General features: G+C 40.9%; 2 protein-coding genes across 5 annotated transcripts; one reads left to right on the top strand and one right to left on the bottom strand.

Annotated features, from left to right (window-relative positions):
* Positions 1 to 2,458: 2,458 nt before the first annotated feature.
* ATP6V1B2 (ATPase H+ transporting V1 subunit B2) lies at positions 2,459 to 25,904 on the bottom strand. Its single transcript, XM_027092105.1, has 14 exons — positions 25,741 to 25,904; positions 19,451 to 19,506; positions 14,867 to 14,965; positions 13,695 to 13,788; positions 13,486 to 13,563; positions 12,876 to 13,015; positions 12,441 to 12,542; positions 11,966 to 12,063; positions 11,190 to 11,313; positions 9,455 to 9,605; positions 7,934 to 8,016; positions 6,225 to 6,329; positions 5,240 to 5,369; positions 2,459 to 3,287 (listed from the first exon to the last, which is right to left on the bottom strand). Exons 1-14 carry the CDS (start codon positions 25,874 to 25,876, stop codon positions 3,148 to 3,150), a joined length of 1,536 nt encoding a protein of 511 aa, XP_026947906.1. The 5' UTR covers positions 25,877 to 25,904; the 3' UTR covers positions 2,459 to 3,147.
* A 14,514-nt stretch (positions 25,905 to 40,418) lies between these two features.
* On the top strand, positions 40,419 to 65,861 carry SLC18A1 (solute carrier family 18 member A1). 4 transcript variants are annotated; one of them, XM_027092027.1, is made up of 16 exons: positions 40,419 to 41,538; positions 43,661 to 43,843; positions 45,199 to 45,556; positions 46,176 to 46,234; positions 49,666 to 49,749; positions 50,674 to 50,766; positions 52,334 to 52,423; positions 52,668 to 52,711; positions 54,712 to 54,772; positions 54,855 to 54,950; positions 60,340 to 60,418; positions 61,376 to 61,427; positions 62,952 to 63,015; positions 63,297 to 63,416; positions 63,628 to 63,761; positions 64,603 to 64,716. In XM_027092027.1, the coding sequence occupies exons 2-16, from the start codon at positions 43,720 to 43,722 to the stop codon at positions 64,714 to 64,716; spliced, it is 1,572 nt and encodes a 523-aa protein (XP_026947828.1). In that variant the 5' UTR covers positions 40,419 to 41,538; positions 43,661 to 43,719. The 4 variants fall into 4 exon arrangements, with proteins under 4 accessions (XP_026947828.1, XP_026947829.1, XP_026947830.1 ...); XM_027092028.1 differs by lacking the exon at positions 40,419 to 41,538 and having other exon boundaries at positions 43,720 to 43,843; positions 64,603 to 65,861; XM_027092030.1 differs by lacking the exons at positions 40,419 to 41,538; positions 43,661 to 43,843 and adding an exon at positions 44,592 to 44,853 and having other exon boundaries at positions 64,603 to 65,861.
* Positions 65,862 to 71,611: the final 5,750 nt, after the last annotated feature.

The raw sequence follows: 71,611 nt of genomic DNA, 5'->3' as shown, positions 1-71,611 counted from the left end.
CTCGTTCATCACAGGTGGAGGCTGTTCTTTCCTCTACAAGGAACTGCAGCAGACTGATCATGGAGGGGGTGGGGGGATCAACAATTCCCAGGTTGCCCAGCTGCCTGAAAACACTTAGCAAGTTTTCTGGGCAGGTTTTGCTATTCTTGCTGAGGATACAAAGCTCCTGGACTGATTAGTCTCATTGTTTCTAAACACCAGTCACCTGCTCACTGTTGCCAGTGCAGGGCTTCATACGGAGGCAGGGGCAACTTGAGGACACTGCATAGTTTCCTTGAGTACTAGGCAGGTATTCAACTCCAGACTGGAAAAAGTCTGGAATAAAACCACAGTTGGTAGCTGAGTAAGGAACATGATTTTCATTAAAACAAACAAAAAACCCCATTTCTTTGTACTTAAGTTTTCCATAAAAGATAACTGTCCTTCAAGAACTGCCTCGCTAAGTTTTTCTTGTCATCTCTAAATGGTATTTTCAGTTCTGTCCGGGGAACTATTTTCTGTTGTTCCCTAATACTGGACTAAGCTAACTTTCCATTACCAGTGTAACAGAAAATTTCAAAAGCAGACAATGCTTTTATTGACCCCAGACATTGTGCACCATCCACACTTGCTGAGAATAAAACATCTTAGTGAGGCATTTATTACATTAGTCTGAAAACATTTTTTCACTTACATGAAATCTTATGGACCCAAGTGACAGCCAGCTGCAAGCAATAAATGCTTAATGACTTATTTAGATAGGCTGAACTCTGAAGAGACTTTTCTCCTCCCAAATACTTTAAGCCAACTGAAATGAAAACCTTTTAAAACATTTAATCATGGTGAGAGTCCATGTTAAAGCATAACTTTAGTCTTTCAATTAAGTTTTATCACTGGCACAAAAAGGTACACTAAGAAAATGTTTTCACTAAAAAATAACAAACTAACAAGAATGCTACTTAACTAACTAATCCTAAGTATTATTTAAGAGTAGTAAGTCAAATCTCCCTTAATAAAGCTTTGGTATTAAAAGTAGCCTACTATATGAGTGCCTACACCACGGACCAGGCACTGTTCTAACGCTTTGCATACAAAATCTCTAGTCATTATAATAACCCTGAAAGGAACACAAATCTGTTAAATGACTAAGCAAGACCATACAGTTAGTGGCAGCACCAGAATCAGAACACAGGTCCACCTACTCTTGCTATGACTGAGCCTCTTCCCCTACATGTCCTAAATGTCACTCTGAGTTGAAGAGGGGAAAGAAACGGGAGGCCACCATGATGCCACATCCCTGTGCTTTAACCAGTATGTTTTCTTTATCTACTGGACCATCTATTTCAGATTTTATTTGAAGCAAGTTTTGGCTTGCGTCAGTATGTATTTCATTTTCTATTTATTACCCTCTTTCATTCATGGCAGACAGGCTCTAGAGGTCCTGAGAATGTCTGAAACAAAGAATGCTATAAAACACCTTAGTAACTCTCGAAAATGCTAAATGGACCCTGAATCAAAACTTCAAGTTTCAGGGAACTTACAGCCACTAATGATCTACAAAACAAACAGACAAACCCCACACCTTAGTAACTGTCAACCTTGGATCAAACTACAATATGTTGGAAAAGGTATTACTGAAAAGAGCTTGAAAGGGCAGCCTAAAAGGCAGAGGGTACAAAACATGGGCCATGTCCCTGTAAAGGGGACATGGTTCATAATACTGTGAATCAAGGGGCTGGTTCACAATACTGGTTATGATGTTCAAAACTGTGAATCAAAGAGAGATGCATTATTATATATTTGCTTGTTGCTATTGCTTTTCTGATTAGAAGATACAGAGTCACTTTAGGTAACTTCCATTTAACTTAATATTTATTTTCATTTTATATCCAGGTCACATTTTCTACATTAAAATATAATCATGCTGACTCCCCCCACCCCTACACCCTCAGAGAAAAAAAATGAAGAACTTTACACAACTTGAAAGAAAGATGGAATGCACAGAGAAGTTGCTATTGCACCCAAGTAACAAAGAACACAGAGAGACCAAACAGTAGACATGTCAGAAGTGCATAGAAGACAGCTCAGGGCTCGCAGCAGGAAGGAGGAGGAATTAAAAGACTAAAGCTTTTAAATGCTATCACTTGTGCCACAAGATTACCCTGAAAAGGCAGATAGGTCAGAAAGCAGGACCAAATAGGGGATTTTCCAAAGGCTGCTATCTAACAGAGTTTAAAATATCCATAGATTATATATATAAAAAAATTCCATACACAGAAGAGCTTTCTCTTCCCCACCTTGCTTTAGCATCTGGTAAACACTTTAGAAACTTAAAACCACTGTTAGCATGTCCAAATGTAGAACCGATATAGGTTTTTCTTTCTTAAAAAATTGTATCCCAACTCTTTCCAACCAACAATTCTATTAATTATTTTACTTATGATTCCTCTGCATGGAAACCCAGTAAGGATCATCAAGACAGGGCATCTCACTACTATCAGATCAAGGCCAGTTGGGCAAAACCTGCACGATTCTGTGTTACTCAGAGGGAGGGAGAACAGTAAGAAACAGGAGTTGAAACTTATCCGTACCAAAGAGGAAAAGGAAACTCCTTTTCTAATCTATTCATTAAACAGGAAACAGCAGGTGGACAGTAAAAACCATCTGCTTAGAGCAGCAGCACAGACCCAGAGGCACACCAAAATCTAAGAACAAGTGCTCAGGAAAGTGTCTTGGCTCTGAGAGGAAGCGTCTTTCAGACCCTATCTTGTCTCTAGTTTGGAGATCAAAGCATTATAACTTCAGATAGTGATACTCTTGAGGGGGTGGACAAGGAAGGTCTGAGAGACCCAAATAATGAGGACACTAGGCAGCTAACTACACCACTATGTACAAATACACACATCAGTAAGAAAACTTCACCTCCAACCCTCAGCTACTTTAAACAAAGCATTGAAGTTCCAGGTTTTCTGAACAGGGGATATTTTAAAGGCTGTTAGCAGTTTAAAACATTGCAACACTGGCACAATATGTTACCTATTCCTTGTTTTTAATTACAGGGTAACACAGTAAACTCCAACACAAAGGTGGGGATGGGGGAGTGCAAAAGGAATAAAGAAAACAGAACCAGTATTTCACAAGAGCATCGAGCCAGCGATGAAGTAGCAGCTAATGCTTCGCAGAGTCTCGAGGGTAGAATTCGCTCAAAGTGCTCTGAGGGATTCTCTTCAGCATTTCTTTGGGGAAGATTCGGAGCAGTTGCCAGCCAATGTCCAAAGTCTCATAGACAGTGCGGTTTTCGTATGGACCTTACAAAAAATTGAGATTAGATGAATAAAGGCCAAGTGCTTCCAACTTCTCAGCATTATTCAAAATTTATTCTGTTATGGAACTAGCACTGTAAGCATGAAGTATAAAAAGAGACACAAAGCAGTTAGGTCTCCCAGGACTGGATGTGACTTAATGTGGAAATGAGGGTCTAGACAATAAGTACCCCTGGGAACCAGAGAAAAGGGAGAAAGCCCACAGGCGAGACGTTCGGCGGCTGTGTGTGTGTGTGTGTGCGCGTGTGTTGTGTGTGTTTAACAACGGGTGGGATCTAAACACACTCCACTGAATAATGGAAACCAGACCCAGAGTTTTGTCCAGAGAGTAGTGAGAAAAGCAGTTTCCCAGGAACACAGGCTGACCTGAAGGAGGCTAGTACAGATACTCAGAAGGCCTTAAATGCCCATTAAGCACCTGAATAGGTCCGTGTGAAAGTTTTCAAACTTGCTATTGCTATTATTATTCTTAATAGCAGAATCATTCTTATCCTGCAAATAAATCTCATTTTTTAACTAAGGAGTTAGAGTGGCTAGAGTTCTGCATCTCTTGTCTACCAGAACAATTTTTATCTTTTTAAGATATTAAGGTTCTGTGTAATTTTTTATTTTTTATTTTTTTAGAAAACCCAACTATCATACGTTCTGGGGATTTTAATGTTACTTAAAAAATGTATCACATAAATAGAAAAGCGCACAAATCCTAAGTGTGTAGCTGATGCATTATTCCAAAATAAACACATCGTTTGTAAGTATCACTGAGGTCAAAAATAGAGTTTACCAGCATTAGCAGGGGTGGCAGGGAAAAGAACAAACAAAATAGCTTGAAAGCCCTACACATGCTATGTAATAAAAACCATTATAGACTTTTTAACAGAAGGACAATCAATAAAATTAATACTAAATTTACCCTGGCAATGGCATAGAGAGAGTCAGGGAGACTGGTGAAGATGCTGGCACTAACGGCCAAGGATGATGGGACAAAGGTCTGGACTAGGTCTTGGGACACACAGAGTGGTCAGAGATCAGCAGCTTCAAGATAACCCAGAACTTGTCAAAATACAGGCTCTCTGGCCCCACCCAGATCTACCGAATCAGAATCTGCATTTCAACAAGATCCCTGGTAGATTCAAAAGCATATTCAATTTTGAGAAACACCAGCCTAAATTTTTTTAATAGGAATGAAAAGAGAACAGGATAAGATGTTTTAAAGAAGAACAATGCAAATTAGCAAATATTTGATGACTGGAGAATAAATGAAGAGGGTTAAGAATGCCCAATGCCTGAGCTTGGGCTAACTAGGGTAATGGTCATGCCAGAGGTAGACAGAAATTGAAAAGGGAATTGCTAGGCAGGTGGTCAGTTGGGAAAATACTTTGGTTCTCACCACGCTGAGCCAGAGAGGATGGTGGCATAAACAAAGGCTTCCTAGCTCAAGATGTGGGACTAGAGCTTCAGAAAGAGGGGAAAGGCTCATACATAGGAAGTTAGTCATCAGCACAGGGGAAAAAAAGCACAGAAAGAACAGGTAATTAAGCCTTTGGGAACACTAACAATTAAGAAGCAGGAAGATGAGAAATCAGGAGGATGAAAATAGATGGACAGGAAAAGTCCAAAGCCCCCAAAGCCAGAGGAGAGCATTGCAGAGAGGGTAAGAGGGAGGAGAAGTGGCAATGGAGGCAGGAGAGCAGAAGGCCGGTTCTAAGGAAGAGAAAACACAAGACAGGAGCTAAATAAATGGATAAAGAAATTGAAGGTACAGGGGAAGGAACCAGAGGGCTAAGAACAAAGACATGGCAGGCGGCTGGAAGAACCTCTTCTCTAATCAGAAGGAAAACTGTATGGAGACCAATGTAAATTCTCTCAGACTAGGAAGGAAGTCCTCCTCAAAACTACATATGATGCTGTTTCTATTCATAGGAAAACAGTAATCTTACCCTGAGCAATGAAGTTCCTCTCAAACTTCTGCAGAAATTCCAAGTAAAGCAGATCATCTGACGTAAGGGCTTCTTCTCCAACTACGGCTTTCATGGCCTGCACATCCTTACCAATAGCATAGCATGCATACTAAAGAGGAAAAAAAGGTTTACACGAACAGAGATAAGGTTTTATAAATGGTAACGGTACTCTGGGCTATGTAAGTGTATTGCTGTAGCTATCTTCACAGTATTTCACATGATTTCCAAACATAATTCACATAAAGTTCATATGCAAGTACTGGAAAGACTTTATTATACGTAGTCTCACTAAGAAAGGAGTCTTCAAGCATGCAGTACATAGGCATTACTAACACTCTACAAAAAATACACTCCCTCAATATACCAGTGAGCTTACATTTTGTAGAGCATTTAAAAATCACAACTTACACAATAGGAGAAATCCATCTCTAAATTCTATTAAAAAAAAAAATATCTGTGTTATCACTGGGTTTATTTATCATTTCTACTTTAAGGTCAAATGTGTTTTTCTTTAATTATGCTTGGTATACAATCTCAGGACTATAGCAACCAAGGATTTCATAGAATATATACAGCTGTATCCCTTAGCGTTCTGGTGATTGCCTAATATGTTAAACAAAAAATTAGTTAGAATAGTCTTTCAGAAATACTCTATAATTAAGGTTACTAATAAAAACTTAATCGTCTTATGCCTTTTTTATTTAAAAACTACCTCATACAGCATTAGAGGTGGGTTTCAAGCATGTGATTTTTAATCTTTGTCATGAGCAGTTATCCTTATGAAAAAGGCTCTAATGAATGTTTCTGTATTCCACTATTCTATATTATATGTTCTATATTAAAATTCTACTTTGATGGGGGAGAAGAAAAGTGATATGGAAGAAAGACGAGAGGTCTAAGACAGCAGAATGAACTGAGAAAGTATTCATTTCTTTAAACACCATCCTGGAGAAAACATACGTACCAGCTGGTTAGATACATCGGCATGATCCTTTCTGGTCATACCTTCTCCAATAGCAGACTTCATTAACCGCGACAACGAGGGCAGCACATTAATAGGTGGGTAAATCTTGGGTAAAAGGGGAAGGGGGAAAATATTATATTTAAGTACAAAATTCAAGCTTTACTGGTAGTAAAGGAGGATTTTGAAACTCATTTTTATTGCTTAAATTGCATAACACTGCTACATTTGTTTCCTAGATGATTCCTAATATCTTTTCCTGATAAGAAAAGGAAGAAACATTTTACAGGTTAAGATTTCTTTTGAGAATCAAATCCAAAAGGTAAAATCTACAAAATAGTACAAGATTATATTAAAAAACTGAATTTTCAACATCTGCCTATAATATCAAATCCAAATGGTCTTCTGAACTCTGACTCATAAAATCACACATAAAAAGATTAACAATAGGGCTTCCCTGGTGGCACAGTGGTTGAGAGTCCCCCTGCCGATGCAGGGGACGCGGGTTCGTGCCCCGGTCCGGGAGGATCCCGCATGCCGCAGAGCAGCTGGGCCCGTGAGCCATGGCCGCTGGGCCTGCGTGTCCGGAGCCTGTGCTCCGCGGCGGGAGAGGCCACGGCTCTGAGAGGCCCACGTACCACAAAAACAAAAAACAAACAAACAAAAAAACACAATAATTTCACCTAAAAGCTGATATCAGAAGCTGGCATCTATTAAAGAACCAATAAAAAATCTGTTTTTGATTATTCAGTCATAAAAAAGAATGAAATCTTGCTGTTTGCAGCATCATGGATGGACCTTTAGGGCACTATGCTAAGTGAAATAAGTCAGACAGAAAAAGATAAATACCATATAATCTCACAAAATGTCAAGCTCACAGATAGAGAACAGACTGGTGGCTGCCTGAGGCAGGGGATGAGGGGTGAGCAAAATGGGTGAGGGAGGTTAAAAGGTACAAACTTTCAGTTATAAAATGAGTTAAGTCATGGGGATGGAACTTTCAGCATGGTGACTATGTAAGTTAATAATACTGTATCACATATTTAAAGGGAGCTAGAAGAGTGGCTCTTCAAAATTCTCATCACAAGAAAAAAAATTTTGTAACTATGTGAGGTGGTGGATGTTAAGTGGACTTACTGGGGTGATCATTCTGCAACATATACAAATATCAAATCATGACACTGTACACCTGCGACTAATGTAATGTTACGTCAATTATACCTCAATTTTTAAAAATTTTAACAATAAAAGACAAAGAAAAAACTCTGAAAAATCTGTTCTTGTATTAATAACAAAAGTAGATTATACCATTATGGAACAGAAGACCCAAAAAAGTTCTTTGAACAACTCACTCCATTTTAAGTCATAATAAAGAAAGTGGAAATTTAATTCTTAATTCTGGCACTTTTTTCCACACCAGGATTTTAGTATTACAGAAATGACAATTTTATAGCCATATTAAAAACAATGCAATTTGATATTTTCTTTTTTTTTTTTTAACATCTTTATTGGGGTATAATTGCTTTACAATAGTGTGTTAGTTTCTGCTTTATAACAAAGTGAATCAGCTATACATATACATATGTTCCCATATCTCTTCCCTCTTGCTTATATTTTCTAAATAAATAATTCCTAAGAGCAAAGTCAGAGTCACTAAAGAATAACTGAAGAATAGATCTGTAGGCTTATAGCATCGTTCAACTGTCAAATACCTGTCTGTTGTGTAGCTGTCTGTCCACATAGATCTGCCCCTCTGTAATATATCCAGTCAAGTCAGGGATGGGGTGAGTGATATCTACCAGAGAAAGACACCTGATGTTAGTTAAAGTGTCCATCTCATAAAAACAAAACCACAGGAAGTCAATCTGCACTACTTAAAACAGTGCTATATAAAATAGTTTGCTGTGATGATGGAAAAGTTCTTTATCTGTGCTGTCCAATATGGCAGCCACTGGTCAAATGTGGCTACTGAACATGTGAAATGCGGCTAAATGCGACTGAAAAACTTTATTTCAAACTTTATCTGATTTTAATAAACTTTAGAATTTAAACAGCCAAATGTGGCTAGAGGTTGCCGTATTGGCCAGTCTAACTTATCTGGCGGCAGCACAGTTAGACACGTGTCGACACAAGTTAAATTAGCTCTATTCATAAAAAGTACTATTTCTCCTAGTTATGCTCTCTCTCCCCCAAATATAAATAAAGTTCCATTTTAAACACAAAGCTCATTTGCAGAGATTTGCCAATTTGATGTAGACTGAGAGAACATTCTTCATCCATAAGCTATCCCAGAGGGATACATAACATTTCAACATGGAAAATACAGAGAGGCTAAACAAGTTAAGCAACACTACACAGGCAGCACCAAGCAGGTCCCACAGAGCAAGACACCTCTAAGTCTGTTAAATTACAGAGAGTAATTTTGTAGCTGCTTCCTGGGAACAAATCATTTTCACATCAGAGGTAGTATCCAGACTGCCTGGGTTCTAAAGCCGCCACTTCCTAACTGTGACACTTTACCTCTCTGTGCCTCACACGAGAGCATCTAAGAAGTCGCTATGAAGATCAAATGAGTCAAAACTTACAAAACACTTAGAACAGTGCTCAGTTATAATGAGTTATTACTGTTTCTGAAAATATTTTGAAGAAGTGTTTTTAAAAGACTGAGATAAAGATAAAAAGACACTAACATAAGGGGAATGCTGAAAGTCTCACCCGGGGGCTGCTGGGCATACATCCAGGCAGGCACTGCACTGTGCACTTAGACACACATGATAAAACCAAGTAATTTTTAGCAAGCCTTTGATGATCGTTCTATCTCTAGAGTCTCGTGGCATTTACTATCTGTGCTCTATATCTGGCACTTAAGCTACCTTAAACTACTGATGCACATACATTTAAAAAATATCCACCTAGAATGAGTAGCTTACATTAAGTAGAGCCCATAAATCTTTTAAAAATTCATTTCATCTAGACCAGTGTCCTGCAAACAGTAGACACTAAATACTAGCTAATAAATAAGAAGTACAAGAAAATTTTTCTACAAAAGAATAATTATTATGGGTAGTTTTGAAATGAAAAATTTTATTAGAAACAAATCACTAGGTAAGGTAAACTTCTGGAGGATAAACTCTCAAAAGAACTTCAACTCAAAAAGATAGATGGTCTTCTCTCTTAAAATCAAAGTCCTTACAACGATTAGGGATGCTATAATCCAAAGACCCTAAACTTACCATCATTAGGCATGGTGAGAATAGGAATTTGAGTAATAGAGCCACTTCTACCTTCCACTCTACCAGCACGTTCATATATTGTGGCTAAATCTGTATACATGTAACCTGGGAAACCTCGTCGACCAGGAACCTCTTCCCTGGCTGCTGAAACCTGACAGTGAGTCAAGGAGAACAGTATCACATACCAGAAAATGAAAATTAAAGCTTGGTTAGAACACATTTGTTTGAACAGGCCAAATTACAAAGTTGGAAATATCTTGTTCATTTTAAATATCACCTCTATAAATGATTAAGAAAAATCTAGCAACATAAATTCAGATTATTCTGCAACAAAAATGTTGACAATTGGGGACCACAGTTTTCTGCTAAAATCATACTGCCATAACACAAATCTTCAAATAGCTTGCTAGAAGAAAATCTGCTTGCAATTTTATAAATCAAAGGTAGTACATTTTAAAACTAAGAGAACATTCTCAGTTCACAAGATTTACTTCACGTTATGGATCTTGCCAGATTTACATAAGCTAATCCTGAAAAGATCAAAAGGGAAGGAAATACATATATCAGAAATCATCTGATGCATTTTACATACATTATTTAATTTAATCCTCACAACAACCCTATGAGGAAGTTAATGTTATTAACCCCAACTTACAACCGGAATCAAGGGCCAGATAATTTCCCTGGATCACCGCACAAGATAAGAATAGTAATAAATGGTCTTTCTCTTAGAGACAGGCACACTAGAATATATGCATACATTTTAATCTACAGCCAACAAGAACTGTAAATCATTAAGCCCAGCTTCTAACTGCTACTCTGGTTCCTCCAAGAGTATGCTCCAGCAGTGCTACTCAAAGTGTGGCCTGCAGACCAGCTTTTATCAATTTGTAAGGAGATAATGTAGAAAGCAAGATAAACATATAGAAAACTTTAGCGGCAATTTGATAGAATAATTGTCGAATCTAATACTACTAATAAAAGGGTTTGTAAATCGTTTTTTTTTTTTAATTTTCACTTTTCTAATACTTATTTTTACTGCCTTTTAGAAAAGTATTTGTGATGGATGGGAGAAAAGAAGTCCTTCAATGAAAAAACACTGTAGCCGAGTGAGATATGATGATGGATCTTAGGGAATCTTAGGCTAGATATTTATATAGGCTGTCTCTTCAGAAGTCTTCTTCCCTTTGTTGCACACTTAAAAGAGCAAGTAACTCAAAATTTCAGTAACTTGCATTAGAACAAACACCCCACACTTCTGGATGGTAAGTGCTAGAATCTTACATTGTTTCTAAATAATCACTGAGCTTTCTGAAGGAAAAAAAAGTTCTGAAGAGGGTTCTGCCAGAGTGTAGTCTTCACTTATGGAAATAAATAAAAATTTACATCATTAAAAATGAAGCTCTTGAAAAGGGCTGAAAACTGACAGTCTGGACAGAGACAGAACTACCTTGGAGAGTAACTGATTAAACAGCTTGCATCATTTACTCTAAGAATCCAGTCTTAATCAATGGAGACAGTGAGAGTATGATAAATAGGCTAATAATTTAAATCTCATCCTCTAATTCAATTAGGTTGACAAAAGTAATATTTTCTTTTCTGATTAATTAAGGTATTCTACTAATATATGAGCAATGCATTTAAAAAAACATGATTTTAAAAAAAAAAAGAAAACTTGTAGAGGGACAAGATAATCCCTGACAAGATAATCCATTTTAATTAAGAAAAAAATTACCTCTCGAAGTGCTTCAGCATAAGAACTCATGTCTGTTAGGATAACCAATACATGTTTCTCACACTGATAGGCCAGGAACTCGGCCGTGGTTAGAGCCAAGCGAGGAGTGATAATTCGCTCAATACTGAAATGAAACATTAAGTCCTAAGTCACTCAAACAAAAAGGCCAAAAACAAAACAAAATGATTCCAGAAATAATAGTACAGTCTCCCTTTTAAAGTTTCACATAAATTGAGGAAGGTTAAGCAATTATTACTTTAAAAGTTCTTAAGTAAGGCAGAGTTCTTTTATGTATTTACAAAATAAGAATTACTTAGTGCTACACAGCTAAATTGATTTATTTTATAAATGCCCCATAATTTGTCAGAACTATATAGTTCTCAAAATTGAGCAAGAAAAGAAGAGAGAGAGAAGGAGAAAGGGAGGAAAGACGTAGGGGCCAGATCTTGCAGGTAAGAGGAAAAGGTAATTTACTGAGTATGGACTGTGTGCTAGGTAACTTATACTATTATCTCATTTAATATGTACAACAACCCTGTGAGACAAGTATTATTTATCACATTTTATGAAAGAAGACACTGAGCTTCAGAACCTAAGTGACTTACCCAAAACCAAGTAACTTGCAAGAAGCAGAGCTGGAATTTAAATACGGTTATCTCATACCTAGGCCTGTGTAGCTTTCACTGTAATGTTCTACCTCCTTAGTGTAAGGTGACATTTTTGACCAGAAGCTTGCATGAACAGGGGGAAAATAGCTCTATTCTTTGTTTACTTACGTTGGGTCGTTGGCCAAGTTCAAAAAGAGGCAGACGTTGTCCATTGAGCCATTTTCTTCAAAGTCAGATTTGAAGAACCGGGCAGTTTCCATGTTTACCTAAATGGCAATGACTTCATCAGTGCTGGGAGAAGAAAAATGCTCAATATTTCTTTCTTTCTTTTTTTTTCCCCCCAATATTTATTTCTGATGAAGGCCAAGCTATAGATCTGCACGCTCCTTCTTTTAAAGGTTCAAGTACCCCCAGAACGTTCACAAAAGCCAACAGAGTAAACAGCTTGCTCTGGGCACAAAGGGAATTATTCTTACATTCCATAGTCAAATGCTAAATACTACTCCATGGTTTGCCCAAAATGCCAAGCTGCAACTTCTCCGCCTAGAGATAAACTGAATAATATATGTGCAGTTTTCTACATTGTTCTAATAACACAAGCAATTTTACATTTCATACTAAAACAGAAAAAGATAATACTTACACCCATAGCAGCAAATACAATCGCAAAATTTTCCTCACTGTAGTCCACTACATCTTTGGATTTTTTTACCAAACCAGCCTGGCGACAGATTTGAGCTGCAATCTGATGAGGAGTACAAAAGAACTAAGTTAAAATCTAAAATAATACTTCTACAACAGTAACTTTTACCCTAAACTTTGGGGAACTGTAATCATAAATGAAACTGGGTTGTCTTAAAGGGCTTTACTCAATAAAACTATTTTGTAATTTTTGCAGATTCCTAAGAGTAAGGAAGAAGTCAGATATGTGTGGATGAAGAGTCAATGTAATTGGATTATATAAACAGTAACATTGGGTATTTACCTTGAAAATCCTATATTTGGTTTCTCACTAAGAGTGAAGCACTCAGAAATTCTTTCTTCTTGAATTTCATACCAAACAGATTCTAGTTCTCACCTCATTGTGCGGTAAGCCAGCAGCAGAGAAGATAGGAATTTTCTGCCCCCTAGCAATACTGTTCATGCCATCTATGGCCGAAATGCCGGTCTGAATCATCTCCTCTGGATAGATCCGACACTGAGGATTGATTGGCTGGCCTAATGCATTTCCAAAAGGGAAAATTTTACTATGTCTCTACATTAAGACTACAACCATACAAAGCATATAAAGCATTTCTTTCTACTCTTAAAAAATCAGTTATTTTTGAAATCTGAAACTGTTTAAATATTTTTTTCCATTAATCTTTTGTAGATTCACAAATTATATGGTAGTAAAGTGAAATGCAAGGTATAGCAAATAAGAGAGAAATCCTAATTTCAAAGCCATTATGGCTTTTACATTTCAGATATATCCTGGTGATATTTTACAATAAATAAAATATAAAATTTTAAGATAACCTCTAGGAAAAATAAATTTATTAAATAGTAAACAAAAAATAATTAATCAAACATGGAATATGTTGGTTATCTACTTAAAGTATCATAAAAATCACCCTTTATCTGACAAAGGTATAAGATAGATAGATGCTATTTTCCCCAAAACACAGAAATCGATTTTCTGTCCCTACCCATGATATCAAGGAAGTCTTCAGCCAGTACAACAGGACCTCTGTCGATGGGTTTTCCTGATCCATTGAACACCCGACCTGTTAAACAGTAACAAGACAGTACAGAGTGGACAATGGCTCAAATATGCATAATCTTCACAAAGACTTCACGGAAATACGTTAAAAAGGAAACAGATCTCTGCTCAGAATGAATAATAATATCCGTTTACCAAGCATATCCTCAGACACCGGCGTTCGGAGAATATCCCCAGTAAACTCACAGGATGTCTTCTTGGCATCTATACCTGAAGTCCCTTCAAACACCTATCAAGAAAGAAAAGTAAACAGAAGGGCATAAGGAATTTAGATCATAAGCGCTTAAGATTTATTTGTCAGCCCTTATAAAGTAAAATACATCAATGTACAGACTACTTTTAGTATTATGAATAAAGAAGTGTTCATGGTGGACGATGAACCAAATTGCCAACCTCTTAACCAGGGTCATGCCTGCAGGCCAAATCCATCAAGCAAGCTAAGAATGGTTTTCACATTTTTAAAGGATTGTTTTTTTTTAAAAAAAAAAGGAAAGAAAAAGCGTAAGAACATGAGGCAAAACCCTCACAAAGCCTAAAAAATTTACTATCTGGCCCCTTACAGAAATTCTGCCGACCTCTGCTCCAGATCTACTTTTTAGAGCAATATGTTATTTGAGAAAACCGGCACTTCCTATAATCAGTAACATTAAAAACTAGGCATTATCAGAGACAATTTAAAGAAGGAGACTCAGATCTTGTTTTGGTTTCAGCCCATAAGCTCTGAATTCTACTTTTCATCTCTCTCCTTCTATGTGACTATCTGTTTCATTTTATCCATTAAAATTTTTTTTTTAAAAAGCCATTTTACCAGTGGAGCTATTGGGCTAGAATGGATATTGGTGGCTGGCATTTAGCAAGAAAACATGAAAAAATACTTTTCTTCCCTCATAGCCAGTAAAAAGTCGGGTCCCTGGCTTAAGATTTTCATGGTTGTGATGGTGCAAAAGCAATACACATTCGGTAGAAACGGTACTTCAAAACAATCACATGAGATATTTAACATTTTATTATAAAATAGGCTTTGTGTTATATGGTTTTGTGCAATTGTATGCTAATATAAGTGTTCTGAGCACCTTTAATGTAAGCTAAGCTAAGCTATGATGTTCGGTAGGTTCTGTGTACTAAATGCATTTTCAACTTACAATATTTTCAGCTTATGATGGGTTTATCAAGATGTCACCCCACCTATAAGTTGATGAAGATCTGTATACTTATGTGATAATTACCAGAAAGAACTACTGATGTTTCTTATGTTTGTTGTGATCAGAAAAACGTTCAACTGGCCAGGTTTTGAAAGTGATGCTTACCTGAACCACTGCTTTGGAACCACTAACTTCTAAAACTTGCCCACTCCTCTTTGTGCCATCAGGTAGTGTTAAGTGCACAATCTCAGCATATCTGGGAAACTAAATAGGAAAAAAATAAAGGCTCAATAACCAACATTTTAAAAGCTCCTCAAAATACTCTATATGCTTCTATGTCTTTCACAGTATGTATGCACATGCAGACCCCATACCTCCCCAAAGCACACAGGTATACATCCAGAGTTTAGAATATCCTCAGGTAGTTTAAGTCCTTAAAACACTTATCACTGGCACATATACTGGCAAATGCAACATAAGGTACAGAGGGAAGGATCTTAAATCTATGAAACCACAGCAATTAAATTCTTTCCTTCTGTGTATATGTTTTTAAGCTTTGAGACTACAGAAAGTTAAAAAACTATGTTCCCACTACTCAGAAATGATGTTTGCTTCTGGGCTGTGTAATCACCTTGTACTTTGGGAGGACAGGAATAAAATGCAACTAAACAATAAAATAATTACTATTATAATAAATAATGCTAATATTCCCTCCTCAATCTAACTCTCCTAACCAGAAATGTATTCCTCTAATCCATTTTTAATATTTTAAATTGCATGTTTCCAAAAATATACTGTAGTGTTTCACTTACCTAAATGATAACATACTAAATATACCATCCTGCAACTCGTTTTTTTTTTCCACTTGACCGTATGTTTTGGATCTGTCATAGTAGTATTTACCTTATTTTATTAACATAATCTTTTGAAAAATGCATCACTACTTTGTGTGAGGTGAAGGAAAACATCTGCCAATGCATCCGTGAATCAACACTGACTGTAGGACACTTGATTCTGGAGATGCTAATATGAATAAACGGGCATCTAGAATCAATGTTAGAACAGATATAGTTAAAACCAAGTGACACTACATTTTATTCAGCTGTTCTTCTACCACTGGTGTTCAAGGCTGTTCCAAATTTATACTACTACAAACATGTTGCAATGAACATTCTCACATGCGGGCCCAAGTTTCCCTAAGGTATCTGGTTACCTAGTGGTGCGCTATAGGCTGTGTCCATTTTTATGTGAAATTACTCTGCAAAGGAACCTTTTACTTTACAAACTCGCTAGTAGTATAGATAAGTATCTTTTCCCTACATCTTTGCCAATCTTGTATTATTAAACTTTAATTTTTACCATTTTGATAAAATAAAAAATAGTATCTTTCAATTTGCATTTTCCTGATTCTACTAATATTGAGCATCTTTTCAGGTTTACTGACAATTCAGACTTCATTTCCTATAATAGCCTTATTAATATCTTTTCCTCGCTTTTCAACTACATCTGCTTTTTCTTATTTACTTTTAGATAAGTTTCATAGATTCTGAGTCGGATATTCTTTTGCGAATATCTGCTCCCAGTCTTTTTTGTCTTTTAATTTTGTTTATGGTATACTATCATACAGAAGTTTTTGCAATAAAATGACTTGTTTTCCTTTATGGTTTGTGTCTTTTGTGTAGGAAAACCTTCCAATCTGAAGTCATAAAAATGGTTTTCTATATTGTCTTCTGATAGGTTTCTCATGTTTTGGTCTTTAATCCATCTGGATTTATTTTTGGTACGTAATTTTATTTTTCTCATTTTTATTTTTTCATACAGGAAGCCAAATACCCCAACAATATTTACTGAGTAGCACAAATTAATTTGTGCTACAAGTAGCACGACTTGTAATGTAGCCTTTATCACTTACCAAGTCAAATTCTCAGGTGTGAGAAGAGTTGGTTTTAAGAATCTTAACTTTGCTCCACTGAAATATCTGCTTACTCCCTCACCAAATTTTTATTCTTACTCTATTTCTAACTGATTTTGTTACCTGGAGAGCATCAACATATTTTCTATTCTGAGCCTTTTCATTCATGAACGTGGAATCTGCACTTATTTGAAGTCTTCCTTTATGTCTTTCAACAAAGTTTCACAGTTTTTTGTAAAAAGTTCCTAATTATTCTAGTAGTTACTTCTGGCATACAAAACACTACTGATTTCTATAGACATCATCTGCATCCAGCAACACTGTTTTACACCATTGTTTCTAATAGTTTGTCCACTGAATGACTTGTGTTTTCTGTTTAATTAATCATACTACCAAGAAATGATGACAGCTGTGCCTTTTCCTTTTTAATCCCTTTATCCCCTAATTTCTTTTTCCCACAGCATTGGTTAGGGTCCAAGCACAAAGACAGAACAAAGATGGATAGCGGTGGTGACAACAGGTGTCCTCATCTTGTTCCTGATTTAAATGGGAATGTTTCTAGAGTCTCTCCTTAAATACGCTGTTTGCTGTAAGTTATGGTGGTTATCCTTTAAGAGGTTTTAAAAGTTTGTTCTATCCCTTATTTCTAAGACCTCCTTCTTCTTTTGTTTTGTTTTTTTTTAGAAACAAATAATTTTATCAGATACATTTTCTGTATTTACTGAGAAGAGCGTAAGCTTTTTCTAGCTTAATCTATGAATGACCTGAATTATACTGACATTTGCTAATATCAAATCATCTTTGTATTACTGGGATAAATTCTACTTTGTCATAATTCTGTTGATTTTTTTTTTTTTTTTTTTTTTTTGTGGTATGCAGGCCTCTCACTGTTGTGGCCTCTCCTGTTGCGGAGCACAGGCTCGGGACGCACAGGCTTAGCGGCCATGGCTCACAGGCTCAGCCGCTCCGTGGCATGTGGGATCTTCCCGGACCAGGGCACGAACCCGCGTCCCCTGCATCGGCAGTCGGACTCTCAACCACTGTGCCACCAGGGAAGCCCTGTTGATTTTTTAAAGTATATTTTTGCTAATATCCAATACATGAGAACATTTTTATTTAGAATTTTGGAATCTGTGCTTGTGAATGAGATTAGCTACACTGTTTCTTTTCTGATACTATCCTTTGTCAGGTTTGGAAATCAAAGATGCGCTACCTTCAGAAAATGAGTTGGACAGCAGTCTCCATCATCATCTATTCTGATACAATTTGTATAAAATTATCCATTCCTTGATACTATCTGTATGCCTTAAGTTAAAAACAGGAGCCAAAAACTAAAAACAAACAAAAAAACACTCTTAAATCTGGTGGTATAAAGCCATTCTTACAACTACATAAACTTTTTTCCTCAGCTGGAGTTATACCCGAAACAAACATTCAATAAAACTTTTTCAGCTTTCTTAAAATTACTTCCTCCAAGATGTTTTCTAAGTCCTTCCCATTATTGACTCTCATAGCATCCTGCACTCACCCTTCATAGCACTTAACAATTAGACATTTATGTATTTGTATTGTGTATTTTTGGTGCTGAGTTCAGCACTTAACATAGTTGAAGCATGAATACTTTTAACTGTTTTTGAAAATATATTTACTAATATAAAAGCTTCATATTTTTAAAATATGAGTCAAAAATTTTATCCAATAGAAAGTATATAAAAAAGAAGAAATAAAGGACAAAGAAGCAAATAATGCTTTCAATACTTCCTCAAAAAATAAAAGTGTATGCTTCATCCTTTCACAAAATATTAACGGGCAGCTGCCTAAACCTTGTACAATTTGTATACTGAGGCTTTGAATCAAACTGCAGACTAGTATGAAACTGTGGCCAGGAGGAAGCTATATGCTTAATCTTGCAATTAATTTGTATAGGTACCTTGTCATGCACAAAAATATCTTAGTGATAAAGCTGAAGAGACAGTTCACTTTGCCCTTTCTTTTAAGAAATGTTTTTCAATTTATTTTCTGCTTCCAGAGGGGCCACATGCCAAACATACTTCTGTCATTACTTCTCTCAACAAACTAATAACTGTGTACCTTTCCCCCATCCACTCCCAACAACAACCAATGCAGAATTACTGTTCTACAGAGCATATTATACAAATTATCTCTGAAGATATTTTAATCACTGAACTCAGGCAGGAGGCTTCACCTAGGGTGAGGTCTATTCAATTACAGACTATATTCTATGCCTCTTTTTCTAAGATAATTCTTATGTATAGGTGTGGCTAACAAAAACCCCACGTAACTAAAGCATCTTTCAACAAACTGAATAAGTAAAAACTATTCTCTGCTTATGGTTTTAGTCACTGTTGAGATAATCTGTTGTTTATTCATTACTTGAATACCAGTTATCAGGCCCTCAAAGACAAAAGTAACATTGTTTACTCACTCAAAGACCTTAAAATTTAGTAGAGAAGACAAAAATGTAACAAGTATAACAGTATACTATATATACTGTATACAGTATACAAGTATAACAGTATACTATACTTTACTGTTGTTTTCCTAATAAACCTGTGAGGTATGATTAACAAACAAATAAAATTTTAAATTTTACAGACAAGGGACTCAAAGCCACAAACAGATTCCACAACAGATCCAGTACTAGAATCCCATCTTCTGACTTCTGACCTAAAATTCTTGTCTCCATATAGCACTGACATTCCGATCAAGGAATGGCTTAAAAAAATCATAACAAAAGATTTAAAGTGTACTAAACAGTACTTAATACTATGCTTTTAACTTCATAAATGGTTAGACGATAATGATAGTGGTATTACCTTAACATGATCTAAGATCACTAGTGGACCATTAACTCCTGATACTGTCTTGTATGCTGGAAAGAAACACAAAAGAGTCAGTTCTTGTCAAACAGGACAACAGTCTAAATGATCTCTCTGGTATTACCAAAAAACCCCTCTCTCTATCATATCTATTATATGGAGCACTCAGAAAGTATGAAATTTTTTACCAAATTTATAAAATATGCCTGCATCTGTACAAGTTCTCATAATCCCCTTCATCAAACCAAAAACATTTTTAATTCTTACTATAAGTCACATTGTTTCAAGGACCCAGGATACAAAAACAAAGGTAAAGAGGGAGAGTTCCCACAAGAGTTCACAATTTTATATGGAGAAGGGGGAGGTAAGGGCTCTACCAGAGGTGTGCTGAGGGTGTGTGAGAGCACAGGAAAGACCCTGCAATGGTCCTTACTTAGAAAAGAAAAAGCTTTACAGAAAAGGTACCACTTAGCAAAGTAGATAGAGAAGAAGAAGGGAATCCGTAACTTTAAGCAGAAGTGACAAAACTCACAAAAGAAATCTGACAAAATGTAGTCTGTTAAGATAAAATGCCATGATTAAATAGTATCATAAAAACTACAAAAAAAAAAAGAGTTTATGAAGGCGGATGGAATTAAAGGCCAGAGATCACATAAGCATCCTTTAAAGAAAAAAAAAAAGTCAAGCGTTACTGTCATTGTAGAAGCTTATATTTTCTACTGCAAATTATGCCCTAGCAAGAAACTACCCAAATCTCTCATTTTAGAAAGGAGGTAGCTATCATTGAATTGTATCACACCTACATACATGCCGAGTATAATGAATGGTAATCAAGTATAAATCAGAACACTCAGGAAAGCAATTCTAACAATGTCAGAATTAACTAAATTTCATAATCAGAAAAGCTGAAAACACAAATGAAATAAGTGTTTACAAGACCTAAAATAATGTGTAAGAAGCTGTCAACCAACTGGGAATTTTTCACTTGCTTGATTTCTTATGACATCTTAGACAGAAATTTCTGAAATGAATGTAGACTCCCAAGAATGAGGAAACCATTTAATAACCAGTCTGTCCATTCAAGGGGCTTCAGAATTTAAAAACATAATTTCTTTAGCCAGGAAGCAAGTGCCCTGGTAGAAACACTGAGACAGGGCAGGCAAGCACTGTTAGGAACCCTAGTCTTCATACTGAGGACCTTTAAATCCTCACACCAAATATTTGCTTGAATACATTTGCAGTTGTAATGGTCAACAGAGGCCCCTAATTACTTTTTTTCCCCCAACCTTAGATAAAAAGCAAGTCACAAATTTTAAATGTTAAGCTACTTGAATGGATGGCAACGTAAACAAATTAATCATGCCTCCAAGATTATTAGAAATATCCCAGTTGTCACATATTCTGCTACTTTTATGTTAATCCTCTCCATTGTTTTAAAATAATCTAATACTCTTAAAAATAAGTCCTACCCCTAAAACAATTTCTTCATTGTTCTCATTTTATTTTTATTTTTGGACTCGCCACACGGTTTGCAAGATCTTAGCTCCCCAACTGGGGATTAAACCCACGCCATGGCAGTGAAAGCGCCCGAGTCCTAACCACTGGACCGCCAGGGAAGTCCCTCACTGTTCTCATTTTAAAAGAATCCACATATTGTTTTTCAATTACTTTCTAAAATTGCTATGTGGATATGCAAAGTGAACTACATTAGAAACATGTTTTCTTGGCACACGGGTTTTAAAACTATAGAAACAAAGACCTTCTCAAAACCTAAACGGCTGGGAATGGGAGTAGGGAGTGGGCCAGTGGAGGTGTGAGAATTCAGTTTTGAGATTTACAGGCAACTGTTTTGAATAAAATGTAACATCAGTAAAATGCTTCAGGTTCTGAAATTCTCTTTACTTTCCGGACAAGATTTGCATCTCCTTTGAACTTTTAACCTCTACAACAATGATCCTTAAGAATCTCATGTTTAAATTCAAGCTCATTCAAATTATGAAGTTTTGCCAGTCACAAGGCAAAAAGCATGACCAAGAAAAAAGAAATGCTAGTCATTGCTTTTCCTGGAAACAGTGAATCAAGTTGATTTCAACTATAGAAGGCAAGATTCTACTTCATCAAAAGCAGTCTCTAAATTTGCAACAATGTATGTAGCCTTTAAAAAAGCTAGTAACCACTGGAATTAATTAATAACAAAACTACCAATACACATTTAAAAAGTACTTGTCAGGAATTCTTTTTTAAACTCCATAACAGGTCTATAAGCCTAACAAATATTATTCCAAGTTTTACAAGAGAAAAATGATTCTCAGAAATTAAGTAACTTGCCTAAGGATCTGAACTTACACCGTCTGCCTCCAGTCACTTTTTCTTTGATTCTGTGCTACAGCTCAAATTCTAAAACTGAACTGGTCATTTTTTGTGGTCTGAGGCACTCTTGTATCATTACTGAAAAACAACCTTTCTCCAGTGGAGTGTAGCCACTAGAAAAGTTAAAACAGGAAAGGAAGAAACTAATGGAGATGCTTCAGCAGTTTTCTGTCACTGGAAAGCATGAGGAGACCACTTCAGGTACAAACCAGAGGTTAAGCAACATGCTTGGTTTAAATTAAAATGGGATGCAAACTAAACTAATAAATGTTATAATCCAAACTAAATAAAAAATATTACCAAACGAAACTGCTTCACACTTTACAGAGCATCTTCAGATAGGTTACCTTTTCAGTTTCACAAAACACTGGGAGGTAGGCAAGGCTGATAGACCTACTCCACACTTAAACTACATCTATGAGAAATCTGTTATTAAATGGAAGAGCCAGGATTAAAATTATTTTTGTTTGTTTGTGCCCCCCCCACCACCAATTCTAAGTTTATACTCTATGACCCTTAGTCTCCAGTATAACTTAAAAATATGGAGATAACACAGTTCCTAGCACTTGGACTACAAATAGGGAGTAGAAAACAGTTTATATACAAACTATAGCTCCTTTCCACAACAGTAAAACTACTGGGGGGGGAACAAGAAGAGAAAATAATATCAAATACCACCTTTTATCTCGCAACAATGTTTACCCAGATTTTCTCACCATTAGTATTAACAGTCCAAAGCAGAGACAACAATTTAGATTAAAGCTGCCAAAGACATAAAGCTGATCTTCAAAAAGTCAATACCCATTCACAAATCACATAAATATTTCTGTTTAGAAACAATAATGACCACTCTTCTCTTGAAAATTTCAAATGAAGAAGAACTTGGGTCTGCAGGGGATGATCAGAACTTCTGAAAACACAGCAGACACGTGTTTACATCTTTGATCCTGAATATTTATGAAGACAATAAATATTTATGGAGTGACATTTAAAACCCAAAATCTACAAAGATTTTAAGAAGCACATATTTTGTTAGATGACATCCTCTTCCTCCTATAGGATATGAGATTGTTCAACAGAACTAACACTACTTAATGATTGTGAAACTTTCAAAAAGAACATTCGACAGTCATTGCACAATAAGAGATCTAGTCCTTCAGCCTCCACCTTATTAGCAAAACAAAACCGGAACAATCATCTTCTATTGTGCAAGAAAAGTAAAGACCCACACTTTGTAGTGGGCAAGGAGGGAGAGGTTCTGGAAAAAGGCAGGCCGACCATTCCTTTACTGGACTTTTCACTGAGGCTAACTCTGCTTTGTGACATAAGAAACTAAGATTAGTTGATCTAGGATCTCAAGAACAAAGGAGATTATCTAATCTAAAACGTTTAACATCCAAAAGTTCTTCGTATATTATTGAACCTTGCTCAAAGTTTAAAAGGAAATCAAGTTTTCTTTCATTGTGACTTTAGAAATTCAACTAATGTGCTCAAGATTATTTCAAGCCTGCATATCTCATTTTCCATCTCTTGTTAATGGCCCCAGGATCCAATCTGTACAGTGGAACTGCCAATATTCCATTCCTTTGTTCAAAAAGCACACATTAAATAACTATAACTTTTTACCTAGGATGGTAACATCGATCTTTAATCAGAAAAATTAAGAAGTTAATATTTATTCAGAAGCAATTAAAAGTGTTAACTCGAATCAAGAATGTGGCAATACAGGAAAAAGATGACATTCAAATGCAGTTAGCTGTTAGCCTAAGTATGATATCATTTGTGCTTTTTAGAATAACCCAGACACAGAAGTGAAACTCAAACTAAGTACCCCAACTCCCTACTCTGGTTCCATCTACATTAAAGATCCATATACTAAACTATCAGAGCAAGGGGTTTAAATGCCAGTTATACAATTACAAAACACAATGTTTCTATGTGCCAACACTGCGCTAGGCACTGAGGATACAAAAAGGATTCCTGAACCCTGAAGTTTCAGTTTTAAGCATTATGTCGCAACAATGTTGTCAGGAGGAATCTCATCTGGAGAAGTTCTTCAGTCACTGGCTAAGCACACACAGAATGTTGAGAAATCATACTCATCTCCCTTAAGGGTTTACAACCTCAATCATGGAGTACTCTTTGAACTATGTTATTATTTCAATTGATACTCTGAGTTGAGATGGAGTGAATAATTATATGGAAAAATGACTACTGCCCCTTATAATCTTTTCCTAGAAGCACCACTAATGTCTATCTGTTCTACCCAAAGAACAGCAAAGCATACAAATGCAATTCATAAAAAGAGTATTTGTAACTGTTAGGCACAAATTTATTGTCATAAGAATGCAACATCTGTCAATTTCTTGAAACATTCAGCTCATGTAAACTCTCAACAAGCACTCTCTAATGCAAATAATTCCCATTATAGAAAGCACATGGGGGGAATAAATTAGGAGTTTGGGATTAAAATATATATACTACTATACATAAAACAGATAACCAACAGGGAACTACTGTATAGCACAGGGAACTATACTCAATATCTTGTAATAACCTCTAATGGGTAAAAATCTAAAAAAGAATATATATACATATATAATATATATAACTGAATCACTTTGCAGTACACCTGAAACTAACACAACGTTATAAATCAACTATATTTCAATTAAAAAAAAACACATCTCTGCAAACCATAGAATCAAGTCTTTTCTTTCTTCCTTACACTGCAGTGCTGCCACATGACCTGACCCACTGACTGATGAGGATGGGATTAGTCAGGCAGGAGAGCGCTCAGACTGAAACCCTTCATCTGAAATTCTTGTTAACCAATGAGCCACCCACAGAGAGGTGCTGTGGCAATTAACCGGTGCAAATACAGTCTCACCACGTTGGAAAACATCAGGTGCTTTCCTAAGTTTTAAAGAGTCTACTTCCAGTGCTCATCCCCGGTTCCTAAGGAAACTGTGAAGAGGTCTGATGCTACACAATTTTATTGTTTAGTCATCAAGAACCATTTCTTTCGAAACTGCTGAACAGTCCACTTAAGCCTGGTTTATTAAGGTCTTTTTACAATCACACCACTTAAACATGCTTATGCATATGCTTTGCATATTTGCTAAATAATATGGGCAAAGCTTCTTGTCTTCTCCAAGATAGCCTTGCAATCAAATTAATGGCAGAAAAAGGTCCAGCAAGAATTAAGAAACCTGGAATTTTCCTGCTCTGCCAGTAATTAGGGGTCTAAAGCCTGGCAAGCCCTGTCCCTTTCAGAACCTTAGGCTTCTCACTGTAAAATGAGAGGGTTAGACTAGATGACCCGCAGGGTACTTTTCAGCTCTAGCTTTCTCTGATATCTAGGTGTCGTCCTGCGGAGCAGCTTCTCCACTGAAGAACATTTCCCTCTGGCTGTGGGCCTGACCTCCATCCACGAAAGGCCTGAGTGCGTCAGCGATGACACTACACCGTCCCCCTAGGCAGGATCTCAGGACCTGCCCTGAGGTCCACACCCGAGGCAGGGGGAAGGGGAGGGGCGGTTCCCTCGACCCCTGCAGATCCAAATGAGGTCAGCAGAAGATTAGGATAAGAGTGGCAAGAAGTGGCCTTCGCTCAGAGACAGGAAGCAAGTGCCTGAGCATGCTCCAGCCTCGGGAAACTGGAGAGCACCGGTGGGGCAACAGCCAGGAGACCACCAACCCTGGAAAAAGTTCCCGTTGGTGCTCTTCCCCTTAGCCCACCCCTGGCACGGAAATTAAGGTACACTCAAATCGCCTACAAGAGAGAGACGTCGGAGTAGGGGGACGCGAGAGGGAAAAACAACCCCCTCATCCCACCCCTCTGGCTAAGCAGGTGAGTGGGAGCAAGGGGCTGGGCTAAGAGCAAAGACAGGATTCGTCTTGCTCTCTGATACTCACTGAGACGAGGCTGGGAGAGGTAGTTCCGGCTAATTGCCAGCACCTGTTCTCGAGACCCCACCACGGGCCCACTGGTGGATACGGGAAGCTCAGGCGCGGCCCCGTTCACGATGCCCCGCATCGCTCGCAGCGCCATCTTGTCTCCTCCGTCCCGACTGGCCCAGCAGCGGCGCCGCGCAGGCGCAGATATAGCTGGTGCAGCCCGCGCCCCGCTCCGCCCATGCGCGCTGACGAGTCCCCGCCCACTGAGCTGCACCCGACCCGCGGCCTCGTGACTTGGGCTCCGCGTAGGCGGGGCTAAACCCGAGCCCTCCGCGAGAGGAGCTGACCAGCGTGCTGGGAGGAGGACGCCGGGCCAGGGAGAGGGATCCAGAGAAAGGCAAGAGTTAAGGGAGAAGGAGAAGAAAGGAGGGAGAGGGAAGGAAGGCAACTTCGTGCAAGAAAACTTCAGCGGCATTTCATGACATTGAATGAAGAGAACTCAAGTTCTAAAAAAACACTTTGAAAGACAGAATCTAAAACCTCTTCTAGTGGATATTAATATGGGGAACCGGGTGCCATCATTTCTCTCTTTATCATCTTCCTTTCCAATACATTCACTCATGTGTCCCTTCAAAAAACATATATTGGACTGTTTTAGGGTGGTGGTAGTAGTGTGAAAGACAAAGTGGGATGTGTTGGAAAACTATTTGAGGGTTAGAACCGATGCAAGAATGATTAGCTGGCTGTGGAAGGTGTCAATCCAGGCTTGGGTCCTGAGTGATTTGTTGATTGTGTTGTTGTTTACCGGATAGAACACAGAGAAGGAAGTGAGGAATTTTGCTGGTGGTAGAGGAGGAAAAGAGAAAAGCTAATTGTCTGGGGATGTGTTAAGTTTCCTGTGGAATATTCAGAATGAGATTTCTATTCAACTAAATAGGTAACTATCCCAGGAGAAGCTATCTGGGCTAAGTCAAGATCAAAATTTATAACTTATCACCATGTTAGTAATATGAAAATAGAAGAGATAAGCCAGAGAGTGTGTGATGTATTGTGGAAGATACTAAAGGCCAACTTTTAAGAGATCACTAAGGGGAGGGGATGTACCAAGGAAGAGTATCTTGTAATCAAATCAAACTTGGAGTGATACTAGAGTTGGAGAGAACGCAGAGCACATGTTCTAGAAGCAAAAAGAAGAGAAAATCTTAAAGAGGGCTTACTGTACTGTTAATGCCAAAAACTGACGAGAAGGGAAGTAATAGGAGTACTACAAGTATCCATTTTATTTGGCCATTAGAAGACCATTGTGATATAATGGGAAGATATATGCTTAATGGAAAACAATAAGCTTTCTTACATAGGTGAAAATTGTAGGGGTTGAACTGTATATGATGGTGTCATATTACAAATGAAGTGATCATTACTTAGTTATTTAAACTCTCCTTAGGGGCATCTCATCTCCATGACCTTTGTTACATATACCCATAGCCCTTTTGAACCAAACCACTGAAGCAAGTACTCCTTAATTTTGAGTGAGATTTAGCATCATTTAGTATGCCTTTATAATTTAAAAAAAAAAAGGCGAAATAATATGAGGTGCCATTTTGTTTTAATTCATGGGAATGACTATAATTTTTAACTAATGTCCAAAGTTGTCAAGAGTAGGGACACGTAGTTTTTCGAGGCAGGAGCCTGCTGTGTCCTCCTTTGCCTGGTAATGCAATAAAGCTATCCTTTTCTACTTCACCCCCCCCAAAAAAAAAGTTGTCGAGAGTATAAGAAAAAAAGAATTTTCAAATTTTATTGCTAAAAGCATAATTGGTGTCTAGAAGAGCAATTTGATGGTATCAGGTTCAAATATTTTATTCCTAGGAACTTGCTTTATCCTCAGGAAAATTACATATATACCTATATGTGCATATCTGACAAATATGTTCAATTAAATTAGATATCACATTATATATTATTATATATAATATATATGATCTATATTAATCTGTATTTGTACGTGTATATATACAGAGATATTTATTGAAACATTTTTGAAATAGAAAAACTGTAGAAATAATCTAAATTAAATGCCTATTCATAAGTTATGGCCTATCTAGTCAAATGTATTCCTCAACCTTTGAAGAATTAGTTTAGCCTTGAGTGATGTAATTTTAAAAAACCTCCAAGATAAGTTTTCTAAAGGAATTGCAATTAAAAAAAAAGCAATTTAAAAGCAATTGCAAAATAGTATGTAGAATAGGTTAATTTGTATACATTTTACATATATATATATATATGTATGAATATGAATAAGAGAGTGAATTCTACTTTTAACCTAATAACCTTTCTATGTAGTTTTAATCCTTTAATATGTGTTTGCACTGATTTTTTTTTCAAATACAATGTATGATAGCTTTCCTTTTTATAAAAATTTCAGATCTGGCCTTCTCATGCTAATTTTTCCAATAGTAGGTAAGTTTCAGATATGAGTACCAGACTGTTAACTATCACCACACCTTTTATCCTTTTATTTTAGGAGTAGTTCAAGATTTTTACTTTTTAAAAAGTTTTCTTTGGGGCTTCCCTGGTGGCGCAGTGGTTGGGAGTCCACCTGCCAATGCAGGGGACACGGGTTTGTGCCCCGGTCCGGGAAGATCCCACATGCCGCAGAGCGGCTGGGCCCGTGAGCCATGGCCGCTGGGCCTGCGCGTCCGGAGCCTGTGCTCCGCAACGGGAGAGGCCACAGCAGTGAGAGGCCCGCGTACCGCAAAAAGAAAAAAAAAAAATTGAATTGGGGCAGAAGGCAAAGGAGAGATTGAAACCAGTTAGGAAGCATTGTAATTGTCTGGGGTGAGCAGTGATGACTCGAAGTAGAGTGATGGCTCTACCTCCACGGCACTCTGGCCTTAACTCCATCACGGATCTCATCACTGTAATGAGAGCAACGGTAAGTGTCCATTTATATTTTTTTCTCGTGCCGTTCCTCTCTGTAAACTCAGATACAGACCAAGGGGATCAGCAATGGGATGTAGAGAAGAGGGTAGTTAGGAGAAACATTTTGAAGAAAAAAGTGATAGAGATAACACTGCTGTAACGGGAATCATTAACTGGTGACCCATGGAAATCTATGAGACCTTGTGCAAAATGTATGCATATGGGTATCTTTTATGGAGATGACCCATAGGTTTTTGTCAGATTCTCACAGGAGCCTGAAACTTAAAGAAAACAAAATAGCTGAGCATCATTGAGTAATTGGAAAAGTGGTATTTCCATTTATAGAATCATATTTCTATATGGTACTGTCAGATATCTGCTATTACTTGGCACCATCTCCAACTTCTTAGACAATTACTGTTATTTTTATTTTATAATGTCTTAGGGTCCTATGATGGTATCTGTATAGAGTTGAGGTAATTCAAAACTATTAATCAAGTGAAACTGAATATGAGAATTTCTCAGTTATTTAGAGGATTAATATTTATACACTGTTCCTCATGGTTTTAAAAAAAGTATTTCCTTAATTTATAAGAAAGACAAAGGGTAAAACAAATATTCTACGCATAGAAAAATATAGGTAGGAAATTATGGAACAGTTTCCCTAATAATGAAGAAATTCAAACTGGAACAGCGTGAGGTTCTACCGTATTTGTTAAATTAGCAAAACTAACCCAGTGATTCTTTTTTTAAGCACTGGCAGGATTAGGGACTAAGGGATGCACCAACACGTTTCTCCTGGCTTTGTAAACTGGCCAGTCCTTCTGGAGAGCAACCTGCTGTGGGTCGGGGATCACAACACTGTTCATAGTGTTTGATCCAATAATTTGTTTGAGCAATCTCACTAATGGGCTTGTTAACCAAAGGAATATGTTTATAGCTTGTTATGGCAATATGGTTATTCATCATAGTGAAAATGAAGTAGCAACCTAAATATCTAGCAATAATGAACTAGACAAGGATTCTATATTTAAATGGCTACTGGCATGCATATGATGTATAAGCTAGTGGAATTTAAGTGTACAGAACTATTTATATAAAATAATAGTGAGTGAAAAGAGCTAAAACAGATATAGACCAATTGCAACACTTTTGTACACTGCTAGTAATCAGAAGACAGTGCAGTGATATAAATAGTTGATATTGCGGGGCTTTGTGGTGGGGGGGTGCCTAATTTTTTGTTCTAGAATGTTAAATGTCCAGTCTCATACACTCACACAGAGAGCATCACCTGGTGGAGGGGGTAGAATACAGTATTATGTTTAAGAGGCTCTGGAGCCAGACAACTTAGTTGAAGTCCTGGTTTTCTTAGTTCTATGATCTGGAACAAAAATTTATTTGTTTATTGTCTCTAGGTCGCATTTGCAAACAGAGGATCATAATACTGCCTTCTTTATAAGCTTGTTATAAGCATTAAAAGAGATTACTGCTAAGTGTTTGGCAAATAGCAAGGGCTAAATATGTTTTAACTAGCATTGTTATTGTATACTTTGATCAATCATGTACATATTAATTACTATGTGTCAGGCTCTTTTCTAAGAGCTTTATAAATGGCATAGCTACCTGAGTAGATTGTATTAAGCAGGGACTATATCTTTTTTTTTTGGGCTGTGTTGCGTCTTTGTTGCTGTGCATGGGCTTTCTATAGTTGCGGCGAGAGGGGGCTACTCCTCATTGCGGTGCACGGGCTTCTCATTGCAGTGGCTTCTTTGGTTGTGGAGCACGGGCTCTAGGTGCGTGGGCTTCAGTAGTTGCGGTGCGTGGGTTCAGTGGTTGCAGCGTGCGGGCTCTAGAACGCAGGTTCAGTAATTGTGGCACATGGGCTTAGTTGCTCTGTGGCATGTGGGATCTTCTTGGGCCAGGGCTCGAACCTGTGTACCCTGCATTGGCAGGTGGATTCCTAACCACTACTCTAACAGGGAAGTAACAGGGACTATATCTTATAATTATCTTGTGTCTTCTGTCTATAGTACTTAGCAAGGTAACTTGCACATAATACATAATGAATATCTAGTAGATGAATGCAAATGGGGTTCTCCTTTCCTAAGGATGAACAGTTCTCCACTAATTTTATACTTCTATATGGAGGGTTTTTCCTAAGGAACACTCACCCTATCAGATTGTGTACTGGTTACTGTCCTCTTATTATTTGTTGAAATCCTATCCTTATTTTATCCCAAAGAATGCAAGACCAGCTGGCCTCAGCAGCAGGGAATGTGGTTGGAACATGAGACTCAGAGTCACCAGCCCCAGTCTCAGTGTTGACTGTCCACATAAGCACAGTGTGACCCGGAGCCAATCCCCAATTCCTTTTGTCTCTGAGTCTCCATATGTCATTTGGGAAGATTTCTTGCCATAGTTCTCAAGAATTTAAAAGAAGGCTTCCAGAAATCAACAGTGCAAACAGAAATGCAAACACTTACTCTTTTTCACAAATGATTAAGAAGAAGAAAATTATAGAAGGGCAGGTGAAGAAAAGCTCATGCCAGTGACCTAATTTTTCCCATATAATGTGTGTCTTTCTTCATTTGCTGGAAAATCCTCATCAAGGAAAACATTATGAAGACAAACCACAGCAAATCAAATCACTAGGTCTGTACACTTCCATGTAACAAGGCATAAACCAGTGTAAGATAATCAACATAAAAAATTCAGCATGAGATGGGAGAGCGAGCTAATTAATTCATATATATATATATATATATATATATATATATATATGTATATTTCTCTTTCTGTGTTGGGTATTTTCTAATTCTGACCATCAGATGCAGAGTGAGCTCTATAGGCTGGAAACTATACTTTGACCTCCTGAAAACTGAGATCTCTTGTTCTATTTCATGTTACTTTCATTGTCACTAGGGTCACTAATGTGTTGTGGAAAGAAAGGGGACAGCAGAGGGCCCCCTATGATTAGAACATGACTGCTTAAGTGTGAACAGTGCAATGTTTAAGCATATAAACCCAAGAAGAGGCCAATGGCTGGAAGTTCCCTTACCAGGTGCTGGCTGTATCATTCTCTGGTAGTGGGAAAAAGTGTCTTGAAACTCTGGGTGCCCTTTGTCAAAGACTTTCTTTTGTTGCCAGATCAAGATAGCCCTTTCTCATCCCAAATGTTCCAGGCAAAATGAATCAGTTGGATAAATGCTGATGCATTTATTTGTTGAAATATTACTCAGACTTTAGGACAGACAGAAAAATATCTCAAACATGGAAAAAATTTTCACAATACAGTATTGAGTAGAAATTCTATAGGAAATGTCATACACAGTATAATCTCTATTATCTATAGGTATACATATACCCTTAGAGAAATTATTGGACAGAAACATATATAGATGTTACCAATCTACTCTGAGTTATGGGATGTTTTGCATTCTTTATATTTGTCATTTTATTGGTATGATCCTACATTACATTTTTAATCAGAAATAAAATTAGAAATATTAAGGTACTTCTGTTTAAAATGTTACAGTTTTCTTTTTAACAGGCAGCAGTTTCAACTAGTGGTAAAGTAAGCATGTGGTCAGGCAAATGAAAAGTTCTGTATTGCAGAGACCTGGAAGGAATTTGCAGCAAAGAAAGTAGTAAAGGATGACACAGAGTCAACATTCGATGAGAGCTCATTGTTTCATCTCTAAGACTAGTTTATGATTGTTAGACTTGGAATAGACCTTAGGAATCAACTAGACCTAACTCTCCAATTTACAAATGAGGGAACCGAAGCTCTGGGAAATAAAGTGATTTCCCAAGTTCCAGAAGCAAGGCAGTAGCAGGACTAGGAAGACAATCGAACCTACCTAGACTTTAGACCATGCTTTTTTTTTTTTTTTTTTGCAGTACACGGGCCTCTCACTGTTGTGGCCTCTCCCGTTGTGGAGTACAGGCTCCGGACACGCAGGCTCAGCAGCCATGGCTCACGGGCCCAGCCGCTCCGCGGCATGTGGGATCTTCCCGGACCGGGGCACAAACCTGTGTCCCCTGCATCGGCAGGCGGACTCTCAACCACTGCGCCACCAGGGAAGCCCAAGACCATGCTTTTTTTTGGCTCCATAGCCTCCTTAGCTGCCCAGTTCTGGTTCTGTCACCTGTGTACACATTAGGATAAATCTGGAAGATTCCCTCTGATGCAGGCTAGTTACAGATGGGCTGTTCTATCCCCATGTAGGGGAACTTTAGAAGACCAAATTATTTCGAAGACAGTGTGGGGGCTTCTGATGATCTGAAATGAGAATCCAAGACCTGAGCTCTGACCTGGTGTCTGAAGCCCCCTCTTTAGTTGCAAAGATGACCTGGGGACAAGCTGGACTTGGAACATCTGGGATTCTCAGGAAAAGTTCTAAGGATTTATTCTAATTTGGATCGTTTCCACTTTTCCTTAAGGTGTCATGGCAATGTGCCTGTACTGTCTCAACATCAGTCAGACCATTGCCAGAAAAGGGCCTTATTTCCTTGCTTACTTAGGATGTACTCATTGCGAAGGTGCAGTGAAAGCTTGAATGACATTTTTTATCAAGAAATACATATTGGGAATTCCCTGGTGGCGCAGTGGTTAAGAATCCGCCTGCCAACTCAGGGGACATGGGTTCAAGCCCTGGTCCGGGAAGATTCCACATGCCATGGAGCAACTAAGCCCGTGCACCACAACTACTAAGCCTGCGCTCTAGAGCCCACGAGCCACAACTACTGAGCACGCGCGCCACAACTACTGAAGCCCTGGTGCCCTAGAGCCTGCGCGCTGCAACTCCTGAGCCCGCGTGCTGCAACTACTGAAGTCCACACGCCTAGCGCCCATGCTCCACAACAAGAGAAGCCACCACAGTGAGAAGCCTGTGCACCGCAACAAAGATTAGCCCCCGCTCACCACAACTAGAGAAAGCCTGTGAGCAGCAATGAAGACCCAACACAGCCGAAAATAAATAAATAAAAAAAAAGAAATGCATTTTGAATGAGCACTGATAATGCACTCAGCATCATGCTAGGCACTGGAAAACCTCAGAAGAACTAGAGGCCATGTTCTTGCTCTCAAGTAGTAAGTACATTGGGCCGAGCTCTGTGTCTTCAGGCAGACAGTGTCTCTGGGCCTGTGTCACATCTTTAAAGCAAAGGTGACATTACTGTAAAGTATGTTGCTAAGGAGCTAAAGGCTAAATTGTAGAGACAAGATTAACACACACGATTTGACAGAGAGAATATGTAAAACAGCATGGATGACATGCTACATTGTCTAACTGGTAAGAGAAAGGTCAGCTAGGATTTACCGAGGTCAGATTAGTCTCCACAGGAAGGCAGATCTTTTTGGTTAGACAGAATTTGGGGCCAATTTGGATTAGAGGAGCAATATTGCATGTCCCATGTGTTTCTTGAGCAAGATGCATAAATTCTCATGGTTAGCAAGACGTAACAGCTCTGAAGCAATTCATGGTGGATAGTACATTTTGAAGAGCAATTTATTTTAGGGAACTTAGTGTTTGGATATTTTCCCAACAGTTAGAGAAATTCAGTCAGAGCAGAGTCAATGTGTTACTGTTTTTCTGATAAGTGCATAGGATGTAATATTATGCGCTATGATGTTACAGGCATTCTTCTAAGTGCTTGTTGTTAATTTTCTCACTAAATCATCACAGGAACTCTATAAATTAGCAAAGTTAACTAAAACTCTATAAGTTGAGGCACAGAAAAGTTAGGTGGTTTCTCCAAAGTCTCACAACTAGTAAATGGCAGAACCAGGACCCAAACCCTGCTAATTCAGGTGCTTCTTCTCTGCTTCCTGGTATTTATAGAAAGATATTTATAGAAAACATGGCCTTTGTTCCTATGAGAATTTACCATTGGCCTTTCACATCCCACTAAAGTCGTGGACATTTCCACAGGCTGTCTGATCAACGGTTTGTGGGATGGTAGATTTTCCAATTCTAGTCTACTAATTAAAGTTAATAAGAAGCCATGACTGAGGCTAAGATTCTAAGGGTTAGTGGTGGATTTTAAAACTCTCAGTCCTGCCTGTGGAATTCTGCTCACACAGTCAGGGATGGGTAGGTTTGGGAGCTGAATTTCTAATGGAAGTTTGAATTTCTTTATTCCCATTCTTAAGCAATGAGGCTCTGGGAAAGTACAAGTCTCCTTCCGGGGGGCTTCCAATACCTCAGCCAGTCTTAATGCTTAGAGAGGCAAGAATGTTCATTAACATCATCAATAACAATAACAAATAGTTACAGAGCATCTCTACTGGGCAAGATGTCGGGTGCTGTGTGGAATACAAAGATGACTAAGAAAAAAACCTGTTCTTGAGTAGCTTACAGTCTAGAAGCAGATAACTCTAATTCAAGGAAAAATGTCACAAGTGTCATAAAATATTATATCTCTGCATCTGGCTCTTGGCCAGTCTTGTTCTTTTTGTTTGTTTTGTTTGGAGTTCTTCTTTTTTTTTTTAACATTTTCTTTTCTTTCTTTTCTCTTCCTTCCTTCCTTCCTTCCTTCATTCCTTCCTTCCTTCCTTCCTTCCTTCCTTCCTTTCCTTCTTTCTTTCCCTCTCCCTCTCTCCCTCCCTCCCTTCCTTCCTTCTTTCTTTTTTAAAAATATTTATTTCTTTATTTGGCTGCGTGGGGTCTTAGTTGCAGCAGGTGGGATCTTCATCGCGGCATGTGGGATCTTTAGTTCCAGCATGGGAGCTTTTCGTTGTGGCAAGTGGGATCTAGTTCCCTGACCAGGGATCAAACCTGGGCCCCCTGCACTGGAAGCCTGGAGTCTTAACCACTAGACCACCAGGGAAGTCCCTATTTTTATTTATTGAATGAAAGATTCTTTAAATTCTATAGTCCTTTACAAGTTTCAAAAATTGCACACAGATGATTATGATCCCATAATAATCCTTTTGTCCCCCCTGCATAGTTGCAATGGGCACTAAAGGAAAGGAAGTGGGGACGCTGACTGGTAAATGTAGCTGAGGCTGTGTGTCCTAAGCAGAGCAGGCTTGAGTCAAACTAGGCAGAGGTGGTACCCTCTGATGATCAGGGGAAGATGGCCAGGCTGAAACTTGATAGTTAAGGGAGGATTTTGAAATGACATAATGAGAGGCAGTAAAGAATTAGAAAGGAGAGTCCTCACCAGGGAAGAAAAGATGAAGGAGTGTTGATACTAGGTAGAGAGTTCCAGATAGCCAGGCGTGTGGACATGAAGCTTAGGTCCGTACTGAAGAATCAAAGAAAAAGACTGAGGTAGCAGGTGAGAAACCACGCCAGAAGAGTCCCCCATGGGCAAGTCCTACCCGCCATGGGCATCCTTCTACCAAGTTCTACATTGTAATGGGACAGCTGCAGGCTCCCCTTGGTGGCCCTAGCCAAAGGAAATCCAGACTGAGTTTGAAGAGACCTGGCTCTAGGGATAAGAAAGCCGGCTTCTCAGGGGCAGATTCTGTATCTTCTTTGGCTTTAAATGTTTCTGAGTCTGCTGCCTCCATAAGCAAGTCTATATTTCCTCAAGATCCCTGAGGGTAAAAGGATGCTGGTTTGCCGGTGGGGAGGTAAAAGGATGCTGGTACCCCATCTCCAGTCTACTTACTTATTGCTGAGTTTGCCACCAGTTCTCTACAACAGGGGTCCCCAACCGCTGGGCCGTGGACCGGTACCGGTCTGCGGCCTGTTAGGAACCGGGCCACAAAGCAGGAGCGGCGGGCGAACGAGCGAAGCTTCATCTGCGGCTCCCCATCGCTCCCCATCACTGGCATTACGGCCTGAACCATCCCCTCCCACCCCACCCCTGGTCCATGGAAAAATTGTCTTCCATGAAACCAGTCCCTGGTGCCAAAAAGGTTGGGGACCGCTGCTCTACAATACGTTCAATGAAGTTCCAGCTCATTTTGAGTTTGTTTTTTAAAGCACCTTGTTTCCCTTTATCTGAAACAAGCTCTTTCCTCAGTTTACGAGACACAGCAATTCCCCGGTTTTTAGACACAGATCCCTCTTACAGGGCCCACAGTGCCATGTAGATGATAGCCATAAAGTAGAAATCCCCTGGCCTTCTTTTCAGAAGCCTGTGACAGGAACCAGACCTCTCCAGCCTGAGGCTGGAATGCTGACATATTCTTGATATAAGAGGAAGTGTGAACTGATCGTTAAATATTTGTACAGCAAGAGAAAGAGGAAACAAGGAGAAACAAAAGCACCCTCCATGTCAGAGTCACAGGACCATCTACTCTGGCAGGCCACATCAGCCAAAGCCAAATGTAAGTATAGTTAGGTTACACGTGTGATTTGGTCTTCAGAAAAAGGCTCTCTGTCTGAGGATGCTGTGTTCTAGCCACTTTAATTGGAGTGATAACAGAGCCACTGTCAAAGAGCCTCTAAGTTCCATTTCAGTTCTAGACTGTTCTCAACAGGCTGCTCTGGCTAGAAATCATTAGTCCTGGGGGCTCAGGGTCTACCAGTCTAATTACACACAGACTAAGCTCTTACTTTTACTGGTGACTTTTTATTTCAAAATTTTTCCACTATAATTTGGATAATAAATTAAAAAATCTCCTCTAATTTTTGCCATTTAGCACAACCACTAATATAACTTAGGTGTATTTGTCTTATGTGTATGGAATCTTTAGAGATATATAATGACAATGCACATAAAGTTTAAAACATTAACTGTAGTAAAATATACATAACGTAAAATTTATTACCCTAGCCAATTTTAAGTGACAGTTCAGTAGCATTAAGAATATACACGTTGGGGGCTTCCCTGGTGGCGCAGTGGTTGAGAGTCCGCCTGCCGATGCAGGGGACACGTGTTCGTGCCCTGGTCCGGGAAGATCCCACATACCGCAGAGCGGCTGGGTCCGTGAGCCATGGCCGCTGAGCCTGCGCGTCCGGAGCTTGTGCTCCGCAACGGGAGAGGCCACAACAGTGAGAGGCCCGTGTACCGCAAAAAAAAAAAAAAAAAAAAGAATATACACGTTGTTGAGCAACCAACCAACTTCTGGACGTTTTTCAGCTTACAAAACAAAAACTCACTTCCTCCTCCCTCCAGACCCTGGAAACCACCTTTCTACTTTCAGATTCTATGAATTTGACTACTCTAGTTAGCTCAAATAAGTGAAGTCAATATTTGTCTTCTCGTGACTGGCTTATTAAACTTAGCATAATGTCCTCAGGGTTTATCCATGTAGCATGTGTCAGAACTTCCTTCGTTTTTAAGGCTGAATAATATTCTACTGTATGCAAATATCACATTTTGTTTATTCATCCACCAATGAACATTTGGGTTGCTTCCTCCTTTTGGCAATTGTGCACAATGCCGCTGTGAATTTACATGAAGTTTTATACCCTACTTTTTACTTTCCATTGTAATATCTAGGTATAAACATATATAATTTTTTCCAGGTTGATATATAGCCTCCATAATAATCTTTCTTTCTCTGTTTTAACAGCAACATGGTAGTCCTTCAAACCCATATTCTTAAATCTTTTCTACAGTTGGACATTAGAAATGTTTCCAGTTTTTCCCTCACTGCTGATAAAAATTTTGTACCTGTGGTATTCCCCCCATATTTTACTTTATATTCTTAGATTCCTACAAAGTGAAATTACTAGGTTTAAAAGATATGGACATTTTATAACTTGAAAGACAGGAGATTTGGGGGGGAGATAAATAAGGAGTTTGGTATTAACATATACACACTACTATATATAAAACAGGTAAACAACAGGGACCTACTATATAGCACAATGTTTTGTAATAACCTATAATGAAAAAGAATCCGAAAAATTATATATATATATAAGTACATATATGTATAGCTGAATCACTTTGCTCTTGAAACTAACACAACATTGTAAATTAACTATATGTTAATTAAAAAAAAAAGAACTTCTTCCAAAGGGAAGAAAAAAAGAAAGACAAGAGATAGAAAGCCAAATTGCTTTCTAAAAGAATTGTATCTATTTGCACACTAATAGTGTATATGAATTTACATTTCCCCATATTCACACCAGCTTTTTTTTTTTATTTTTCTGGCTGCGCTGCACAGCATGTAGGATCTTAGTTCCCCAACCAGGGATTGAACCCCTGCCCCCGCCTAAGTGGAATCATGGAGTCTTAACCATTGGACCACCAGGGAAGTCCTTATTTATTTATTTATTTTTTACATTAGAAAATTAAACAGGAGGAAGATAAGGACTCATTTCTTTTTTCTTTTTTTTTAAATATTTATTTATTTATTTGGCTGCACTGTGTCTTAGTTGTGGCACACAGGATCTTCATGGTGGCATGCGGGATCTTTATTTGCAGCATGTGAACTCTTAGTTGCAGCACGCGGGATCTAGTTCCCTGACCAGGGATCGAACCTGGGCCCCCTGCATTGAGAGCGCAGAGTCTCAGCCACTGGACCACCAGGGAAGTTCCAAGACCTCAGTTCTGTTTGATAGACAACACCGTGATTATTAACAGTGGTGGGCATTTATGAGAACACTCCAAACTTGGCCAGCCTGTGAATACTAGCATGGTTACAGTTAACTGAGATATATATAATGTATAATATATGCATATAGTAGAAACATGTCTGCTATGTAGTGGGGGGCTCAGTAAATGAGAGCTATTATTATTGGTGCTATGATTTCTATTAATGCCCAAAGTATGATGATTCTTAGCCAGTACATGGTCTCTCAGGCCCTCAGCTCCTCTAAACCAGGGATCCCCAACCCCTGGGCCACGGACTGGTACCGGTCTGTGGCCTGTTAGGAACCGGGCTGCACAGCAGGAGGTGAGCAGCAGGCAAGTGAGTGAAGCTTCATCTGTATTTACAGCCGCTCCCCATTGCTCGCATTATCACCTGAACTCTGCCTTCTGTCAGCATTATGGTGAGTTGTATAATTATTTCATTGTATATTACAATGTAATAATAATAGAAATTAAGTGTACAATAAATGTAATGTGCTTGAATCATCCCAGCACCATCTCCCCTCCCCGACCCGGCCCTATCAGTAGAAAAATTGTCTTCCATGAAACCGGTCCCTGGTGCCAAAAAAGTTGGGGACTGCTGCTCTAAACCATGGTTTTCCAACTATATGGGTCATTTGCAGTTTGGTGGTCTCTCAAGACAGTTTGTTCTTCCCTGTGGAGGTGCTCTACACAAGCTCTTTGCAGCTAATGCTCTCTACACACAGCTTTGCTTTGGTGGTGGCTGCCCTGAGACCTCAGAGTACCAAAGCTGTACTTAGGCTGGAGGGCATCACGGTAGAAGTGTCATCTGGGCTCCAGCATGACACTGCCTTATGCCCAGAATCTTGTAAATGTCTTTATTATTAATACACTCCTCTATCTTTTGGCCCTAATGCCCTCTTTTCAGAGAGGCTCAAGGCAACAGGAATGTAAGGGAGCCCGTATGCCATGCTCCCTTCAGTAGGCAGAATAATGACCCTTCCTCCCCCCCAAGATGTCCACACCATATTCTTGGAACCTGTGAATATGTTACCTTACATGGTAAAGGGCCTTTGCAGATGTGATTGAGTTCAGGATCTTGAGATGGGGAGATGATCTTGGATTATCTGAATGAGCCAATGTCATCACATGAGTTCTTTTAAGTGAAGGAGGGAGACAAGAGGCTAAGAGAGAGAGTGACAGAGTTAAATGGAAGAGAGAGAGAGAGAGAGAGACAATTAATGCTGTGTTGCTGACTTTGAAGGTGGAAGGGAACCCTGAGCCAAGAAATGAAGGTGGCCTCTAGAGGCTGGAAAAGGCAAGGTAACAGATTCTCTCCTAGAGTCTCCAGAAGAATTGCACCTCTGCCAACTCCTTGAGTTTTAGCCCAATAAGACCTATTTTGGAATTCTGACCTCCAGAACTCTAAGATAATACATTTGTGTTGTTATAAGCCATTAAGTTTGTGGTAATTTGTTATATCAGCAATAGCAAACGCATACACTCCCCTCCTCCTATTTCTATTGATTCCTTCCTATTTCTCTTTCCAGGGTTCCTTTAAATCTCTTTCTTTCTCTTTTTTTTTTTAAGCCTGAACTTGAAAGTTCCCAAGTTAATTAAGACAATTAGAGGGGCTACAAATTCCACAGTTAAGAAGTCTCTGCTGCTACTCTGCTCAACAGTTCCATTTGCTCTTTTGTAAATTATTTATGTTCTTTGCCCGACTGATGACTCTTAATGTCATAAGAGTATAGATCTATAGGGCCACTCGAAGATTCCACAATGAGCCATACTCTCTCATGTAACCATCCATCCAGTCATTTATACAACAAATATTTACTGGAGACTTCCACGTGCCAGGCTTTGAGCTAGTATTGGGATATAAAGATGGAAGTGCGCAATCTGTGCTTCCACGGAGACCATAGGTGTTGGGTTTTTATACTTGAGAACAATATGCATAGTGTTTTTTGTTTGTTTGTTTTTCTTTTGTTTTTGGTCCTGCAGGTGTTGTAAGATTTGTTTCTTTTTCGAAAGCAGTTGGGTATGTGGAGCCTCTTTGACTAAGTAACAAGCTAGAGGAACCGTACCCTTGTTCCGTTGTGTCTTCCAGTTTGTATTCAGACCCAGACAAAAGTTAATGTGTTTGATGATAGATAAACATGAATGAAAAACGGTGTAGCCCAGTTCCTCTTTATTTAGGATAATTTCTCCCCTCTCTTTATCCTCTTCGGTGCTGCTTTCCTGCCTGTGATGCAGGGAGCTAAGGTTCCAATTAAATCTTTGTGGACAAAAGGTACACATGACATCCCATCCCCAGATAACAGGTGGCAATAAATCCATCAGTACATCCACTTTCAGAGAAGAGTCCCGGCTGAACTGCTAACAGCTGCCAATACCTCACTGAGTACCTTGTACAAGGTGAGCTCTAAGGTAAGATGTTTTTCTCTCTGGACACATTTAATCCTTCCTTGTAATTTGTGTCTCTCAAAAGAGAATTATGCCTGTAAAGTTTACTACTGATTTGTTGACAGATTCCTGGTTTTGTTTGGTTTGTTGTTTTGGTTTTGTTTTGTTTGCTTGAATATTTTTGGTCTGTCCTCAGAGAACTTATTTTATTCCATTTTACATCTTTTAGTTTTCCATTGCTTTTCTTTTAATCTCTTCTTATATTCTTATGTGTGCATTTCTTATATATCCTAACTCAGTTTGTATTTAGATATAGCTTTTCCTTATATACAGAGAAATGAAGGGCCTTAAATGATTTACATGCATTTTCTGGTTAAAACTGATCTGGAAGTTTGGTTCCATGGGCACCCCTTGTTCACTTGCAACTGTAGTGTGGATGGTGTCCTTCTTCCAGACCTTGCCTTACAACAGAGTAGCTCAGTGCTAGGATACTTCCAACATTTGAGGCTGATATTGAACCCCAATGATAATCATTTAAAATTATTTAGTTTCTGTATTATGAAAGTAGTTAATTATAGAATAATTATAGAATAACTCAAAATTACAGAAAAGGAAAAAGAAGATAATTTGTCATTGATTATAATAGCTGACACTTGTGGGTGTACCCTTCTAGTCTAGTCTTTTAAAATGGTGCACATATATTTATTTTTTATGTAATTGAGGTCAAGCTGTAGATACAATCTAATATCATTTTTTTCTTAGCATATTAAGAGTGTTTTCTAAGTCATCAAAATTATTAGAAAACATTGTTTTTAAGAGCTACTTATATTCCACCATTAAAATGTATCATTTTTATGATACATTTAAAATGTATCACTAACATAAATAATTCAACAGTTATTAATTTTACACATAAATCTTTGGCTGCATTTCTGATTATTTCCTTAAGATAGGTTCCAAATCAAAGGGTCTACATTTTTTAGAGCCTGATATGTTTCATGACAGTAATCTATTTTAAACTTTATAAGATTAGAATTGTTGATACTACGACAGAAACAACATAAAAGAAAATGAAATTCTTCCCAGCAACTGTTATTACCTGAAGTTTAACAAAGTACTCTGACTTAATGCTGACTAATGACATGAAATCCTAAGTAGAAAACGAATCATCAGAGTTGGTATATTACTTACACAGAGTAGCACACCTTTCTGAGCAGGGGTTTATAGCTTAAACAAAAGAATATGTGTGTTTCTAGTACCATAGAGCAAGGGAAGATGGTGGGGAACATTCCTGCAAGTTAAAAAAAAAACCTGGGACTTTGTTCTAGTTTGACACTGATTGTGGGACCTGAGACACATCTCTTAGCTTCTTGAATCTCGGATTTCTCATCTGTGAGATGAAAGGCTTGGTCTAGGTCAGTGTTTCTCAGTGGGCAGCACAGATAACACTTGTGGCACATGGGCTATTTTGGGGTGGTACATAGACATAGACAGTTATTTTTTTGGCATGGCCCATAAAGTTATCTTTTTAAATGATAATATTTCAGTTTTTAAAAAGAGTGGATTTAGAGGAAAAGATTAAGTAAATAACAATACAGGTAGTCCTCAGATATGACATAAACTACTGAGGTGATGGGCAAATGTCTGATGTTTGAGAAATATAGAGCTAGGTGATCTCTGTAGAACTTGCTTAATGTGTGAGGTAGAATTTCAGATATAAAAAGCCGGTCAGCAATGCTTCCTTGGAAGGCATTCTGTGAACGAGGTAGAGTTATTCAGATGTATAAGAAGTAACGGAGACACAGGCATGGAAAAGGTTCAGATACCATCCTATCACTGGGAGTTTGGGGTTAGCAGATGCAAACTAGTATATATAGGATGGATAAACAACAAGGTCCTACTGTATAGCACAGGGAACTATATGCAATATCCTGTGATAAACCATAATGGAAAAGAGTATGAAAAGGAATATATATATGTGTGTACCTGAATCACTGTGCTGTACAGCAGAAATCAACAGAACATTGTAAATTAACTATACTTCAGTAAAATATAAACAAACAAACAAACAAACAAAAATACCATCCTATCACTTGCAACTCTTTGTACTTCTCATTTTAATAGTGAGTTTCACTTGTCTGGGCAGAATTTCTCCCAGATCCTCCTTAAAATCCTGGCAGAGGAGCCACCCCTGGCACCCTCACCATGCTCAGGGCAGTTTTGGACATTCCTCAGTGGTTGCTGAAGAAGGGGAGAGAGTCCCGGAAACTGGTGTTGCTGGTGGTGTTTGTCGCTCTACTCCTGGACAACATGCTGCTCACTGTGGTGGGTACGTTTGGGGGGCCTGGCGCTGGGGGTTCATTTGCTCTGGTTCCCAGAGGACAGCACATACCCTGTTAGAATTCAGCAGTGAAGGGACTGGAGAATTTTTCTTTTTGTGCTTGAAAACACAAAGATTGCTGGGGATTAGAAGAAATGGCAGGAAATGGAGTCTGAAGCTTGCCAACCTTTGCTGAAAGACCCCAGAGGTTCAAAGAGAAGGAGGTTCAGAGAGCATCTGACTGAATCAAAGGGGCTGACTCGGAGCCAGAACTGGCAATACTTTTCTTCCTCCACATACTCTCTTCCTAAGGCGCTAATGACTCCAAATGCCCTCTGGGATTGTGAGCACCTTCTCACCATGTTGCCTTTGTCTGCTCTGTCAAAATAACACACTTTATATGGATATCCAACTTCTTATCAAAACCTACCTTTCCTGTGGTTCATTCCCTCCCAGTCCTTCTTTTTTAGTTGGTAGTCTATTCATTTTTACATTCAGTTGTGCTGGTATGTAAATGGGAACCAACATGTTTCCCCTTCTGGGTAAAATATATGCTTTTAAACAAGCATCCTGAAACAAATGATAAATCCAATACAGTCAGTTCTTATTATTCACGGTGTTATGCTCTATAAATTTTCTGTGAACACTGGATTTAGTCTATACTAAATAATTTCTCTTCGGGGAAATACACACACACACACACACGCCCCCCCAGGCCCCCCCCATACATATGTGTGTGTGTGTACACCGTATAGATTATAATCTTAAATCTTAAAAACAACACATCCTCGTAGATTGTATTTTCTTTACAAAAGAGAAAACGAACTTCAGAGGTGTTAAGTGACTTGCCCGAGGCGACCCCACTAACAGGTGCTGAGCTGGGATTCAGGCTGTGCCCAACTGGCCCCAGAGCTGGAGTTTCTTGCACATCGCTGCCCTTCCCCACCCCATGCTCTGCATCTCTGTGTGAGAGTGAAAGAAGAAGGCAGAGCCCACCTCGTTCAACCTCAGCTGCAAAAGTGAGCATCTGGTGACTCTGTTTTCCACACTCTCTGCATGTATGTCTGAGAAAACCCGCGATGGCTTTGCGAGCATTGATTTTTGTGATTACAAACGTTGGCCAGTAGACGAATTAGCCATTATGGAATCCATGAATGAGGACCAATTGTATGATGGTTGGAATTCAGGTACTTGAGCTAATAGGATAACTCAGGCAGGCGCGGTCTTTGAGTAGGCTTCAGATCATGTCACTTAGACGCCTTCCTGAGCATGAGTCTGGACCTCATGGTAATGTCCCTGAACTGACTAGCAGTCAGAAGACAGTCTGTCCTTAGCCCTCATTACTTGTTCTTCTTAACTTTCAGTGCCCATTGTGCCCACCTACCTATATGCCACAGAGTTCAAAGTCAACACTTCTGTGTACCCTGGGCCCACCACAGCTTCCCAGCCTGCCCTCACTTCTACCTCTTCCACCATCTTCTCCTTCTTTGAAAACAACACCTTGGCTATCGAAGAAAGTGTGCCCAGTGGCATAGCATGGACAAGTGACACTCCCGGCACCATCCCCCCTCCAGTCACCGAAGCCATCCCAGCCCATGAAAACAACTGCTTTCAAGGCACAGAGTTCTTGAAGGAAGAGAACCTGTGGGTTGGGCTTCTGTTTGCTTCCAAGGCTCTGATGCAACTTCTGGTCAACCCATTCGTGGGGCCTCTCACCAACAGGTATCTCAATGGGTACAGTGCCCCACAGGGTACTCAGGGGCTCAGAAATAAGAGAATGGGCTGAGGTAGCATAAAGGTGGTTAGAAGGGATAAAGAAGGGAAAACTCACTTGTCTGCACCCCAGGGTGGTCAGCTGTTTGGGAAAGATAGCATGATATTGATAAAATGACTTGGGCTTCAGATTTTCTTAGTGATGTAATGACTATTGAGTACCAAGAAGAGAACCAGGGAACACAAGTATACTACTGGTATTATTTCAGTGCCCTGGAACATGGCTTGAATGGGGTAAGGGTAGAAATAGGACAGGCCTCTTGCAGGTTAGAGCACTGGCTTCTTAGTGCTTGTGTTTGGGATTATCCTCATGTTTCAGAAAGATATGCCTTCTGACTAGGTTATTTATCTTTTCTGGAAAAGAGGATTTGGGCCCTGGCCAACAGGTCAATTTGCATGTTTGTTTATATGCATTCACATGTCATATTCCATCTCTGTCCCTGCATTCGGAGACATGTTTTGCCATGCACTCAAATAACTGCATTTTTGTTCCCAATTACATGAAAAAATATAGTGCAAGTACACAGATGCCTATTGGAATCGTATCTTTTTTTAAATTCCCTTTTAGGATTGGATATCACATTCCCATGTTTGCTGGCTTTGTTATCATGTTTATCTCCACAGTTAGTAAGTAATTTGCTACCTCTTTTCTTCACTTCATTGATTAACTTTGATTTTATCACATGCATTACCAAGAAGAGAGCAGGGTCAAGTGAGCTAATTAGTCATCTGACTAAGTGACTTATGACACTGATTTAAATGCTTTACAGTTTTCGTTATGGGGACTAGAGCAGTAGAGGCAACTCAGTCTAGTTGGCATTTGTATATCATGCTATAAAAGAACAGATACTTCACTTCCTTCAGCTTGGGAAAATGGTGAAGGCTGTTTTAATTTGTATGCAATAATGTGTATGTGTGTATCTATCAGTAATCCCTTGAATGAGTTTAGTACAAACCTCCCATCTTTTTTTTTTAATAAATTTATTTATTTATTTTTGGCTGCGTCGGGTCTTTGTTGCTGCGCGCAGGCTTTCTCTAGTTGCGGAGGGCTGGGGCTACTCCTTGTTGCGGTGCGCAGGCTTCTCACTGCGGTGTCTTCTCTTGTTGTGGAGCATGGTCTCTAGGCACGGGGGCTTCAGTAGTTGCGGCACACGGGCTCAGTAGTTGTGGCTCGCGGGCTCTAGAGCGCAGGCTCAGTAGTTGTGGCGCACGGGCTTAGTTGCTCCGTGGCGTGTGGGATCTTCCTGGACCAGGGCTGGAACCCATGTCTCCTGCATTGGCAGGCAGATTCTTAACCACTGCGCCACCAGGGAAGCCCCAAACCTCCCATCTTTGAGAAGAGGTCATCGTATTTTGATACGTAAAGGTAAAGGGCAACTAACAAAGAATCTAAATTGGACAGTAGCAACTGGAAAATTCCATAAAAGTTCACTCCCTTCAAGGAAGGCCATTAAAGATTATAGCTTTGGAAAATAGATTTGCTAAGGAAACAAGAAAGAGAAAGACAAATAGTCTACCCAGTATCAGATAACTGTTCCCTAAAGATGGAATAAGAACAGTAAGTGAAATAAAATACATCTGGAAATTGACCCTGAGAAAATAAGAAAAGAATGAATGTGGAGTGGTGGGGGAGAGTTTAATAAAGGGGAAGGCATCCTGCTGCCTCTGCTGCCTCTCTGCTCCGAATAACATACCTTCTCCCTCTTGTTTTTCTTATTACCTTTCTGTTACTTCTCTACTTTTTCTATTGCTCTTTCTCAAATTTTCTTCCCTTCCAGCATAGGACTTGTCTCCTGTCAACCAATACTGAACAGGAATTTGTTGCGTTCAGGGCTGGAAGGTGCAAAGTGCAGGAGCTCAATGTGTGAAGTTCTGTCTGAGAACTTCAGCTTACTTGTGACGTTCTAGTTGAATCAAAGAAAATGAAGAAATTAAAGTTAGAAATCTTTATTGAACTTCTGGGAGCTCAGCCTATGCCAAACAGTAAATTAAAAACTAATAAGACACTCTATTTCATCACATGAGGCATAGTTCATTTCACAAAATTTTATGGTACACACACATGGTGCCTTGATGGTGATGGTGAAAAGTCACTGAGGTGAAAAGTCACTGAGGGAACACAAAGAATGAAAAGACATGGCTCTGTCTACGCAGGGGTTCTTAATGCTTGCCTGGGAGCCATGACAAACACCCTGCAAAATAAGATAATGCAGTGTCCTAGTGGATCCCAAACTTTTTAGCATAAGGTCCTTTCCTGATTCTCTGTCAAGAACTGATTTTTTTTTAACATTATATTTTTTAATTAATTAATTTATTTTCGGCTGCGTTGGGTCTTCGTTGTTGCGCACAGGCTTTCTCTAGTTGTGGTGAGGCGGGCTACTCTTCGTTGCGGTGCACAGGCTTCTCATTGCAGTGGCTTCTCTTGTGGAGCATGGGCTCTAGGCATGCAGGCTTCAGTAGTTGTGGCACGTGGGCTCAGTAGTGTGGCTCATGGGCTCTAGAGCACAGGCTCATTAGTTGTGGCACACGGGCTTAGTTCTCCGTGGCATGTAGGATCTACCCGGACAAGGGATCGAACCCGTGTCCCTTGCATTAGCAGGCAGATTCTTAACCACTGTGCCACCAGGGAAGTCCAAGAACTCATGTTTTGAAAGCTTTTCTTATCTACTGAACTGTATATATTAAATAATAATTATCGTTTCCATGACATAACTAGTGTTGCTATACTGAGTTAGCCTAACTCTAGCAAACGTTTGATGTTTAGGGGATCCTATGTAGCATTCCTTCAGGGTTTTTAAATACTAAAATGAGGTTGCTAATGCCCATCACTCCCCCGAAGGACCCCCAGCTGGGAAACATGCTTAATGTAATTAGGAGAGAAATGGTGGCCCATGTTGGGGCACAAAGTGAAAAAGGAATTACTTTGGTCTTCCTAAATAGGGGGATCAACCATCCTAGTTTGCCTGGGATTGAGGGGCTTCCTGGGATGCGAGACTTTTGATTTTAAAACCACAAAGGTCCTGGGCCAACAGAGATGAGTTGGTCACACCATTCTCAAAGGACATAGGACCTTGAACAGAGTGGAAATCAGAAAGCCTGGGAGAACGCATTGGAGGCCTGGCCAGGAGAGACCAATCATTTGCATGTTTGGGAGACGGTGTGCTCATGTCGGGAAGTAATGGGAGAAGATTATAAGCACAACCAAAGACATCTAATGAATGGGCAAAGGGATTCAGATTATGCTGATTCAGACACTTTGGGAAGGAGTCTTCTCTCTTTCTGTGGTATTGTCCTGGAACTGGAGATGAGACATGTCTGGACCCACCAACCTTACTACCAATGCCCTGTAATTTAGTTGTTGATAACATATTCCTGTTTGGTTCTCAGTATCGTGTATGTTAGTCTCTAGTAGACTGAATCTCTTCAAGGGCATGAACTGGATATTCTCTTTCTCTCACATCTGCTGCAGAGTACAGCACAGCTGCATGGTCAGTATTACTTAAGAAATACTCACTGATCTGATTTGGCTAAAAGATCCTCCAATATAAGGGGAAGGATCTGATTGGATCACAAGATATTATTTTCTACACAGTACCAATGGTCCTTCAAGTACACATAGCTTTTGTCCCACACTCCAGATGACCCAATGGGACCCAACAGTGGCAAAGATCAAATGTGGGTATTGCATATAGAGGATCCAGAAGTAGGGTCCAGGGACCAGTTCTCAGCCCAGGGCATTGGGTTTCATGCACAGCCCTGACTCCAGTGGACAGGATGTTGGGTTTTAAGCAGGAAATGTGGACACTCAGCCTTCCATCCACTGTGTGGTGAATCAGTTTATGCTTTGGTTTCTCTGTCTTCATGCCAATTAAAATGCAATCCTAATTAAGGGGGAAGGATTAGAAAGACAACTCCGAAAACAGGGAGCAGTGATCATGCTTTATTAAAACGTACGCATAATGGCTCATGTCTATAGTATCATGAGTCCATTTTCTGGTGGCCAGGGAATCAAAGGCATTTTTGCTAACTGGAGCATTCTTGCTATTCTCTTTGCCCAGTGTTTGCTTTTTCTGGTACCTATACCCTGCTCTTTGTGGCCCGAACTCTTCAAGGCATTGGATCTTCATTTTCATCTGTTGCAGGTAACGCCGACATCTTACACACACACACACACACACACACACACCTCTCTCACCATCTCTTACTACGATCAGACCCTATAAGATTTATATGAAGAAATTAAGGAAAATATCATCATAGTTGTGATTGTTGCATAAATTGTGATATGTATCTCTGCATAGTTGCGGAAATTGTGATTTAAAAACAAGATAATTGTAGAGTTGCTGGTAGTGCCTATAAATCCCTAAGCGTGACATAATTTTCTTTGATATTTAGATGCTGCTAGCTCAGGTCAGACCAAGCCCAAGGTAAAACTGTGACGTATGCCAGGTTTTGATTTAATGCCACTCTATGGTCTTTTCTCTGTCCCCCTTCTTACCATTTTATAGAAGGAGTAAAGTTAATACTATTGATAATACCATCACAGTTTGCAAAGTACTATCAAATACAATATTTAATGTAACCCTATGAAGCAGAGATTTTATGACATTTTACACATGAGTAAATGGGCATAAGAGCCCAGCCCACACTCTCTCCCAAGTGCTTTCATACTCTTCCTTGGGCATCCCCATCGAATAGAGCAGTGTTCTGTGTCCATAGGTTTTTCCCTTCCTTGGCCTACTCCATATCCATGGATTCAGGGAAATGTACTAGGAAATGATAAAATAATATGAAATGCAGGATCACTGGACAATGGTATTCTGCATTACCCTTCCCAGAGACTTTTGTACTTCTAATGATATTCTGAACAGAAGGAGTGAGCAAGGTGGGCATTTGGGGGACCTGTGGGAGGCAGTATTTGCAAAATACTATGGGTTAGGTTCTATAAAACCCCCAAAACTGAAACTCTAGCTAACATGACCCCTGAAGATATAATAGGGGCAAGACCAAGGACTCAGTGAGAGAGGCAGAGACTAGGCTAATTCTACCTGCCTCTCTCCTTTCAGGTCTTGGGATGCTGGCAAGTGTCTACACTGATGACTGTGAGAGAGGGCAGGCCATGGGAATTGCCTTGGGGGGCCTGGCCTTGGGAGTGTTAGGTAAGTGGCACTGGCCCCAGGTCTGGGTTCAGGAGGATGAGCTACAGCAGACTCTCCGGAGACAGCCCCAGGAGGCAGGTGTTTCTAAGGTCATGGAAGACAGCATTTTTCTTCCTTCTCTGTACAACCATGTTTTGAGTCCTTCTGAAATTCTGCCCAGGAAAAGCAGAATCTCTTTCCCCTTGGGGAGCTGAACAGCCCATAAGGGCCTGAGAATGGTCCAGAAACCTACTCTATTCAAAGGAGTGAATATCTGCATGTTAGTAGCCACCGCCTTACCGCTGCTTCCGTATGTGGCCAGTGCTTTTAACATGAGAACATGCTCTTTGTCAGGTTCTGTGTTAAATATATACATAATCTCTTTTATTCCTCACTACCACACTGTAAAAGAGGAATGATCATCCCCATTACACAGAGGAGGATAAGAAACGTTCATGGCCATCCAAGGTCACACGGCCAGGAAATGCCAGAGCAAGGATACAGACTCAGATTTTCTGAGATCGAATCCCAAGCTCCAAAGCTTATGCTTTCTTTGAGGTTCATCCAAAGTCTGGTTTAACTGACTAGTCCAACAAGCCACAAACTTTTACTGAGTACGTATTGCGTGCCAAGCACAATGCTGGCACAGAGGGGATATATAGGTCAGACGCCTCAGACATGCTTCCTGCCCTCTAGGAATTTTCTAGCTAATTGAGAAGAAAACACCAAAAATCTCTTCCCTGGCCTATACTCTGCTCTCTACCGCCACAGTGGGGAGAGGGAAGCAAAGTCCTGCTCTTTGTTAGTATCCACCTCCCCAAACACCCAAGCTAACACTTCGGTGCATCCTAGTCTCCTTTATCACCTCTCACTCCCAAATGAATAAGCCTATTAAACCCTCCTCAGCCACTTGCTCAAAGCCAGCACCTCATCACGTCTCAGTTGGAACAAGGCACCAGCCTCCTGCCTGATCTGCACGTTGTCTCCTTCCTCCAAGGTGCCGCCCGAAGAAGCTTCCTATGACCAGAGCTGGTGTTTCTTCCCTGCCAAAAAGCACTGGTCTTTCTCCCTAGCCCACAAGGCCAAGTACATGCTTTATCTGGATACACAGGGCCCTTGGCTATTTGGTCTCAACCTTCCCCACCTCTTCTCATCTCCCAAATACTCCTATTCTAGTAACAGGGACTTTCTTCTATTTCTGCTCTATCCACACTCCCTTTTCTGACACCTCTGTGTTCTTCACACATGCTTCTTCCCCACAAGTATCACCCAGTTGACAAAGCCCCTGTGGCCACCTGAACTCACTCTACTGTGATTACATAACATTTTGTGGATGGAACATTTACTTTTCACCATGTTATAATTATTTGGGTCCTCCCACGCCCACACACACATTTCTTCCACTAGAAAGTGAGCCCCTTGGAAGTAGGTCTTCTTCATCTCTGAATCCTCAAAACCTCGTGTCCTCATGTGGAGCTCAGCCCCTAGCAGGCCATCAAGAAATGCTCACTGGGTATAGGAGGACAAGTCATGCTGGCTGGGAATCAGCCCCCCATCTCTGGAATCCATGCCTGTTTTGCTTCTCTAGTGGGAGCTCCGTTTGGAAGTGTGACATATGTACTTTGGGGGAAGATTGTACCCTTCCTCATCTTGGCCTCCCTGGCACTACTGGATGGAGGTAAGTCACCATAAGAGGCCACCAGGCAGGCGAGAGCCCAGGTCAGGTTGGGAATGCATTATGCTATGGTGTCCGTGTTAACATATTTGGGTGGATCAAGGACTGCCCCATCGTAAGAGAGAGGGAGGAAGCTCAGGGAATTAGATCTGCAAGGGGTAGGGTGCTAACAATGTGGCTGTTATTGGATCCTCCATCTAATAAGTGGACACACTGAACTATTTCTCACTCCCTCTTCCTTTCTTAGCACTCCAGCTTTGCATCCTACAGCCTTCCAAAGTCTCTCCTGAGGTAAGTGGATACCAAGTTCCATTGCCAAGAGAGTGATAGAATGGATAGGTGCAGTGACCCAGGCCTGCCTAGACCATCCGTGTCAAACCATAAGAAGAAAGGGGAGTGGAGTTGGAGAAAGCAAGAACTGTACTGGGTTCCCAATAGGGTCACGTTTAGGATAGCATGAGGGATGGGGAAGGAGTCTGGCTTGATGTTGGACCAAGATGGAGGAAGGACCTTATAAAGAATCAAAGAAACCTTACTGAGTTATATATAATAACTCAGAACCAGGATGACAATGACATTGGGACCTGAGTATTTATAGTTATAATATCTCAGAGCTAAAGAAGACCTTGGAGGCCATCCAAACAATCTCTACCCCCAAAGCATACTTACGGACTGTCATTCTGTAGCAGTTAAATATCAGAGTTGGTATCTGTCTGACTCTAAGACAGAGATGGCTCTGGGAAATCTATACCAAGTCATGAAGAAAGATAAGAGCATACAGATAATATGGGAATGTTTGATCTAAGGACCTTGATTTTGTAGCCGAGTCAGATGGTAGTGTTGGTATCGTAGGGGTGCACTACTTGTGATTGGTGTCTGAAGTGGGGGGGCGATCTTGTGGGGTCTGTGCAAGCTCCAAGTAATTAGTGCCAGAATTGAATTAAACTTTAGGGACACCCAGTTGGTTCACAGAGAATTGGAGAATTGCTTGGTGTGAAAAAAGCCCACCCATTTGGTATCAGAAGTGTTGTAAGTAGAGGAGTGATTTTCCTTTAGTACCTTTTGGAATAATTTTGATTTTTAGATGGTAATGTTCTATGTATTCAAAAAAGTATTTTTTTTTTTTCTGGCTGGCATACCAGTACTATATTTTATTCATTCTTCTATATTTGGGCATTTAGGTAGTTTCCAGTATTTTGCAGCTACAAATAGTGCTGCAATGAATAACCTTGTGTATAGGCATTGTTATAGAGTTGGAGGTAATCTTTAGAGTAGATTTCTAAAAGTGAAATTGTTGGGTCAAAGTGTTTATTGGACTGCTTTATGTACACTTTATGATTTAGATCTGTCTCTTTACTTGAATTATATATGAGAGAGGGCATGATCTTTTTAGTTTTAGTATCTCTGAATATTGCAATCCACCCTGTGTGGATGCAGAGAGGGTTATCATATCAAAACTCTTAAATCTATTACAAGATAGAATGTGGTAAACACCAGAGATTAGGACACAGTACTCAGGAAATTTGAAAGAGAGAGAAGTTCCAGCTCCTGAGTCAGGGAACACTGGAGAAGAAGGAGCCGTTTAAGCTTGACCTTGACGAATGGGTGAGGTTTGGACCTATGCAAAGGAGAAGGAAGGGAGTTTAGGAAAAGATAGCCATGACAACTGAGGGCCTGCCTGTATGCATGGAAGGAAGGTAGATGCTAAGTTTATCTGGAATGGAGTTTTTTGAGGGGGGCGGGATGTTATAATTGGACATGTAGGCTGGCATTTTAATCTAGATGTTCAGGCTCCTTCGGCCACACCAGTCCGGTATAGCTCCACACGGTCAGAACAGAGCATTCAGGAAGCTTGAGCAGCTTTCTGAGTTGTTACCACTAGGCTCACCTTTGGGGTTCAGCACTCTGCCTGTGGTCCTTCCTGGATGAATATTGGTGCTGGCAAGATCTAGTGGAGAGGCCCGAGGCCAGGAGTCCAGACACCTGTTGTCCAACGTTGGCCTTGCTGACAATCCTCTCTGATCTGGCTGATGGTCACTCAAAGGCAGGAATCATGTCTGGAATATGTTGTCCTACTCTTCGTGACTGCCTTGCACACGGGGGCTGTGCGGCCACCAGCTCACTCTGTGACATTGGGCAAGTCACCTCCTCTTCTATGACGTGGGTGTCTGGTCTCTCCAGTAAGGGAGCCGACGTAGACGGTCTCTGAGGTCCTGCCTGCACGCTCTCAGATTCTGTGAAAACAGGAGAGATGCATACAAATGGAAGTTTTTTGTTGCCCATGTTCTCAGAGTGCCAAGGGGACTCCTCTCCTCACACTTGTCAGAGACCCATTTATCCTGGTGGCTGCAGGTAAGCTGACATTGCCTCCCTTCGGGCTGGGAGAGTCTGAGCTTCAGGGCAGCCTTGGGGGCTCACTGAACCATCTCCCCAGGCTCCCTCTGCTTTGCCAACATGGGGGTGGCCATGCTCGAGCCCACACTGCCCATCTGGATGATGCAGACCATGTGTGCCCCTGAGTGGCAGCTAGGTAAGTGACCTCGGTCCCCAACTCGGGCTTGGGCAGAGATGCGTGCTATGGGCCCTTTCTCAGGTAATCGGCAAGCATCATCAGGGCCAGGTCTTCAGAGTCACAGAAGGACAGTGTGCTTCCTTCACAGAATTACCTTCCCTGCCCACACCTGTGAGTCAAGCCTGATTTAGTGGGCAGTCCCTTCAAGAGGCAGGCCGAGGACCAGTTCTCTCAGGGTTACTAGAGAGGCTGCCTCCTGGGCTTGAAGTCCTAAAAATGTCTGTCCAATAAAACATAACTCTCAACTTAAAAAAAAAAAAAAAAAACGGAGAAGAAGAAGAAAATGAGAAGCAGGCTGAGAAGGGCAGGGTTGGGGGGCGTTGACGGGTGGTGGAGGGGCAACATACCTAGCTGGGTGGATGAATAACTTCTAGTCAAAAGACCTTGGGTTTTTATTTCTGCTCCATTGAGTTGCTGTGCACACTTGTGAAAATCACAACTTTCTGAGCACCACGTCTCTCATCTCTAAAATGGACATCAGAATACCATCTAGTTCAGAGGGTAAATCGGAGGAACCAATGACATAATCTGTGGCAAAGCTTTGCATCCGTAGAATATTAACAAGGCACCACCGTTACCATCACTGATACGTTCTTCTTTCCCACTCCCTGTCCCCCAGATTACCCTTTTGCTATCTTTTTACCTCTAAAAAGGTGCTAATGGAGTATATTGTTCTGTGAGGGAGGCCTCTGGCCTCCTCTGCTCCATGGAGAGATGTCCTCATGACTCATCTGAGCTTAGAGAGCAGGCTCTGGACCTTTCCAGGAAGCCTGAGGAAAGGGGACAGAGAAGGTTACGTGCAAATGGCTCAGTCGCTGCAGGGAGGAGAGGCTTAAGTGGCCAGAGGGGAAACTGACAAGAACCTGATACAGCTTAATATACAATGAAAAGCACTAAATCTAATTTTTTAGGGGACCAGGCTAAGCAAGGCTCCCAGCTGCACTCGTAGCCCTAAATTGAATTTTTCTGGGCTGCAGCTGCCTCTGACCATGACAGTTAATTGAGTTAGTTGGTGCTTGGTGCAAATAAACATCCCCTGCCTCAAGGCTCTAGCCGCTCAGGCTCTTGGGGCAGAGGGGCAACCAACCTTGGCTCAGAACGGCCTCTCTCCAGCCCTTCTTCACCCCACAGAAATATTAAGAGCATACCAGCCATCAGCCAGTAACTGGTGAATTGCTGACTTTGGGTTTAATTGTAAACATCCTGACAGTTTCTGTTAGGCAGCACTGTTTCCTGTCAGGGTACAGAGAAGCAGAGAGAGGCTGGTGAGTCACAAGGAAACTCACAGGCCTGATGCCACCCAGTGCCTTGTGCAGGCGAGGCTGCAGTAGAAAGCCCTCAGGAGAGTAAGTGAGAGACTGAGAAGGCCTTGTCCTCCGCCATCCCTTACAACTTTCCTCAGTGCCCTCTGCATCTGTAAGTCTAACTTCAAATGTTCTCACCTGGAGAGTGTGTTAAAATTCAGATTGCGGGGCCCCATCCAGGAATTCAGCAGAAACAAGCTTGCATTCCTGGTGAGTTTCCCAGTGAGGCTGATATGGCGTCAGCGAGCACACTGAAGAATATTGCTTTCAATGCAGAACCCTCCCCAAGTTCTTGGGAGGAACAATTTGTAGTGTGTGACTGAACATTTTCCAAGTGGCCCGTTGTGCGCCCGCGACTCTCACCCCGTGGAGGAAAGAGCTCAGGCTTTGGAAACAAGCCCACCTGGGTTGAAATCCTGACCCAGCCACTTACTGATTGTGTCCTTGGATAAGTTACTTAACGTCTTCAAAGTCCACTTTTTTTCATTTGTAAAAATGGAGGCACTTTTCTGGTTGTTTTCAGGGTTAAATAGGTCTTTGTATTCTAAAGGCACAGTGCCTGGAATAGAGGATATAGTCAGGAAATCACTTTGACAGTCACAGCTCTGTGTAATTCCCCACCCCTTGAAGATATGCTGTGAAATATATATGTGTCTGTAGACATATAGTCTGGAACACCTCTTTTGCACAAAATGCTACTGAATTTGCAAGCTATACTCAGATCCTAAAGAACAAGCCACTGAGGAAAATCGCATTCAGGAAATCCCACGTCACTTAAAATGATGTCAAGGAGATGTATCTAGGAGGCCTGTGAGCTTGGTACAGGTGCCCATTTCCAGATACCAGGTAGGCGATTGAGTAGCTACACTATTACATTTTTTAAAAGCAATTAAACAGAAACACATGGTTACAGTTTGAAACAGATTGCCACCTGTACAGATAGACTAGACAAACACACTAAGGTGTGTTTCACCTCCAGCCCACAGAAGAGAATATTAAAAGCAAACAAGACCTCAGCCAGTAACTGGTGAATTGTTGACTTTGGGTTTAATTGTAATCATCATGACAGTTTCTATTAGGCAGCACTGTTTCCTCTCCATACAGAGAGGCAGAGAGAGCTGGTGAGACCCAAGGAAACTCACACCACTCATTCCATGCAGTTCTTTATGCCAGAGCCATCTGTGCTGCCACGCTGCTGGTGGGGTGGTGGAAACACCTGGAGGTGGAGGGAGAAGGTCTGGGTTCAAGTCCTGACCCTGTTACTCCCTGGTTATGATGATAATAGTTAAGGCCGATGCTCAGAGAGCACTTATTCTATGCCAGGCGCCTTGCAAAATGGTCGCTTTGCATTATCTCAATTAACTTATAACTAACCTATCTGGTACCAATTATTATTATTCCCATATTTTAGAGATTTCTTAATCTGACCCAATTTCCCATTAGCCTCCCAAATCCTGGGTCTTGTGGAAGTCCCTGCCATCAACAAGTGTCCCTATGCCCTCAGCCTCTTTTCTCTGAACACTTCTTTCATCTTCTTGCCCCGAGACCTGAATGTTTTCTGAGAACACCATTTTCCCACAGCCTTCCTGATGGAAGTTCATGTTCCTTTAGGCTTTGCTTTCTTTCGCTGCTTCTGAATCATTTCTTCTTCATTCCCCTTCAAAGGCCCTGACTCCCTTGAAAATCGTGTCATTAGATTATACCACCCCACCCTTCTTTATTGCAGTTATCAACTGACCCCTGAGTTATCCCTTCTCACTCATTAAATCCACCAACACCCGGCTCACATTCATTTCACCTTTATTCCTGTCACCACTTTTGGTGACTTCCATATCCAGGTGGATAACCTTACCAACATCTTGGCCTATTCCTTAATCTACTCTCTTGCAATGATCTTCTTCTCTCCACCTTAACCAATCAAACCTTTATATAATATTGACCTTGACCTCACCATGAATTGTAGCTTCTCTGAAATTTCACTTCCAAGCAGTGTAGTTATCACCTTACATATTCCCTGCTCAGGTATTCTAATACCCCTATATTAACACATTTTGGCTACACTGGGATCACCAGTCCATTCAATTCTTTCTCTGTTTCCCTCACTACTCATGTCCTCTCTTCTTTCTTTACTCAGCTTGGAGTCCATCGTGATGAATCCACATCCATCATTAATGTCACTCCTTTGAAAGCATCGTTAATTTCTTTGCCCCACCCGCTCCCTCTGGGGTTGTCACATGGGAAGCCTTAACTCTGGTTAAGCCTATCTGGTTGCCGACTCCTTGCCTGCACCTGAGCAGTGACATGGGGCTGTAGGAAAACACACACTAGGTCGGCTGTTGGTCTCACCTTATACTTATGGCCACAGATCTAAAGTGGGTTTTCACACTGTCCAACAATCTTTCTTTAAGTCCCTAGTTATGTTCTTCCTACTTTCCAAAAGGACTGGTTTACCCTTCTCCATTCAAACCTCCTACACATCCTCATCCCTTCACCTTCATCATCCTCAACTCCCAGTCATTGAGGAAACAGAAACAACATGAAGGGACCTTGCATGTTCTCATCACTACATATACTTACTTCCCCGTACCTGTGCCTACATCCGCTGCCTTCTCTTAATGGTTGGAACATCCCAGCTCCTTCAGAGGTCAAACTTCTTTTTTCTTTTCTTTTCTTCTTCTTTTTCCTTCTGGATTCCGTCTCCTCCTACTTCATTGGCTACTCCTTATCACCTTTTCTATCTCCTTCTCGTTTGTTAACTTTTAAAGGTAGGAGTCCCAGAAGGCTAAGTCCATAGATATCTATTCTTCTATCTCTGATCTTTCATGGGTGATCCCAGCCATTCCCATGGCTTTAAGAACTAATTGGTAAACCAATTAGTCGAACCCTTATGTCTGTGGGTAGGATCTCTCCTCGGAACTCTAGACTTGTCCACTCAATGGGTCTTCCTATTTGCATTAAGTGTTTTTGTTTGTTTGTTTGTTTTTCTTGCTAAAAGCCTTCTGTTTTGGTTATTCAGTTCTCAGCTTAAATGTTACCTCCTCAAAGAAGCCTTCCCTGATCCCCTAAATCTAAGTTAGCCCTTATTCCTGGTCACTCTTCCATACTGCCACATTAAACTTTCTTCACAGAACTTATCACTTGTCAAAATTATCTTTTTCATTTATTTGTTTACTTGTTTATTGTCTATCTCCCTCCCTTGGAATGCAACCTCCCGGGAAGCCAGGATTTTGTCTATTTTATTCACCCTTCTAATCCTGGTCCCTAGAATACCTGGTACATAGTAAAAACTCATTAAAAATGCTACATGAATGAATAAATGAAAGAACAAATCAATGATACTCAGAGAGGGTAAATTCCCCATGGTCACAGAGCTAAAAAGTGGTCAAGCCACAGTTTGAACTCAGCACCAAAGCCCATGTTCCAGGGTACCTGACTCTACTGTCACAAAAAAACAATGTGATAAGGGCTTCAGTTTACAAAATCCTTTTACATACATTTATCTAATTTGCTCCTTAATGTAATTTGGTATGATAGAATCACAGCTTTGTTTTTAGGACTCTGCGCTTCCACTGCAGGGGGCATGAGTTCGATTCCTGGTCAGGGAACTAAGATCCCGCAAGCCTTGAGGTGTGGCCAAAAAAAAAGAAGTCACTGTCAGAGCAATAGAAGGGCAGGTAAATAGCAAGGCAGGATTTTACTTCCTAGGAGGTATGTAAGTCTTTCTCTAAAGCTCATGCTCTTATGCTGATAATCACGGGTATTTTATACATGAGAATGGCTCATCAAAGCCATTCATCAGGAAGTCCAATAGGGGAGCTAAAAACACGTTCAATGTGTTGAAGCTAAACACAGCCCTACTCTTGAGGAAAGCAGAGTGTGGAGCCCTATGTCATCTGCTCTGGGTTTGCACAAGGATCTCCAACCCACAAAACAAAGCGGTTTGGGATCCTTGAAGGTAACAGGGGGACTTCACTGTCCTGTAAGAAAAAGTGTTTTAAAGTAGCTGGGCACATTCTAAGGTAAGGGCCTGTGTCTTTCTACAGGTCTAGCTTTCTTGCCTGCCAGTGTGTCCTACCTCATTGGCACCAACCTCTTTGGCGTGTTGGCCAACAAGATGGGTCGGTATGTAGCCTGGGGATCTGGGAAAAGTCAGGTGGGAGAGTCTTCTGAGGTGTTCCCTGCACCTGGGATGATGAATAATAGCTTCTCTGAGGTTGAAACTTTAGAACAAGTACACACAGATAAAAACTGCCCACTGGGAGGATGGGGATGGGTAGATGGTAAGGGCAGTATAGAGAAAGGATGGTCCTGAGCTGGCTGCTATAGAAGAGGCAGTGAATACATGAGAGACAACCTTTACTATCCAGATGTTTGTTGTCCAGTTAAAGAGATAAAATAATTCCACAGAGAACAGGTATGAAGAAAGCAGTACCTTGGGGCAGTGGTTGTCAAACTATATTCCATGGACCCCCAGGGAGCTCTACAGGTGTGCCTCGGAGGCCACCAAGTGGAAAGGGTTGGGGACTAAGAGGTATGAGTCTGGTTCCTGTCCCTCCACTACAGTGAGAACACCTTGAATTTTACCATTGGAGTTCAGCACAAAGATGTTAAAAATAAGTTTAAAAACCATTGCCATAGGAAATCAGAGAAGGAAAGAAGTTTGGTATATTTTGTGGTTTTTGAGATGGACCCTGAAGACCAGATAAAATATGAATAGGTGAGAGGTAGGCTGAATCGGGAAACAGCAGAAATTAAGTTTGAGGATTATCCCCATGGGGCAAGTACCTTCTGAGTCAGCTGCTTCCTCTTCTAAGGGAAGGAAGAATATGTCCCATTGCTCTTCATCTGCTTCTACTGGAAAGAGGTGTGGAGTCAGGGAAGAGGTGAGGGGCCAGGAAGGGACAGGGCAAGGGCTCACCTGGGCATAAACTGGTCCTGTAGAGATGTGTTTATCTTCTCATATCCTAAGGGGTTCCTGGAAGTAGGGGTGGTAGGAGTGGCCAGTGTGTTGGTGATGGGGTGGCAGATGGAAGGGATCTCTCCCCTTTGCACTGTTTAATGATGGCTGTTTTCTTCCAGGTGGCTGTGCTCCCTCATTGGGATGGTGGTAGTAGGTGCCAGCTTGCTTTGTGTAAGTATAATAAGGTCTTGTTGACAGAGAGAGAGAAACCTGGACATTTAAGGACCACTTTCCTTTGAAATGAGCAGAGGGTTGACTTGGCAAAGATTGTCAGAAAGACTGTTTCTGTGTAGGTAGGAATTTAGCACGGGGGGAGATGCCACCAGTCATCCCATTGAAAGGAGGTGGGGAAGGAGAGGGAGAGGGCAGTGGGGCAGCTGGAGACAGAGGTCTGAGGCATTATGGATGGGCACATGAAGGAATACATGTGGTATCTATTTCTGGGATCTGTAAACTGGTGCGTTTTATGCCTTCATTTACTCATCTCACCCTGACAGGACCCCATAAGCCACCAGGGGAACCATTATCTGTGCTTCCATCTCTAGCACCAGAATATTTGGTAGAGGAAGAAAGAAAAAAGGGCTCTTCCATTTCCAGGAGTCCCCTTCAAGCTCTCTGAGCCTTCATTTTCTCTTCTCCACCCTAAGGATCAGAAGCACACTTGCCTCGTAGGCTTGAAGGAGAATAAGATGGCTGTAAAGCACTGAATACAGTGCTCAAGAAAGGCTGGAGGTCCGCATCGGGAGCTCAAGCTCCGTGTTCAGTCCCGGCTTTGTCACTTGCTCCTCGTGTGACTTTGAGCTCGTTACGTCACCTCCCTTTACTCTGTATCTTCATCTGTGTAAAGAGGATTCGGATAGCACCTCACAGGGTTACCCACACCAACTGCAGCCGTGTCTGGCATGCAGTGAGCCCACAGTGAATTTTAACCAGTACTAGAGATAAAATAGAAATAGCCCTTGAGGATTCACCCCTAAAATTGTTTATTGCCACTAACATCTAAATGGTATGTGAAAATTCTAAGGGGTGAGTGTGCTGGTGTAGCAGGTTTGGGTGACAGATGCCCAGGGAGGGAGGTAAGGAACCAGCAAAAGAGGAAAAGAAGGCTTCCGTGGGGGATGGATGGGGAGGGCAAGAGAATGAGTTTCACAAGCTTGCTGAAGCGGCTATGCAAAGCACGCCACCTGCCCTGCTAGCTTATAGGTAATTGGTTGTTGGCATTTCTTTCTTGTCTTCTTGCTCCACTGGCTCCCAATTAGGGTTTAAGTAAAACCTCTGGATGATGTTGCAAATAGACAAGAGAGGAAACTCCACTCAGTGAAGAGTGAGGGTGGAAGTATGTGTCTGGGTGGAGGGGGTAGAGGAAGGGGAGGAAGAAAGAGTCCATGCAGCAGAAAAGGGCCATTGTTATGGTTTCATAGCGTCAAATCTGAGGTTCACACTTGATCTTACCACTTACGTTCTGTAATTCTCGATAGGACATTTAACCCAAATGGCACCAATCTAGTTTTCCTATCTTTAAACGGAAGTAAAGGTTCTTTTTCATCAGGAGGTATAAGAATGCACGGAGATAATGTCTGTGGCACATAGCGCCTGGTCGATGACGCGTTTTTGTAGGAAAACTCTTTGTTTTTGTGCTGCTCCCACCTGACCCAGCTGGACTCCTGATGGGCTCTTCCTCCTTTCCTGCTGCAGATTCCTCTGGCTCGTAATATTTTTGGTCTCATTGGCCCCAATGCAGGGCTTGGCTTTTCCATAGGTAAGAAGTGCCCTTAAAGGAAACAAGAGGCCCCTGAATGTTGGCTTTGGGTCAGATCAGAGGGGGTATATGGAAAGGCAGAAGAAGCAGGAGAGCGGCTGGCGGGGGTATGGAGAGATGGGCTCATAACTCCTGGTAGGAATGGGTGTCAGTTCTGAGGGGAGGACAGACAACAGGCAAAGGCAGTGGACTAAAGGGGGGAGGAAAAAGGGGGATGCCACAAACAGGGAGGGGGACTGTGGGTAGAGCTGACCACGGTGTCCTGCTTGCTCTGACCACAGGCATGGTGGATTCCTCTATGATGCCCATCATGGGACACCTGGTGGACCTGCGCCATGCCCCGGTGTATGGGAGTATCTATGCCATCGCTGATGTGGCTTTTTGCATGGGCTTTGCAATAGGTATGTTGGTGGAGGGATAGGGGAGCACCAGGACCTGGTACCCCACTCTCCCTTTATCTACTGTTTACCAGGTAGAAGAGGCTGGTTCTCCTAGGGCTCTGGAGATATTTGACCCTGGGACATCCCCTGGGTCACCTGCTGCCCCTAGCATGGTGTCCTCCGTGTGATCAAGACTCAATAAATACTTGTAGTTTTGCTTTATTCCTCGCAGGCCCATCCACTGGGGGTGCCATTGTGCAAGCCATTGGCTTCCCCTGGCTCATGGTCATCATCGGGGTCATCAACATCATCTACGCTCCTCTCTGCTACTACCTGAGAAGCCCCCCAGCCAAGGAGGAGAAGCTTGTAAGGGGCTCTGACTACTGCTGAAAAAATAATAATCTTCTGTTTCTTTCCATGTCTCTCATCCCTTTTTATCCCGTGCTCTTATTTCCTCCCTCTTTGATAGGCTCTCTGCTTTGCCATGTTTTCTGATGCCCCTTTCATCTCTCTCTTTCCTTTGTGCCCTTCCTTATTTTCCCTTCTCTACACAACCACTTTCTCTCTTACACTGGTCAGTTAGGAAGGGTCCTAAGTACAGAAGGAAAATGGGATGCTTGTAAAGTTTTGGGGTCAAGAATCATCAAAGGCATCCTGTATTTGCTGTAGTTACCAGCAAAGTGTGAATTACCAAATCATGCCCACAAAATGGACAGAATTCTACTGGGCACATTCATTCATTCACTTACATCTGTTATCGTCCTTACCACGTCATTTCTTAAAGTACAAACACCCCAGAGAACCACAGCATATGATTTTAGTTAATAAGATACTTTCCTCTTACCACAGCATGAGCACCCTGAGGGTCTGGGTGGGTTAGGGATGGATGTGGAGGATGCTTAAAGGAGCAAAAGAAGACGTGAAAGTCTGATGGGAGGTGGTGCCCATTTCGGCTGGCTCCCTGCTATAGCCTGTACTACTGCTAAAAGGATTCAATTAAAAGCATATCAGATGATTGTCTTGACTAGGTGACTACACCTTGGTCCCTTGGGTGGCCTATGCACATACATGAAGAAGAGCAAGGGTCCTTTGCTGGTTTCTTGAGTCTTTTCTGTGCAGCACTAGACTTGGATGAGCTAGTTGGGGAAGGGGATGGGGAAGCTGGTGAAGGATGCGCAGTGATTTCTCTTCCTGCCTCTTGCTACAGGCAGTTCTGAGCCAGGACTGCCCCGTGGAGACCCGGATGCACGCAGCCGAGAAGCACATGAAGGAATTTCCTCTGGGGGAGGACAGCAGTGAGGAGCCTGGCTGTGAGGAGTAGCAGCAGAAACTGGTCCCTGGACCTTGTCACGTGAGGCTCAGACTTCAGTGACCGCCTCGTTCCCTGGACGCGGATCTCCACGGGCTGTTCTTCACTTCTCTCTCCCCTGGTGTCTCCTTTCCCCTCCCTCCCATGCATGCTGTTTCCTGGTTCTCTCCTCACCTGTGTCACCTCTAGCTCTCCCTCTAAGCTTTGATGCCTCAGCTAGCCCACCTTTTGTGGGAGGACAGAGTGATGCTTCCTCCTCGGTTTCTGTAAGGCGGTGTGGGTTCTGCGAGGGGTGACTCATTTCACAGAGGCGGCAGTGAGCGGTGTTCCCTGACACCAGTGGGGTGGCTGACAAAACTCATTTCATCTGTTATCTGATTTTCTTTGGCACCTTCCCAACAGACTATAAGAGTTTTGTCCTCTGTTGCTCGACATGGCCCTCCCTGACTTTTCCCAGATGAGTTGAGAAAGTGTCCTCAACCTTGTATTGCTGCCACATCGCCAGTTTGGGAAATGTTTGCCTGGTTTTTATAAGCTGAGTATTTTCTCTGTGGCCAGACCTACAGCTGCTGAAGTGAGTCTGCCCTCGGTGAAAGGAGGTCTCCTATTTTCCTCATTACTGAATGGAAAGGAAAAGGGCCTGCTTGTCTTATGCTTGAGTTACTGACTTTCTCATGATTTCCCCTGTGGGTTTTGTCTACCTTTCCTTAAATTTCTTAGATTCTTAGAAATAAATGTAGGAGGACAGAAAACACAGTCTATGAGCTCTAAGATTTCATGGGAACAAGGGTAAAGCAACTGTCCTGGAATCCCTTCCAACTCGGGTTTCCTAACACAAAGATTCTAATGAGACATTGTCCACATTTGCTAATGAATAAGTTGTTCCCTGATTCAGACATGGCAAACTAGACGCTCTTTTACAGAAAAAGACAGTGTGTGGGCAAATACAGGAGGTACTATAAATATTTTCACATTTTTCTACCTTTTTGAAATAATTACTAAGAGATGGGGTTTCCAAGATATGGGAGACACAGCACCTACCCTTAGGTAGTTTTCCATCTATCTGGGCAAACTGGATATACATTGAATAAAAACAATCAATACTGCAAGTGTGTATATACACTTGTGTTCAAGTGTAAAGAGGCAGGGTTGCTCAGGGTCTGGGTGGGGAATAATGGTGGAGATGGAGGCAGAGGCAGGAATGGAAAGACCCACAGGCACAGAGTTGGGGTTCCTGGATATTAGATCGGGGTGTTCAGACTTTACTCTGGAACAGTGCCTGGGTCTGATTAGTGCACTCCTCTGCAAGAGGTTGGTGGGTTCAGTGCAAGTCCTGTATCATCAGAACGCATTCAAGCTTAGCCTCAATGAATTCTTACCACTTGGACAATGGGTATCTGATTTATGGGTGTGTTTTTAGGGGGTTGGCATTAACTAGACTTACCTGCTTTGCAAAACCCGATGTATTTCTATCATTTAGTCAGGATGATATTGTCTCAGATTTCGAAGGAGCTCAAAGATAAAATTGGGAAGTAATTAGTCAAAATATGTAAGCTGTGACTACAAATTTTACATTGAAAACATGTCCACTGTGACTCTTGTACAAGGTGGGAGTGGGATACGGTAGGGTGTGGAGGTGTCAGGGGCACCAACAACAGTGCTCTTTTGATTCTCACATCCACATGGAGGACAATTTATAATTAAAGGATGGGCTTGTTACAGAAATTGTTCACACATTAAGAAAAAGTAGGAAGAATTTTTTTTTTTTTTTTTTTTTTTTTTGCGGTACGCGGGCCTCTCACTGCTGTGGCCTCTCCTGTTGCAGAGAACAGGCTCCGGACGCACAGGCTCCATACGCGCAGGCTCAGCGGCCGTGGCTCACTGGCCCAGCCGCTCCGCGGCATGTGGGATCTTCCCGGACCGGGGCACGAACCCATGTCCCCTGCATCGGCAGGCAGACGCTCAACCACTGCGCCACCAGGGAAGCCCAAAAAAAAGTAGGAAGAATTTTTAAAGGAGTAATTCATCTTTAACTTGTTAGTAAACATTGAGCAATTTAAAACATATGTGTAAGGAGAAACAATGTATATAATTTATTCAGCCTTTCAAAATGCTGTGATAAGAGTCAACACCAAACCCTACAAGGTAAGTCAGGACCCATTTTTTTATGATAGGTCAGAAATAGGTCATAAACGTAGCCTATATATAGAAGATTATTAAAAAAGAGAATATCATAAAACTAGAAAATGAATTAGTCTTTATCAATGGTTTTACAAAAGATAAAGAATTCATAGTAAACTTCACAGGGGACCCTAAGCTCTTCTAAAAATGAAAATACCAGCCCAGCAAAAATGAGCCACGAGTGTTTTTTTGTTTCTGTTTTTGTTTGTATTTTGGGATTTTTGTGTTTTGTTTTTGGTTTTATTTACTGGTTTGGGGTTTTTTTTTTTGTAAAAGTGGCAGAAAGCATCAGATGACCTCTATGTGGAATGGCTGAAGATGTGTATTTTCCCCTTATGAAAGGGAGGAGCTGCAGAGACTATAAACATTTATAGGGTGTGAGGCCCCTACCTACCAATGAGATGTAACAAAGGAGACAGTGGAACTCATGAGCTATTGTGCTCAATAGGCCAGAAAAATACTGGGAATTCTCAGAGTGTTGAAAACAAACCAGAAGACATTCTATTTCCAAAGTACAAAACCTGGGGTGGAAACAAGGCACAGGCAGTTACCACAGGCAGTAACTGTGGAGTTGGAGAAAATGCAGAGGGAGCACACGAGATGATAAATGGCTGGCAGGGAGAGTGGTGTGGAGAGAGACAGGACAATTCTTATAGGGAGGGATCCAAACCCAAGGGGATGTGAAGAAAGTAGCTAAAACCTTTAAGAAAGGCCCCGTGTTGGTGTCAGCACCGAATCTCAGAACACTTCCACAAAGGGCTACTCCAAAAGCACTACAGAGCTAAGGCAAGAGTCGGTATTAGGGAATATCATCTCCCACTGTGTTGTCTTACTTATGGAGTATCATTACTCCAAGATATAGCCCAAAGTGAAATAAAATAAGTTTTCTAAGAATATTTGACCCTATACCTGGAGGCAGCTCTGGAATGCTTGTGTAAGTCTGTCCTCTGAGGTTGCCATGAAGAGAGGGCGATGTAGTTCTTCCACACAGCGTGCCTGGAGGGCCCTGGATGTGATGTGGCCGAGTCTATCTTTGTCATCTCTGATACCTGTTTGTCCTCTACCTGTAGACTGAGCTCCACGGCTGACGCATCAAGGTCGCTGTGTCACCCTACAATCCTGCCCAAGGCAGAAAACCTTTCTCTGGAGCAAGGGAGGATTGGAACAAGGTGGCTTTGGCACACAGCACTCTCCCCCCTTGCTGGGAGGGAGGAATGCTGAGGTCATAAGGTGATAGAAGGAGGACCAAATCAAGAGTAAACAGAACGAATCCTAGTCTAGCTCTGCCACTGCCCAGCTGTGTGTCCTGGGGCAGGTCATTTCACACCTCTGGGCTTTAGCGTCATCCCCTGTAGATCAGATCTGGCTTTCTGTGGATCCATCCTGCCACTGGCTTGTTTTGGGGCCACCTTCAGTGAGTGCCAGGGGCAGGGCCTGTGTGAAGAGCCTAAGGCAGAGATGGGCCATCCAGCCAGTGCTTCAGCGCACCTCAGAAATACAAATGTGACTTGAGGCTTGATTTCCTGTATTCAGGAAGTTATTGGAAATAAAATATGCACCTTCTTCTGCCTCCTTCTCCTCTTCCTCCTCCCCCTCCCCTACCCCCTTTTTCCTCTTTGTTCTTCTTCTTCTGAAGGGTGAAGAGTACAGTGTAAGCAGAGGCAAGAGGCCTGCTCAAGGTCTGTTTGCATTTGTCCTCCAAACTGAGTCAGCATACAGTCTCCTGAAGTCACAGGGGAGGAAACTGAGGTTGTTTGGCCGAATCCTGCTTGTTCTTGGTTACTCAGACTCTTAGCCCCGGCCAGTAACTGACAGCTATTCATCAAGGGAGAATTGCAGCGTCCTGGGTGTGCTGAGGGACAGCCAGACAGGGTGGATGCCACAACTGGTTGTTGAGCAAATCTTCCTAGGAAAGCAAGAAGCTCTGTGTGTACAGGTGTAGTGCAATCTAGCAACATGACAATGTGCAGGTGGCCTGGTGCTCACCCTAGTTCTACCATGGAATCACGGGGTATCAGGGATCTGGGGACAGGGCAGCAGTATTACAGAGCAAAGCAGGTGGCAGAACTCCTCTACATATAAGTAATGTGGCAATGAAAACGTCCTTATTTGTAAAGTGGAAAAAATAGCAGTACTTTAGTAACAGGGTTGTGATGAAGATTAAATGAGATAATAATAAATGAACTAAGAAAACGCTTTATAAATCATAAAGTCCTATCCAAGTGCTACTTTCTGTTATCAGTTAGTCCAACTCTCTTATCTCACAGAAGAGGAAACAGGTCCAACAAAGGAAAGTGAGCTTCCTAAGGTCGTACACTAGGATGGAGCACAGTCTACATACAAATTCCTTATCAGATATTTGATTTGCACATATTTTCTCCCATTCTGTGGGGTTGTCTTTTCACTCTCTTGATGTATCCTTTGGAGCACAAATGCTTGTAATTTTGAAACCCATGTATCTATTTTTAATTTGTTACTTGTGCTTTGTCATCATAGCTAAGAAACCATCGTCTACGCCATGGTCATGAAGATTTATACCTATGTTTTCTTCTAATAGTTTTTAGGTTTATATCTTATATTTAGATCTTTGATCTATTTTGAGTTAATTTCTGTATGTGGTGTGAGGTAGGGGTCCCACTTCATTGTTTTACGTGTGGATGTTCAGTTGTCTGAGCACAGTTTATTGAAAAAACGATCATTTTCCCATTGAATTTTCCCAGGACTGTTTTCGAAAGCCAGCTGACTATAAATGTAAGGATTTATTTCTGAGCTCCTAATTCTATTCCACTAATTTATTTGCCAGTGCTTCATCCTAGCAGTTTCCAAAAAATTCTTGCTATCTCATGTAGTATCAACTACTTTTCCCAAATCTTTCCTTCTGAATCCTTTCATAGGGTAGCTATAGGAACTTATATGAGTTAAAATCTTTCCAGCTCATTTAAAGAAAGATGGGGGCGGGGGGAAATTACTCATAGTTTAAATTTGCTTGTAAAGACATTGAAAAGAGCCAGCGTTGAAACAGGTTTGGAACAGAGTTTGGTCTGTGTGTCTGCATTTATTTTTCATATTTGCTGGAGTAGTCTGAAATTAAGTCCTTTATTTCTGACTCTTGGCCTGACTCTTCCTGTTAGCAATTAGCTGAGGCAGAACCACGGCTGAACTTGTTTTTGGCATGCATAATATGCCTGGCATGCAAGGCTGTGGGTGAATGACGTGGGGGTATCACCGCTCCGTGTTGACCCCTGCATCCAGAGCACTTGCCAGAAATTATGGTAGCAGCACATCTTACACATCCAGCTCTACTCGGGCTGCCCCTTGGTCCATCTTGGCCTCCAGCCACTGACACTCTGAGCCAAGGGGTTCCTTATGGAAATCACTTACGTCCACTCCCCCCAGGCTTTCCTTTCACCTGGTTGAATCACAGGTTAGTCTACCTCTGCTCTATCTCCTTACGTCAGTACCAGCAGAAATTCCTCGTAGTCTCTGCATGTGGATGTCTCTTCCCATAGGTTCCAGGACTGATACAGGCCATTTAATGGGCCCTTAGGAGGGGTGGGGTGGGGCAGAGTTAAAAATGCTCAGATCACTATCTTGAGTGGAGTGCCGATTTCCCCCACCCACCACTGCAGTTTTCTTAGTCATTTTTCCTTTTCCTTTCCATTCTTTTTTTCTCTTTTCTTCTCCTTCTCCTACTTCTCCCCCACTTCTTTTTCCTCCCCCCTCCTCCCTCCTTTTTAAAAATTATGTATGTTACATATAAAGTAAAGTGTACTGTTGGGCTGCCCCCTGCAGGCCTACAAGGCCCGCTCTTGCCTAGCTTTAGGACCAAAGAAAGAGCCCGGAGTCAGCAACAGAGATGGTTTGATGGATGGGGGAGTTTACATGTCTGAAGCAAGGTCCTGGAGCAACACCCCACCGTGTGCAGGGGATGTCGGGTGGGATATGACGACAGTCTTCACCACCAGAGGGAGAGGGAGATTACCAGTTATAGGGGGAAATTAATGTCAGGTTGGCTCATCAGTTACCGGGGAAACCAGCAGAAGGGCAGGGCCCTCACCGCCCCTTTGATAAGAACAATCACTAGCTGGGGCCTGGAACAAGTATGTAGGAAGTTCAGTTATGTTAGTAGGCTATAGGTGAAGCAGGCACTGGTCGAGCAGGGGGTGTATAGAGAGCAAGAGAACAGCTATCTCGAGTGGCCTGGCCATACATGTACTAATAAGGGCATGCTGGATAAATAAATAAATAAATAAATTTATTTATTTATTTATTCTGAGAGCTTTTCATTTTATTTATTTGTTTTTTAAATTTAGTTTTTACTGAAGTATAAGAGTTGATTTACAATGTTGTTTTAGTTTCTGTTGTACGGCAAAGTGATTCAGTTATACATATATATACACATATTCTTTTCCATTATGGTTTATTACAGGATAATGGATATAGTCCCCTGTGCTATACAGTAGGACCTTGTTGTCCATCCATTCTGTGTATAACAGTTTGTATCTGCTAATTCCAAACTCACAATCCATCTCTCCCCGACCTCTCCTCCCTCTTGGGAACCACAAGTCTGTTCTCTATGCCTGTGAATTTGTTTCTGTTTTGTAGATAAGTTCATTTGTGTCATATTTTAGATACCACATATAAGTAATATCATATGGCATTTGTCTTTCTCTGTCTGACTTACTTCACTTAGTATGATAACCTCTAGGTCCATCCATGCTGCTGC

This window comes from Aethalodelphis obliquidens, unplaced genomic scaffold (genome assembly GCF_003676395.1).
Source record: "Aethalodelphis obliquidens isolate GAN/ISIS:26980383/991018 unplaced genomic scaffold, ASM367639v1 scaffold74, whole genome shotgun sequence".
Taxonomy (NCBI): domain Eukaryota; kingdom Metazoa; phylum Chordata; class Mammalia; order Artiodactyla; family Delphinidae; genus Aethalodelphis; species Aethalodelphis obliquidens.
Note: the sequence above shows the minus strand (reverse complement) of the source record. Positions and strands in the feature narration are given on the sequence as shown.

What these genes read in the sequence shown, in the direction of transcription:
- ATP6V1B2 (XM_027092105.1), bottom strand. Translation starts at nt 25,876, where the DNA reads ATGGCGCTGCGAGCGATGCGGGGCATCGTGAACGGGGCCGCGCCTGAG. An exon ending in TGATCTTAGATCATGTTAAG is followed by an intron (nt 14,966 to 19,450) that starts GTAATACCACTA and finishes TTTCCTATTTAG; the next exon opens with TTTCCCAGATATGCTGAGAT. An exon ending in TCTCACCATGCCTAATGATG is followed by an intron (nt 8,017 to 9,454) that starts GTAAGTTTAGGG and finishes TTTCTCTGGTAG; the next exon opens with ATATCACTCACCCCATCCCT.
- SLC18A1 (XM_027092028.1), top strand. Translation starts at nt 43,720, where the DNA reads ATGCTCAGGGCAGTTTTGGACATTCCTCAGTGGTTGCTGAAGAAGGGG. An exon ending in GTGGGGCCTCTCACCAACAG is followed by an intron (nt 45,557 to 46,175) that starts GTATCTCAATGG and finishes ATTCCCTTTTAG; the next exon opens with GATTGGATATCACATTCCCA. An exon ending in TTGGCCAACAAGATGGGTCG is followed by an intron (nt 60,419 to 61,375) that starts GTATGTAGCCTG and finishes GTTTTCTTCCAG; the next exon opens with GTGGCTGTGCTCCCTCATTG.